Source organism: Leptinotarsa decemlineata, unplaced genomic scaffold (genome assembly GCF_025532065.1).
Source record: "Leptinotarsa decemlineata unplaced genomic scaffold, Ldec_3_MD MMD2_tig00003192_RagTag_RagTag, whole genome shotgun sequence".
NCBI lineage: Eukaryota > Metazoa > Arthropoda > Insecta > Coleoptera > Chrysomelidae > Leptinotarsa > Leptinotarsa decemlineata.
In genome coordinates, this window is record NW_027412582.1 from 4,373,046 (window position 1) to 4,445,134 (window position 72,089).

General features: G+C 32.7%; 2 long non-coding RNA genes across 2 annotated transcripts; both read right to left on the reverse strand.

Annotated features, from left to right (window-relative positions):
• Positions 1-7,979: 7,979 nt before the first annotated feature.
• LOC111515815 (uncharacterized) lies at positions 7,980-42,161 on the reverse strand. The gene is made up of 4 exons (XR_012465996.1): positions 42,007-42,161; positions 41,804-41,952; positions 21,969-22,168; positions 7,980-8,315 (listed from the first exon to the last, which is right to left on the reverse strand). It is a non-coding gene; the product is annotated as an uncharacterized lncRNA (long non-coding RNA).
• A 14,630-nt stretch (positions 42,162-56,791) lies between these two features.
• Positions 56,792-57,375, reverse strand: LOC111515814 (uncharacterized). Its single transcript, XR_012465997.1, has 2 exons — positions 56,936-57,375; positions 56,792-56,876 (listed from the first exon to the last, which is right to left on the reverse strand). It is a non-coding gene; the product is annotated as an uncharacterized lncRNA (long non-coding RNA).
• Between the last annotated feature and the right edge of the window lie 14,714 nt (positions 57,376-72,089).

Below are 72,089 nucleotides of genomic sequence, written 5' to 3' on the forward strand. Positions count from 1 at the left end.
TATTGGCCAATGATGACTTCTATAGTCTATTTCAAAAGAGTGTAGAGTAATAAATCATGAAGTGTCATAAAATTTGCCTGAATTTCGTTGTCGTCCTTGGGCGTAGGCAAATCTTAGGATTATTAAACTTAATAATTAAAGTAAATTAAAAATTACAGACATAGATAATAATAAAAGGCCATTTTTGGGAAGTAATTTGGTCTAAAACTAAGTACCTACATGTATTTAGGTAAGTAAAATTTCTTAAAAAAAGATTAAGATTAATTTTAGTGGTTCTTGTAAACTTATTTAATATGCAATTTGGGTTCATATACTTGAGCATGATTTCTCAAAAAAGGGTTAACACTTAGTTCCGAGGTGCCATGTCATTATAATAATCCCTTTTTGACCCTGCCCACCAATCATGCAATACCCATTAAACCCAGGTAATTAAGAAAAAGGGTTTAAATATATTGTAATGGTGTCTTAAACATTCGAGTTATAATAGTAATTGTTACTACACCAATTAAACGTATAGTTATATTGTGATATAGAAATAGTGAAAAAGTTATAAAATGGGGACATTTACTCCAAAGAAAAGAAGTGTAAAAAATTCTCCGCTATCTGTTTGCGAAAAAGTTATAATTTTAAATGTATATGATTGCATAAAACACGATCACCCTAGTTTGTCTGTGCAAGAAAGTGTTGAGCGATGTGCCCGAATGACTGGAATTGGACAGTCCACGATTTTTAAATTATTGCGAGAAAGAAAGATATCAGGCCAGGTAAGTCCATGCAAGAGAAAATCAGGAAGACCAATAAAAATCTTAGATGAAGACACCAAATGTGACATTCGAAGAAAAGTTCATTCGTTTTATTTTAAAAAGAAATACCCACTCTTGAAAAAATATTTATCGAGATAAGCCAAGATAACGATATTCCTTTGATATCCAGAAAACTTTTATGGAAAACTTTAAAAAGTATGAATTTTGCCTGGGAAAAGCACAATCGAAAGGCACTATTACTGGAAAGTGATGAAATTGTTTGCTGGAGACGAAAATATTTGACAACTATAAAGCAGTACCGCAGAGAGCAAAAGAAAATTTTTTATCTTGATGAGACGTGGATAAACGAAGGTTATATAGTCAAAAAAATGTGGCAAGATAAAAATATAACAAGTTCTCGCCAAGCTTTCATAGAAGGCCTTTCGACGGGTATTAAAGTGCCTTCGGGAAAAGGGAAGAGGCTTATAATTGCTCACATTGGAAGCGAAGACGGATTTTTAAAAGAAGGTTTGTTAAGCTTTGAGTCGTGCCGGACGGGAGATTATCATGAGGACATGAATTCGGATGTCTTCGAAGACTACTTCGGGGAAATGTTAAAATTTCTTTCAGCTGATTCGGTCGTGGTTATGGATAATGCAAGCTACCATTCAAGGCGCTTAGAGAAGGTACCAACTTCAGCTTGGAGAAAGCAAGAAATTATTAACTGGCTGTCAAATAAAGGTATTCAGTTTAAGACGAATTCAGTAAAGAAGGAACTACTAGCCATAGTAAAACAACATAAATCTCGCTTCATGAAATATGCCGTAGAAGATGTAGCAGAAAAGTATAAAGTAACTGTGCTGCGCCTACCGCCATATCATTGCGAATTAAATCCTATAGAACTTATATGGGCACAAGTTAAAGGATATGTTGCAAGGCACAATACCACATTTAAAATGAAAGATGTCAAGGTATTGTTTGATCAAGCCATTATGGAAATCACATCAGAAAACTGGCAAAAAGCAATCCAGCATGTTTTAAAAGAGGAAGATAAAATGTGGGAACTGGACAACTTGGTCGATCAGGTGGTTGACCCTATAATTATAACACCAGGGGATGATGACAGTTCTTCGGATGAAGACTATACTGATGTAGAATAATTTAATTGAATTGTAAATATACTGTAGCGGGATAAGCAATCTGGACAGAGACCAGTGTATCAGTGACAGTGACACTTTTGCTTAGGTTAGGGTTTAGAATTAAGGGTAGTCTGAATAATTATTTTCTCGGAAGGTTCTCGAAAATTGTACCTAGTAATCTCTAGAACATTCAATTAGGGTATAAATAGAGTGTTGTTAAACGTTAAGGGAAGTTCACAGTTTTAGTATTGTTCAAGTGTCAAATTGTAATAACGTATCCAGTAAAGTTCTTGTCGTTTTTGTGAATAAATTGATTTAAAGTCCCCACAAGTGTTTCAATACGTAAAGTTCGTTCGTGTGTGTTTGTGAGTATTTCCCGATTTCGGTTCGTATATATTTTATTGTTACATTTTATATTTTTTTAATAACACTGTTCTGCTGTATTAAATTTTTATTTCCTTTAATATAATTTTTATGAATGCATATTCTTTTGGCAATTATCCCACTAGCGCGCCTCTGGCTCAGTATTTATCCGTCGATAACAATGGACAAATCCCTTAAAACAGGGTGATACCTACCTGCTCTTTATGAAACGACATAATTTTGCAATGCGGACTAGGGAAGTGACAGAATTTATTGACGGATCACCCTGTAGCGCTTTTGAATACTTAATGAGATTTTATTACTCTACACTCTTTTGAAATAGACTATACCAATTACTTATAGACAATACGAATAAATATGCAGTTGATATTCTCGCACGTAGTGAAGGAGAACAAAGTCGCATTACTCACTGGAAAGACGTAACTCGAGAGGAATTAGAACGTTTTTTTGGACTATTATTCCACATGGGTACAATAAAACTCAACAGAGTTAATGATTATTGGAAAACCAATTTTCTATTTAATATACCGTTATTTAGAAATGTAATGAGTAAGAATCGATTTCTTCTTATTCTTCGGGCATTGCATTTTAACGATAATGAAACGCAACAAAACAATATGGATAAAATTACGCCATTAATTAATTTTTTTAACCTAAGGATGCAAGAGGTATATTATCCAAATCGACAACTAACAATCGACGAATCCATGGTCTTGTGGCGAGGTAGGTTAAACTTCCGTCAATATGTCAAGGGAAAACGGCACAAATATGGCATAAAATTGTATGTGCTGGCAGACATGGGAATGACTCAGAAAATATTGGTATACGGAGGTTCAGCTGACCCTAATGTAGGAGGACGAAAACATGAGTTACGTACCGAATAAGTACGTTCAACCAGCCGACTAGGTCTACGACCCGGCCAAGGAGCGCCGACGCTGCAGTATCAAATAGCCGGCATTCCAGGAAAAGCTAACATTATAATTTCTCACCATTTATATTACATTATTAAAAATTCAGTCTTGATGTAACTTTTGTACGAACAACTTGTCCAAATAAAAATATTTCGTCTTTTTAAAAACGGTCTTCGTTCTTTAAAGTACGTAATTCATGTACAAAAAGTTGTACTACAGTTACTGGAGGAAAAAATCAATGTGGGTCACTCAGTGTATATGGACAATTTTTATAATAGTGTAGAACTGTCAAGAACACTTTTACAATTGAAGACCTATTCTAATGGAACTTTACGACCAAAAAGTACAGGAACACCAGTGACTGTCCTTAGCAGACAATTAGCGATGGGTGAAAGTTATTGTGAATATTTACAGGATGGAACTTGTATCTGTAAGTTTAAAGATAGGAGGGAAATTTTAGCCATTTCTACAGAGTTTAGAGGCGATATGGTTAATACCATATCCAAGAGGGGCAGAGAACAAATGAAACCACTAATGATAAAAGAATATAATAAGAATAAAGGTGGTATCGACATTAGTGATCAACTGTTGCATTATTACAGCTGTGAACACAAAACACTTCGATTGTATAAAAAGCTGGGCATACATATTGTTCAAATTATGTTGATAAATGCATACATTTTGCATAATAAAGATGCACCGACTAAGATGAATCTTTATGACTTCAGGTTATCGGTTATAACCAAATTAATAGGATCCATATCAGAAGAAATTCCTAGGCAGCCGGCACTAATTCATTTGCCAGAATATTCTCCTAAAGATGCAAGTGGGAATACAATGCGACGTAGATGTAAATACTGTTGGCAAACACAAAAAATACGAAAAGCGTCGCTATTTTTATGCCGTCAGTGTCCTGGGGAACCCGGATTGTGTTTGACTCCATGTTTCAGAAACTTTCATCAAACATAAAATATCCTGTATTTTTCAATTATATTTTATTTATATTATTTTTTTATATTTTATATTATATTTATTATAAAATGCAAAAATGTGTTTCTATTTTCATTATAATAGGACGAATATATATATAGGACACGCTAACCGTGTCGGTGGCAAATGGCATGTAATACAATGCTGGGTGCCTTGAACACGGCTCCCGTGTTCAATTTTTTTTTTTCAAAAACATACAAAAAAATTGATTATACATTATTCTACACATCTAAACAAAACCAGATAATACAAAATAACACTCCCATTTTAATAATGAGTTCATGGCACACACAATATTATCAGTTTAGGCGGTAGGCATTGAAAGTGTTAAGCATGGTGGTCCATGAAATGTACCACATATAAATGAATTTTTCTCGGAGTTGCATAACGGTTTATTTTGTAAACCACAGCGTGTCGATCTTTGTTTACATATAGACTCGATATTTCAAGGCCGAATAAGACACCACCTGACAGTTAAATTATTGTACATCATATTAGTTGTTTTTGTGACAGTAGGGTGTGCTGTTGTTGGGCGTTTCCTCTCGTAAACAAAATTCATTTGTTTCTACCACATATAAATGAATTTTTATCGGAGTTGCATAACGGTTTATTTTGTGAACCACAGCGTGTCGATCTTTGTTTACATATAGACTCGATATTTCAAGGCCGAATAAGACACCACCTGACAGTTAAATTATTGTACATCATATTAGTTGTTTTTGTGACAGTAGGGTGTGCTGTTGTTGGGCGTTTCCTCTCGTAAACAAAATTCATTTGTTTCTTTATTGTTTTGATGGCATACATCGATAACTGATATACTCAGGTAAAGAATATTGTATGAAATGAAATAAAATACTCAAGATTCTGTAACTGAGAGTCTCATTTGTGAATATTCAATATTCGTACCACCGTGCATGTAGGTTATTTCTCTTTCAGCGCCAAAATGGATGATAATGAAGAATTGCCATTCAGATTAGTGGGTTTATCCAGAGCCGAATTGTACAATGAATTATACGCTGATATTCCCTTGGGAAATGAATCAGTAAACGATTCGAATGATATTGGTAGTGATTCTGAGAATGTAAATGAATTTCAGAATATCGAACCACCATTAGAACTTGAGATAGATGATGATTGGGAGGTTGATGATCTACTTCCACTCTCAAATTTTAGAGATGTTCCGGTCGTTCGACAGAAACCAGAATGGAATAAAACTCACAATGTCGCTGTTGCGACCCATTTCTCAGAAGACAGTGGCCCTGTGAATATTTCTGGCATTTCTAGACCCTGTCAACTTTTTGAGTTGTTTTTATCTGATAACATACTTGATGACATCGTTTTCCAAACGAACTTGTATGCAACTCAGACTAGACAAGGTCGTATGTTCAAACCTCTGACTATTATTGAACTAAAATGTTTTCTGGGCATGAATTTACTGATGGGGTTGAAAAAATTGCCTAGCTATCGGGACTACTGGTCATCTGCTGCTGACTTTCATGACAGTTTCGTGAGCAATTTGATGACAGTGAATAGATTTGGATGGATTTTCACAAATCTCCATATCAATGATAATGCATTGATGCCATGTCGTGGTTCGCCTGATTTCGATAAACTTTATAAAATTCGGCCGTTCCTGTCGTCATTGCAAACAAATTTTTTGAAGTACTTTAGACCATCCGAATTCATAGCAATTGATGAGTCTATGATAAAATTCAAAGGCCGTTCCTCACTAAAACAATACCTACCAAAAAAGCCTATCAAACGTGGGTACAAGGTCTGGGTATTGGCAGATAAAAGTGGATATTGTTATAAATTCGAAATCTACACTGGAAAAACAGGAAACTCGTCCGAGAAAGCTCTTGGGGTGAAAGTTGTGACTACATTGTGCAAAGGCCTTGAAAACAAAGGTCACAAGTTATTCTTCGACAATTATTTCAGCAGTGTTGAGCTTATGGAAGATTTAAAAAAGCTAAAAATATTCGCATGTGCAACTATAAATCCAACAAGAAGAGAGTTACCCGTTTTCCGAAAAGATCAGGAATTGAAACAGGGCGACTTTGATCATTATAAAGCAACAATGGCATATATACAGTCAAATGGAAGGATAAACGTTGCGTACATCTGATTTCGAACTATCATCAATCAAATGAAGTGACTAAAGTTAATCGTAAAACAAAAACAGGAGTTATCCAAGAAGTTCCCTGTCCAGCCATTCTATCTGATTACAATGCTCACATGAATTCCGTTGATAAGTTGGATCAACTGAAAAGTTGTTATGAAATCGACAGAAAGTCAAAGAAATGGTGGCATAGGATTTTCTTTCACTTTTTAGATGTATGTATTGTTAACGCATATGTTCTACATAAGCAACTGGATGCTTCTTCCAAATTAAGTATGAAAGATTTCAGACGTGAAGTAATCACTTCATTGATATCACACACAAAAATATGTCAAAAAGAAAATGATCAGATGCCCTTGAAACCTATACAAATCAAAAAACATAAGCCGTATGTTCCCCCAGAAATAAGACATAGGGAAAATGCCCATATGCCTGTATATGGCTCAAGAAGAAGATGTGCACACTGTAGCACCAGAGAGAAACAGATACGTACCGACTGGATGTGCGAAACCTGCAATATCCCATTATGTTTATCTAAATCTAAGAATTGTTTTTCTGATTATCATAATGTATAATCAAGGATATTATTGAACTCGAATCAACTTAATATATAAGGCCTGGATTTCATGTTTGTTCATCCTAATATCCCTAGTTGCATGGTGGTACATATGACATACCACCTTAGAATAGTTATTTAAACAAAACAAAAAATTCTATAAACGTACCTAGGGTATATTTCATTAATTAGTGTTCAATAATAACGAAAGAAACTGAACGAATTACAGAAATATATATTCTGCGCTGCTAAGGTATATTTCGCAGTGTTCGCTCTGTGCCTCAAAGAGTTAAAAGAAATGCTTCAGGAATTAATTAGAACTTACTGAACATGATCAAAATCAACTGCAATGTGAGGCTCAAGAGATGATGAAAATCAACTCTGCATAAACATTTAAGAAAGAAAGAAAGCACCTTTAACCAAAATTCTGGAAATATAAATAAGTCGTGCAAGCAAAACTTTTTGTGAATCAAAATAACAGAACATACAGCAAGAAAATAATTCAGCCAAGACGTCCACTTCATTTGAAAAATAATGAAAGAATTTCATCCATCAGATTTTTTCTTATATCCGAACTATTTCGTAGATTGCACCAAAGAGGAGCAATAATAAATTTGATTTCAAAACTTCCAATACCTTGATAATATCCCCGACCGAGAGCAAAATCTTCAACAAGGTTACTAATCTTGAGATTGACATCCAGTCCTAACTACATAGTAAATTTTAAAATAGATACTGAAGTAAAGAATTATTGAAATTCCAGTTCAAAGAACAATTGAAGCTCTGACTTCCATTCATTGTCCCCCTTGGAGTATTTATTCATAGAAAAACTTGTACAATGTCGGAGTATTCAACTACATGCAACTCATTTACGAAAATTTGCTATCACCAAGAAATAATGAAAAATCAACTCTGAAAGCAGGACAAGTGACATATCACTTATGCCTTATAAACATCCAAGAAAGAAAGCACCATTATGACCAAATGTGTTCAAGTGTAAGGTTTTCCTGAAAGAGAATAAAATACAACAATAAAACAATATTCCTGTAACAATAAAACAAATATTCCTGTTTCCTGCAATACACCTGTAAGAAAGTATTTTTCTCCAATGCTAAGTTGGTAAAATGAAAATCAAAACACTTCCCAGCTATATTACCTTCGTCAAAATGTGAACATAATGTAATGAAATTATTTTGTGAATGAAAACGTTAAAAGCTAATGTAAGCCCTGTTTGGTTTTTGTTGTTTTTATGGTTATGGTATTTATGTAACATGGTTGATAATACATGTGAATTACATATCAACTAATGAAACATCATTCAACCAAAATTATTTGATGATAAATTGAGAAAACACTACTACTATTCCACAATATTTCACAAACTTTATTTATCTTCTTTTCAGCTTCCCAGGTTGATTTGCGCTTGAGATGGCTTTGGTAGTGTTTCAGCTGTCTTTATCATAGAGCAGGACTCTGAAAAAAATATATAAAACCTTAGACACTAATTTCAGTCATCAATACAGTTAAACTAAACATATATGCTACTATTATTTTCACTATGTTCTATATTTTTCTGTGGAATGAATATATATTCATTAAAAATTGTAATGTGTGATAGTTGCAAAAATATTTTTCACTATAATCCCAAGGCTACGAAAAACTGTAAATTCAACATCTACTGAATACAAAGCTATAATACTTGTTAAACTGATATTATGTACTTTTACACTGACTGCAAAGAAGCATTCAAAAGCGCTCCAGCTATTCTCAAGAATATCAAGGCTATGGAAGAAACAGGTGAAGGAATAAAAAAGGATATAATGAATTTCAAAATGGAAATGTAGTTTTGAAATTTGTTTAGTGGTCTTTAAGAAACTTTCCCCCTTGATAGAAAAGGTTGCAAAACTGGAATCTGAACAAGAAAAGTTCAAACAAAATAATGCAGCAAAGGCAGGACTAACCCAGCTGTGTGAAATGGATAACACGATAGCCGAGGTGATGGATAGACAACGAAGGGCAAGTAATATTAAAATTTTTAATGTGAATGAATCTACCCAACAAATACAAGCAGAGCGTAATGATAAGAATATGGTCACTGTGAATAAAATTTTGAAAGACTATAATATAAACAAACAGGGTCTGAAATCATTTAGATTAGGCAAATTCAATGTAGCCAAAAGTAGACCAATAAAAGTAAAATTGAATTCACTGGAGGATGGTATGCACTCAAGAATAAGCCTTCTAATATGCCTAATATTAAAATTGCATCTGACCATATTGCAGCCTGGCCAGGTTGCAGCAAGAACATTATAAATGAATAAATAAAAAATCAATTATATGGGCATATTAGGAATGGAGATTTCTCAAAAACGATCAAATATATAAATAATAAACCTACTATTGTTGATCAAGTTTGGCATCAGCATCAAAAAAAACTAACTCATCGCCCCTATATACAATTCAATATAGATATTATTTACTTAAATGCTCAAAGTTTACTCATTAAAATTGATCAGATCAGGGATACTGTATTGCAGCTCAATCCTAAATTGATTTCAATCAGTGAAGCAAGAATAACTCCAGAAATCAATAATTCGAAAATTGAAATATTAGGTTACAGTTTGATCAGATGTGATTCTAATAGTCGGTATACAGGAGGTGTTATCATATATGTATGTTAATTCTAATGTTAATTTTTCGGTATATAAAACCATTACACTTAGATAATACATATTGTGTAAAACTATTAAAGTAGATGTTGGGTCTAGTCAGTGGTTGGTAGGATGTTTCTATCGTTCGCCCTCAAGCTCTGAGGTAAATTTTTTAGAAAATTTTGAAAATAATGCATGTGATTCTCTTTTTAACTCTAAATGGCGCTGTATAGTGGTTGGAGATTGCAATTTTAATCTATTGAATGACGAATTTTTATACAGTGAAATTTAAAAACCTTTTGTTATAATATGGAATTGATCAGTTAATTTCTGAACCTACTAGAATAACAAATGATAGTGAAACTCTGATAGACTGTTCTAATTAATCACAAATCTTGGTGAATACTGGAGGTAATTTTCAATTTTAACACTACATTTCGGCTGGACATTGAATGATTTTTGATCAGTGTCTACATTGAAAAATATTTTTTCTTTTCCTACTTCCTGAACTTATTTCAGGTTTTCAGATAGGATAAATGAAATTAATTTTTCGTTCAATTGAATAAATAATATTTCAATTGAAAATATTTGTTTTTAATAAAAAAAGTTCCTCTTGATTCCCACGCATCAAAACAATATTCTGTATTATTTTTTATACAGTGTCAGTGTCAAGTATGCACCATATGGGAAACTTATTTATAAAGGGATTTTCGACAAAAAGTTATTTTTGATAAAAGTTTGTGCATCTACTAAAACTGAACATGCACCAACGAAATTTAGTAAAGCACACGTAATATACGAGGAGGCTTCAAATATTTGATTTTAAGACAAGACTCTCATTTTGAAAAAATATCGGGAACTGTTATTCAGAGTTGTTCAGCATTGAAAAATACATCTAGATTTGAAATCGTGGCCATCCAAGTGAAGTTTTATTTTTTTTACCCATTTTTTAAAAATGGGGACTACGATAAAAAAAAATCTAAAACGATAAATAGACAGCATCCTGGAAACGACGGTTCATTTAAAAGCCTGCAATATTACAAATTACACAACTATGGTGTTAACCACGGTCAATTTTTTTGAAGAGTAAAATAATTTTTTTGTTAACACAGAAAATTACTCAAAATTATATAGTATTGTAACAAGAACTCAATATTCAATAATATCAAATAACAAAACATAAAAATAAAATAGGTATTTGAGAACAAACTCACTGATTTTCTGGAGATTATTTTCGAGAATTATTTTGATGTTTTGTGCTTTGATATTATTGAACATTAAGTTCTTGCTACAATACAGTATATTTTGAGTAATTTTCGGTGTTAACAAAAAATAAAAATAACTGCACCAAAAACTTGGAAAATTATTTTACTCTTCAAAAAAATTGACCGTGGTTATCATCATAGTTGTGTAATTCGTAATATTACAGGCTTTTAAAATAAACCGTCGTATACAGGATGCTGTCTATTTATAGTTTCAAAAATTTTTTTTTTCGTAGACCCCATTAAAAAAAATGGGTAAAAAAATAAAACTTCGCTCAGATGGCCAATCAATTATTTGAAGTCTTCTCGTATATTACGTGTGTTTTCCTGTATTTTGTTGGTGTATGTTTAGTTTTAGGGCATGCACAAACTTTTATCAAGGATAACATTTTGTTGAAAAACCCTCAATAAATAAATTTCCCATATGGTGCATACTTTGGGGATGACACTGTATAGCAATATACTTGTCAATGGGAAAATTCCTTACATATTTCTATTTGATTTTCAGGAGACCGAGAAAATCAACAAATATACGTCGATAATAATATGTTTCACCTAAGTCAAAATTGTCCCACTTCTGAAAATTTGTCAGTGCCACTTTCAATATTAATATTTATTTTATTTATCAATAACCGGCTCGACTATAATAAAGTCCCACCAATGTGTGATAATTCTAACATTGTATTGGGAAATGAATATGGGAGTCAGGTGAAAACAGTAGATGATAGCAAAAATATTATAGTGTTGCAAAATGTGGTCTTAAATTCTACCAGCTTCAAAACATCACCTACCACGTCACATATTGCCAAGAAAACTCATGGAAAAAATGAAAATGCTGATATTCCCACTGATCTATACTCTGAACTTGAAGAACATTTTAATTCAGATCAATCAGAATATGTTCCAGATACCGATGAATTATCTTCAGATTCTTACTGTAGTGCTCAAAATATTAGGATTTTCAAGTTCAACAAGAATTCCGATAGTTCGGAAGCAATTGTAGGAAATTTGGACCAACATCAATTGAATGTTTTTATTAGTTTCCCAGAAAAAGAACCTATAATAAGTGAAAGTAATGGTACAATATCAGCCACTTCAGAACGCATCTCTGCCTCGTTAGATAAAATAGTGTCATTTATTAATGAATCAGAAAATAACGATCAGACCCAAAAGAAAAAATATTCTAAAATCAAACGGTTTCCGGATTTTTGTTATTTCTGTGAAACTTCCGTTTTGAATTTCGGACGACATCTTCTCAGAAGCCATTCACAGGAAATGGATGTTCAAAAGATTGCAACTTTGAAGCCTAATGACATCACCCGTAAAAGACTAATTTCTGCAATAAGGAAGATAGGTAACCATTTAAAAAATTCAGATATCTGTGAGAAACCTGTCAAAAAATATCATGTTCCTGGCAGAAATTATTCTGAATGTATACCATACAAACATTGTTTGGGGTATTTCAGACCTGCCCAACTTTGGCGCCATGTCAAAAAGTGTCCACAAAACCCAGGAGAAAAAACAATATTTTCACATAAATCAGATGCACAAAATATTCTGATGAAGCATCATGTGGACCAAAAACTCAAAGAGACGTTATTTCCAAGAATGCTAGCCGATAAAATATCTTTTGTTGCAAAGCAAGATATTCTAATCTGTAAGTATGGAGCGCAGTACCTAACAAGCCATAGAGAAAAGCACCATATAAACATTTGTTCTCGGAAAATGAGAGAACTTGCTAAAATATTGGTTGTAATCAAAAAACTTCATCCCACCGTGAAAAATTTGTATGATGCCTTGCAGCCAGTATATTTTGACTCATTTGTTGCAGCAACAAAATCAATATCTAGATTTGATGCAAGTAAAAATGAGTATGGATCTGCAACTTTCGCAATGAATATAGCAAGATCTCTGAAAGAATGTTGTAGTTTAGCTGAAAGAATGACCTTAAAAAAAAGATCATACAACTCTACTATTGATACGGCCGAACTTGAGGCTAATTTCAAAACTTTCCAACAACTTCTTATTGATTCTTGGAAATTTGAAGTCTCTTCAGTGGCAGCTTCATGTCTCAATACCAGAAAGTGGAATAAACTAACAATAGTGTCAATTAGCCAATTAGCAGAAAAACAACTTAGGTTCAATTCAAAAAATGAAAAATCCTATAAACTACTTTTGGAAGTGTGCTATTGCCGATCAAATGAAGAAAAACTTGGAAAAACAACAGGCTATGAAGAATCTATATTAGAAGCACCTAAAAATAATTTTTTATATTCTCGCCTAAGTCAAGAGGCTCCAAAGGAAATTTGAGCAGCGAAAATAGTGCTCCACCTAGCAAACTAGCTTTTTTAGATATAAATAATAGTCAGGGAGTATGTGAAACCAAATTATGCCATGTCAATGTCCAGGGCCTTTTGAATAATTTGAACTCTGTTGAATCATTTGTTCATAATAATGATATTGAAATCGTTTGTTTATCGGAGCGCTGGATAACTGAAAACTATTATAGAGATGCATATTTTGATAATTTTGAAATGGCAACAACAATTTATTGCAGGCAAAATCATATTCGGGGTGGTGTATGTATCCTTGTAAAAAAAAGGTATTAAATATAAGGAAATGCTTACATTGAAAAAAAATTCTTCAGAGTGTCAAATCGAAATATGCAGAATTTATTGTGAAGTGAATAGCTTTAAAGTTATAGTTATCACCATTTATAGACCTCCAAGTGGAGATTTAAACCTATTTTTTAATTGTTTATTACATACATTAAAACTTGATGAGAATAAAACTGAAAATATAATTTTGTGTGGGGACTTCAATATAGATTATCTGGCAAACGATACTAATACCAAATTATTGAAGGATCTATTCAGCTCATTTAAATTGAAATTCAATATGTTAGTCCCTACAAGAATATTCACCAATTATAAAGGATCACACTACCAGCAATATTAGAAATTTATAACTGTGTATTGGTACAACCTAACACTGCAGATCATATCTATCCCACATATTAACACGTTGACGGACAAACCTGCTATAACCGTTGCGCCTACAGGGACGCAACGGTCATAGCCGAGAAAACTTAAGTGGACATGACGGCTGTGCCTGTCGCCAAATGGATATGTTTGCATGTTCGTGAGAATGAGTTGTCCCCCTAGGAAGATGTGTTGTTGATTGCCTAAAAATCAGATTGATTTGAAGTGGGTGTTTGGCTGAAATTCATCGTTCACTCACGTGGCAAACTCCGCACCATATTAGTCGGCAAGTGTGTTGTGATTTTCATAAGGGCATGCATAGTTATAAGTGATTACCTTTATATTCAAGTTTTTAGGTAAGGACTGATTTATTTTTGAATACCCTCATGTTGAAAACATGATATGATAACAACATTTTCACATTCTCCTGATATAAGACTCTGATGAATTTATTGAACCAGATCCTTTTGCTCCTACTGAGAGTGATTTGAGTGAATATGACCCAGAACTTGATCAGGGAGATTATTCGGAGACAGAAAACCATGGATGAAAAAGAAAGAATGCGTTTACTCAAACTTTATGACGAAGTCGACTCTGATGAATTTATTGAACCAGATCCTTTTGCTCCTACTGAGAGTGATTTGAGTTAATATGACCCGGAACTTGATCAGGGAGATTATTCGGATTCCGAATATGAAAATACAGAGGATCGCAATGATAATAATAATAATGACATACAGGGTTCCAATGAAGAGGTTGAGAGTGAGGTATATATCTAGAATTTGTCATTTTGAAAGTTATACATTCAAATATTTTTTAGAATGTATCACATATGATCCCCGATATTGTGGATGATTGGGTGGATACCGTGGCAGCTATTGATGATTTTCAGTTCAATGAAAATGCCACGGGTATAAAAATACAGGGGAATGCCAAGTCTTTGCCTATTGAGATATTCAACCAAGTGTGGGACAGCGAAATCATGGAAATGATAGTGGATTCCACAAACGACTATGGTGAAGCAATCACACGTAAATTATGTCCAAAAACTAGATATTCAAGGAGTAAAGAGTTCGTGAAAGTCGATGTGAAAGTCGATGTGAAAGAAATGGAGAAGTTCATTGGGCTGTGTTTACTTCAAGGACAATTGAAACCCTATAGTATTCGAACGTTATTCAGTTTGGATCCTCTGCTATATTTCCCGCAACAATGAGTGGCAGGCGATTCGAACAAATATCACGATGCTTTTCAATTCATGGAAAAATAGTCTGAAGACGATCGGTTATTAGTGTTCGCAGATTATTAGAAATGTGTTTGAAAAAATTTCAAGTGTTTTATCATCCACCTAAACAGTTATCATTAGACGAATCTCTTTTACTTTCTCGTGGAAGACTCTTGTTTCGTACATTTATGAAAAATAAAAAGACGAAATATGGTATCAAATTTTATGAGTTGTGTACTCCAGATGGGTATGTTCTGAATATAGACATATACAAGGGAAGAGGAGAAAAACCCCCAGATGAAGTTTTGTCCAAAATTGGTACTTTGATACATGCCTAATGATCTCAAATCATAATCCTAAATTGAAACATATTTATAAAGAAATGAAAACACAGCATAATGACCTGATAATAAGAAAATGTAAAGAACACTTTCAGCAGAAAATTATAGCATCTGATAACAAAATGAAAACAATGTGGGGATATTCATAATGAAGTAACTGGAAAAATCAAAAGAAACAATACACATTTACAAGGGGATCCTGAGAAAATTGCAAATAACTATAATGATTTTTTGGTACAAATTATTCCACAATTACTTAACAACTTGAACTCTCAAAAATTTTGCTGTGATATTTCAAACAACACTCAATCAATGTTTGTTATCCCAATCACTATAAATGAAATTATTAGCTTAGGACACAGACTGAAAAATAAGCACACTTGTGGTGTTGACGATATTCCAGCAAGTATTGTTAAATACTCTCTGCCAACAGCCAGTAGTATAATATGCTTTATAATGAACAATTCACTTAAATTTGGGATATTTCCAGAAAAACTGAACATCGACCTAATTTCTCCTGTACACAAAAAAGGTGATTGTGAGTTGTTAGAAAATTTTAGACCAATTAGTGTTTTACCAGCCTTTTCAAAATTGTTTGAAATAGCGATGTGCGACCGATTGATGAACTTCCTAAATAAGTATAAAATAATTAATAACATTCAGCATGGATACATCAAGGGAAAATCAGTAGAGACAGCCATTATGCAATTTACGGAAAAAAAAGTAAAGTCATTTGAAAATAACCATTTATTGTTAGGCATTTTCTTGGTTTTATCTAAAGCCTATGATTGTCTCAATCATAAATTTCTACTTGAAAAACTCGAAAGGTATGGAATTCGTGGAACTGCATCAGACTGGTTCACATCATACCTAACAAATAAGCAACAAATAGTAAAAATATCAATGATAGTTAAATCTAACGTAAAAACAAATAACACTGGGGTTCCTCAAGGCAGTATAACAGGTCCAATTTTATTTGTACTCTTTATGAATGACATCTCGAAAATATTGCAGTATCCTGTTAATATATCTTACAGCATTACTAAATATGCGGATGACACAAACTTATTAGTTACTAGTTCTAACTTATTTGATTTAACTCAACAGGCAAATTTTTTTAAGTGAAGTAAGTAATTGGTTTGCAAAAACGTATATTGAATGTCCAGAAAACTAATATTATTTTGTTTCGAACTCAACAACAAAAAAAAGATACACCAAGTAGTGTTAAATTGTCTGGTAGCGAAATGAAATTAGAAAAGAATTCAAAATTTTTGGGAGTATTTTTAGATGAGCATTTGCAGTGGAATATCCATATAGAAAACTTAGCAAAAAAATTAAATAACTTATCTTACAGTTTAAGAGTAGTAAGTAAATATCTAAATGATTACTCATTAAAAATTATTTATATTGCAAATTTTGAAGCATCACTAAGATTTGGGATTATGTTTTGGGGATCGAACAGTCACATGATTCATTTATTTACCATTCAGAAAAGAACAATAAGATGTTTATTTAAAATGAAATAATCAAGAAACCTGTAGAGGAATTTTCAAAAAAAATCACATACTTACTGTGTATGCAATTTATATATATATATATATATATATATATATATATATATATATATATATATATATATGAATGTGTACTATAATATCTGTATAAACATAAAAATAATTTTACAAAGTGCGTGGACCTTCATAATTATCAAACACGTAATTGTAGTAACATATCTTATCCAATACATAGATATAGCAACTGAAGTAGCAACTGAAAAACATCCCTCTTATGCCTTTATACGACTTTTTATTAGACTACCAGAGAACATTGAAACCTTGAACAACATTAACAAATTTAAAACAAATGTTAAATCCTTCCTCATTGAAGTAGAACCATATAATGTAGAAGATTTTCTAAATTATTCTTATTAGATATTAGATTTAAGAATTATGAAAATTGACACTGTTTCATTTTTTTGTTTTTCGCTGATTTGTATAAAACACTCTTTGAAATAAGGATTATAATTATCATTATTATTTGGTATTTCAGTTGATGGATCGTACTTAGACAAAGGCCATGATCTATTTATGGACAACTATTATAATAGTGTCACTTTGGCAAATCATCTACTCAAAAGGAGAACACACGTTACCGGTACACTTAGAAGAGACAGAATTGGAAATCCAAGTGAAGTAGTTGAAAGTAAACTAAAAAAAGGCGACGATATATGGCGGCGACAAAACAAGGTATACGTTTCCAAATGGAAGGATAAACGTGAAGTTTTGTCCATAACTACGGCACACCCATCAATGGCCCCTTCAGTGAATGGAAATAACAAGAGATCGATGAAACCCAAAGAAATTATTGACTATAACAAAAATATGTCTGGAATCGACAGGGCAGACCAAATGATAGCATACTATTCATGTCCCAGAAAAACAGTGTTTTGGTAAAAAAAAAGTACTTTTCCATTTGCTGGATGTTTCCGTGTGGAATTCATTCTAGTTATATAAGAGAGTTACTGAAAAAAATATCAAATTCATTGAATTCAGAAATCAACTAATAAAATCATTATTGGGGATTGATCCAAAAATCAAGGATGCTCGTCTCCTCATAAAGTTTCCTGGAGCTCAGTCTTCTCCTAAAACTATCTATCCTACTCCATCAAGTTCCAATATGGAAGCAACATCAATTCAACATTTTCAAGAACTAATTCATTTTCCTCCCGGTCACAAAAGAAATAAATATTTTTTGAGGTGTAAGCTGTGCTCCAAAGAAAATCACCGAAAGGAAACTGCCCTACGTTGTAAGACTTGTCCTGATAAGCCAGCTCTATGCCCTGGTCTATGTTAAAAAAATGGCATCAGTAAAAATACATTGAAATAAAGATGCTATTTCTAAAATTGTTTTTTTTTTCATTGAACTTCTATACATCTTATTCTTACTGTTATAACCGTCCTGTCCCACCTGACCAAAATATTTGCCATGTAGGACAGGGACTGCTATAACCGACTGTCAATTTGACAAGAACGGTCAAGAAAAAAAACTCTCAATTTTTATATTCCAACCCAGTATTAGAAAATTTCCGTCAATATTTCAATAAAAATATCGGTGATCCATTTTAATAGGAATTGCGTCCTTGTATTGTCCGTCAATGTGTTGACTGTTAAAAAACAAAAAGTAAATAATAATGAAAAAAAAAGTTCTGATAAATCAGTCATAGTAAAAAGACATGTCAATACTAGCAGCATTAATGAATTAAGAACTAGACTCAGTACTGCAATATGGTTTCCAACGTTATATGATATGACTATTCATGATGGATTCTCTTTTTTCTTAGAGTCCCTCTCTTGGTGTTTTGATGTCTCATGCCCCAAAAGAAAAACTGTTGTAGACAAGGGCATTAATAATAACTGGATTTCTGACGATGTTGCCCAGGAAGGAAAACATCTAAGAGATATGTTCCATCTAATTACAACTGATCGAGAAGTTGACCCTAGTATTATGGCTGTATACAAATCTAGGCTGAAACAACACAAGAATAACGTTGAGTAAAAAAAGATTACTTACTTTTCCACTAAAATTGACAATGCCAGTAACAAAACTAAAGAAACGTGGAATATAGTAAACAACGAGTTGGGAAGAAAAAGAAAGTGTTATGCTGATAATGTTATCACTCTCCATCATGAATCAGTTGTGGTTGAACACTCTTCTGCTGTAGCAGACCTATTTGCCCATCATTTTGCAAATTCTGCTAAAACGGCTATTTCCACACACTCAGGTCAAAATCTAGCTTTACCTTGTACAACCAGTACAAATGTTAATATTGTACACACATTTGAGAATGGACCGATTACTGAAGCTGAAATTCATGCTGCATTGAGATTAATGAAAAATAAAAATTGGAGTGGATCAGATGACATGTCAATACCAGTTGTTAAAGAAATATTTGACCTTATTGTATCTCCTCTCATTTATCTATTTAATCAATCCTACATGCTAGACTACTTTCCAGAAGAGTTCAAGAAAGCCTTAGTCATTCCTCTTTTTAAAAAAGGAAATAGAAATGACCTGAATAACTACCGACAAATTTTATTACTTTGTTCTCTTTCGAAATTGTATGAAAAAGTGGTGGTTACTAGAATAGTGAATTATTTAAAGTCAAATAGTATACTATGTAATAATCAACATGGATTTAGGAAAGATGGTTCCATAGAAACCGCTGCCTATGATTATCTCAATAACATATACTCCGAAGTTGATGCCAATAGTTTTGTAATTAGTATTTTTTTTGATCTGTCAATGGCGTTTGACACTGTTTCATCAGATTTTCTATATCTAAAGTTAGAGAGGCTTGGGTTTCCACATAACATACCGACTTGGATAAAATCCTATATGAGTGGTCGGAATTTGACAGTCAAATATAACAATATTGTGTCCAAGGAACATGATGTGACATTAGGAGTTCCTCAGGGATCAGTACTGGGACCTTCACTTTTTGTGGTATTTGTTAATGATCTCAGAACATGTTAACAATTGCCACATAACTATATTTGCAGATGATACCACAATGACAATCACTGGGTCTACACTGGAAGATATAATAACAAGAGTCAAAGAGGTCATTGATAGATTTACGTCTTGGTGTGAATGCAATCATTTGATATTAAATACCTCCAAATCTGTTACGATGAAATTTTATAATAGAAAAAATAACATTCCAGATGGAGTTGATATAACTGATGGAATAGCCATGGCACATGATGTTCAATTTCTAGGAACCATGTTAGATGAATCTTTAAATTGGGATCTACATATTGATGAGGTTTGCAAGAAACTTAATGCAGCATTCTGTGCGATTAAGCAGATGAAATTGCTTGTAGATAAAAAAAATCTCTTAAGTATATATTTTGCAATGGCATATCCGCATATTTCCTTAAATATAATGTCATGGGGATGTGGTAGAGATTTTAATAGAATATTTGTTGCCCAAAAGCATATTATAAGACTGATTTTTATATGGATTATCGTGATAGCTGCAAAGCTATTCTTGTAAGAGAAAATATATTATCAGTTCCATGCATATATATATTCAAATGTGTGACTTATGTAAGAAATAATCTTGCATCTTTTGAAACGAATGGTTCTACTCATAATTATCATACACATCATGGTGGTATGTTAAGGATACCCTCACACAAATCAAATAAATTTAAAAATTCTCCAATATACAATGCTATCTCACTTTACTATAAATTACCTGATTCAATCAAGGAGTCAAAATCATATAAAATCTTTAAGAATAATACGAAACTATTCTTAAAAAAATGTTTTTATAGTTAAAAGACTATTGGAGTGATAATTCCTGGGAATAATTCCCAATGTAATATAATATATGTATTTGTTTTTAAATTGTAACATTTATATATTAGGTGCCGTGTTTTATGTTTTTATATTTATATTTTATCTTTATTCTTTAATTTGTTATTCAAGTATGACTAACTATTATTTTACAACATATATTACAATTATTGACTTACCATATGTACATTATGTACCGATAATGGTTAATAAAATTATTATTAGTATTATTATTATTATTGTCAAAAATCAAGCTATTTTATTAAATACGCCAGTAAAGACCATTTTTGTTATCAGTCAAATACTGGCAAAAAAAAATTAAACCCTTTGCGGATGGAGAGATGATAAAAGAACATCTGACTGCGGTTGCAGAAATGGCATTTCCTGATGAGATAAACAGTATTTATTATATTACTGGTATAATCACCAATGTCAAGTAATGTTGAGCATGGTGGTAGCAGATTTGGGAAGGCTATTTGAAGACATTAACAAGGTCACAGGAAGGGAAATGTTCGTTAACTACTGCATAATTCACCAGGAAACTTTGTATACAAAAAAACTGAGTTTGCCTAATGTCACAGTAACAATAATTAAACTAATTCATTTTGAAAAGATCACAGTGAATTCAAAGAATTCCTGAAAGATTCAGAAACTGAATATGGCAACATGGTTTTTAATACCGAAGTATTTCGATTTAGTAGAAGTGCAGTGCTAAAACAAGTATACAACTTGAAAAGCCTAATTTGGTAATAACGAATGGATGTGCGATTTTGGACATCTTATCGACATGACTCAGCATCTCAATGATCTTAATGTAGAACTTCAAGGCAAATTACAATTCATTCACAATTTGTATGATAAAATTCAGGGCTTTGAGTGCAAATTAAAATTGTGAAAACAGCATATTTAGCAGAATAATGTGTCTCACTTTCCACATTTAAAAAAAGAAAACGTTACTACTTCTCAAAAATACGCACAATATATACACATTTTAATCAACGAATTTCCGTTACGATTCCAAATGTTCAAAGCTGAGAAGAGAACAGTTTCCATGAAAATGTTTTCCTTGCCATTTAATACCGATGTGGATACGGTTTCCAAAGAGTGGATAATAGCGATTTTAAATATGTATTTTTCTCAGTAAACAACTATTTTATATTATATAATAATTTGATGATTCAATTTTAATTGTGTGTGATTTTATATACAGTAGGACGATTCATATGCAGATTTCTAATCTGAACCCGAAAATTGTTTACTAGTCTAAGAAACTGTTGCTAACAAATAATTATTGTTTTGTAATCTTACCGTTTGTTCGTCAATGTACCCCAAACAATCTCTATTCTTATGGTTATGTAACTGACTGCCGCAAGCTGCACTAAACGAGTGTTCCCAGGTGTTTCCACTCAAATTTATCCACAATCCATATCCGTAGTAGACACATCTAAAATGCCAGAACTTCTTATTGGCCTAAACATAAAACTGTCCATGCAAAATTGATTTATGGTCTGAAATTAAAAAAAAAACAGTAAAAAAGGGTCCGTATTTTCAAAACTGAAATGAAGTTATTCATGAGTCAGGATTCGCTATACTTAGATATTTTTATCGTAGAATTCAGGAGCTCAAAAATTTTCAGTAATTTGCTAATCACATACTAAATTCGACAGTCTCCCAAGAGAATAAGAAAAATTCTATCATAATCAAGAATCTTTTGGACAATCCTGAGCAGTAGAGCAGTATAATATTTAATTACTGGAGGTTCAGTTATCACTGATGCAGATGTCCAATTGGCGATAAGTAAAATAATTTTCAGGAGAATAAGGCATGAAAAACCTCAACGTTATTGGAAAATTCATCTCAGTGAAATTCCAAATGAAATGAAACAAAAGGTATTTGGAACTGAAAGAAAAAAGACTTTGGAACTAAAACAAAACTAAAAGATTCCAGAATAACCTCCACAGAAGACCTCATCCAATTTTGCATTGCAGCTCTGACACTTGCAATCTAAAAGTTTCTCCTCTTACATGCACGGACAATAGATGGTTGCTTTCAGTAGAAAGATGAAGATAGTCCTTTAGTCAAAAAGTGAGATTCTCAGACAGCTTATTCATAAATTGATGGATTAACTATGATACAATAAATTGTTGAGGTTAAATCATGAAGAATAAGAAATGAATCTTACTATTTTTCATCACTTTTATTTGTAAATAACGTTACTGCAATTTCGTCCTTTACGGACATTTTCAAACTTATACATTTAACTAAAAATGATTGACTACATTAGCCCTTATATAACATCATTGTAGGTAATAACAGAGGTACTCAACTTAATTGAATACCTAAATTTTGTTTACCTGTGACAATGTGGATGCGCTAATTTGAAAACCGGTGAGTGAACTAGATTGATTTGATCATTTAATAGGTTACACCAGCAATGCCTACGCTTATGAATTTTCAAAGATTCCAAATAATTTAGTTTCAAACCTTTCCTTGCATAGTGCAAAATTTCTGTATCGTTTAGATTCGGCAACTTGTGGTTGCATCACAGCACAGATTTTAAACAGACACAGAGATCCCAAGAAATGGTTTGAAAACTTCAAATCATCTTTACCTAGTGTGAAGGACTTTTTATGTTCAGCATACCATTTTGAGAAATTTCGACCACATTCGACTCACATAAACACTATTATACTTGGGACACTTAAACTTATAAACTGCAGATTTCTTTAATTTGTCCACTTCTTGATTTCTGATTGCTTGATCTGATGGTATATTGTATTTTTAATTTCCCTAGCTAGATTGTTAGCAGACAAAGGTAGTGAGAATGATCTGTGCAACAGAGTAGACATTACCATCCCAAGTAATTCTTTTCATCCAGACAGTCATAAATTAGCAGTTGCAATGTTGCACAAATTATTCTCGTTACCCTTGTCTGCTAACAATCTAGCTAGGGAAATCAATAAATGGGTAAAAGAACAGAGATAATTGTGGGTTTCTTCGGAAAAAACAATGTGGAAGCAGCATTCAGACCACATGCTAGGTTACCTGACTTCCTTTTCAATGCCAAAGTGGACAAGTTAGAGAAATATGGAGTTTATATGCTTAAGTGTTCGGAGTGTAATAGTGTTTATGTGGGACAATGTGGTCGAAATTTCTCAAAATGGTATGCTGAACATAAACGGTCCCTTAGACCAGGTAAAAATGATTCGACGTTTTCAGTAATGTTAGTTCAGTAATGTTAATTAAAAACATATAAAGTTTCATTTTTCATGATGATATCCTACCACATGGTAAGGGTAACATCAATTTATTTAAAGGTTAAATCATTTACTCATCTTTCATTTCTTTATATTTTGCATAACCCTAATTTTTATCATAATTTTTCTCAAATTATTTTAATGCAGAATTCTGTTTACTTTAGCTTGTTGAATTTTATGTAGTGCTAACTTCAACTGAACTTGGGATTTGCAAATGTTTTCACTTAGCAATCAGATATGTTGGGCAGTGTTGCACCATTGAATATGAAATATACAAATACAGAATTCTTCATGGGGCGTGCTTACAAAAGTTGAAAACAACTTGAATTTTCACAAATATATAGTTTTATTAGAATACATGTATATTATTTGAATGGTAGTATTTGCTGAGGAGTCAAGAACAAAACTATGTTGAATTGAAGGGGTTATATTTTTAGGAGTGATTAAATCTTTGGGAAAGAAAGTTTTTGGCTTTCTACTACTCCATCTGATACAAAAAAAAATTCTACTTTTCTACCATTCATTCAAAGTAGAACTCATGTTAATGATATCTGATTCTTATTCCACAACAAATGTTTGAAATACAAACTGAGTAGAGAAAAGTATCTTCTGTATAATTCAGTGTTCATATAAAAGTATTTGTTTCGAAAGAATTATTTTCTTTCATGTAATTCAATGTTTATATGAAAGTAGCTGTTTCAGGAGGACTTTCTTTCAGTTTGTGTCTGAAAGTTACTTCTTTGCATGATCTACACATTCATGTACAGAGTTTCAAATTGATTACTTCCTTCTTTTCTTTGGAAGATTCTCTCATCCTTTTTTTTGTATCAAATGGAGTAGTAGAAAGCCGAAAACTTTCTTTCCCAAAAAACTATGTTATTTGGGTATGCAGCAAATTATAAATCAGGGAATAGCTACAAATTATTATATAGGATAAAAATAAGATATAATAATAAAATAGGCATAACTTACTGTTAGTGGGGTTAGCAGTGTTCAAATTTGTGTTTACCAAACAGCACATGTCAGAGAAGATAAAATAAAGTTAAACAAATTTAAAAATAAAAAGTTGCACATGATATGTAAGGCTTTCTATTTACACACTAACAAATCTGAATAATGTACAGTCGAAAAAGAAACAAAGCACGTGGAACACCACGTAATTTTAATGAAAAATTAAATTTGACAGTTGTAAAATTCAAAACTATCTTCTTCTTGGTCTCAGCAACCAAGGCTATCCTGCCAGTTATTAACGAATATCATTTTCAAAACCAAATTTTGACACATTTCAAGTTCGTATGACACGATTCAGTTTTTCATCTATTTCCTAAATGATATTGATTCGAAAATTATATGAAAAATTGAACATTCAATATTTTTCATTCTGATTATGTTGGAGCGCGTGCGCATAACATATGTCGATGAATTTCTAGTTATATCTGAGGTTATGATTCTGACAAATATCGGTATTTTCAAAAGATTATATAATGTAAAATACAAATAATATTACTCATATATTTGATATATCTCCTACAGATGAATCTGTCGTTAAAATGGTTTGGTTCATCTGCACATGTTAGTACTTTGATGGAATAATATCAGAAATACCCCAGCTTATATGGTATCGAACACCCATTATACCCAATTCAAATGCTTATTTATGTTGTAACATTTAAATTGATAAGGCGTGTAAGAAAATTCATATCTGAACGCACTGTACTTGTACTAAAACATATAACAAATGACAAGTGTGAGAGAATGAAGACGAAACCGGAAAATGTTTGAAATATTGTACTATACTGTTGCAGTTTTCCATAAAAAAATAAGGGAAAATTTTACCTTATGGGATAGTCAAGAATTTTCGCGTTTTTTTCTACGTGATGGTAGGAATTCAGAACACTTTTTATTTTTTGTAGGACTCATTAGTTTTCGAGATATAGCCTGTCAAAGTTTGTATGATGTCACATTTTACCTTTTTTTATTAGGCAGTAAACGATTGCAATTCACATATTTTCAATTCAACAGATCTTTTTCCATATCATCGCACTTTTTCTATCCGTTTTCATTCACTTATTGCCAAGTTTCTTGAAATTAGATTGAAATTCCATAATTTGTCACACGCTAACTCAACCTAACCTAAACCGACCTAACCTAACTCAGTGTAACCTTAGTTTAGAATTTTAAAAAACTATGTATCCTCAGCATCTAACCTGACCTCCAAATTCTAAAAGGAACGTGTTTTCGAATATTTACTTTTGTAAAAACTATGTTTCCTCAACATCTAACCTGACCTCCGAATTCTAAAAGGAACGTGTTTTCGAATATTTACTTTTGTAAAAACTATGTTTCCTCAACATCCAACCTGACCTCTGAATTCTAAAAGGATCGTATTTTCGAATAGTGAAACTTATGCAATTTATAAAAAGTGATTTGTGTGCAACCACCGACATAACCTATAAGGTTATGGAAATATCATAGAGCTCGAAAAGTGAGTGCCCCACAATTTGAACAATTGACAAAAATTGTCACCTTTCGAGTCTGTTCTTCTTTGATTTTGCCCAACCAAAACGATCAAATTTTCAATCTGATCGTCACGTGTGGATCCTCTACAACAGGAGACGTTCAGGACAATGGTTGGATACTGACGAGCCACCCAAGAACTTCCCAAAGGCAAAAACCCACCAAAAACGATCATGGTTATTGCATGGTGGTCAGCGGCCGATGTGATTCACTATAACTTTCTGCAAACGGTTCAAACCAACACATCAGTCTCGCTGTGAGGAAATCGACGAAATGTACCGAAAATTGGCCAGCAGCAGCCGGCCCTGGTCAACAGAAGAGTTCCGATGCCGCTCCACGACAACGCACGTCTTCTCGAAAATTAAACGAATTGAGCGTCGATCTTCCGTCCATCCACCATAGTTCCCAGACCTCTCTCCAACCGACTACCAGTTTTTCAACCTTCACCATTCAGGACCAAGCAAAAATGGCCTTCCTTGACTTCATCGAATTCCGAGCACGCAATTTTTATGCTGACGAAATTAATCGACTTGCTTTACGTTGGCAAAAGTGCACTGATTCAAATGACACTCATTTCAATTGAATTGAATAACTATCAACTGACTTTTTACAATTCAAAGTAGATATATAAAAACAAACAAAACTTTTGAAAAAACCTTAGATTATAATAATGACATTGATTTCTCAGATGTAAAAAACCCTAGTCTTTGAAATATAGTTATCTGATTTTATGTTGATATCTGTGAAAGAAAATAAAATTGAACACATTTCTTTAAATCACTGAAATTCATTAAAAAATCACATGTTTCAAATACCAATTTAAATCAAAATGATTTAATTGTGCTAACCCTGTACTACAATAATATCTACTCACCAATATAAAGATAAGAAAGGATTTGAAACATATTTATACGTACGAAGTTTGATAAACGAATCCCCGAAATACCACAAATCCCATTAATTTTTTTTGAAACACTGCCAACAAAACCAATGAAATAGTCCCCCATCATTCACTTCTCATAATGAAAACTCCTTTTTCGCTTGACAGAGAAACATTAAAGTTGAAGATAATAAAGACCAAACACACAAATAAGAGAAATCAGGAGTATATAAGTTAAAGTGCGGAACTTGTCCTAAGGTATATATTCGTCAAACTTGCAGAACATTTAGGAATCGTATCCAGGAACATCATATGAGCTAAATGAATAAGAAAAAGTTCAACATATTCCATTCAACTTTTAGAAGAAAATCATATCTTTTTTTAGGATCGAAATTTTATACATAGAAAATGAAAGTTTAATGCTGAATCATTTGGAAGAAATGGAAATTTTTATTCTTAAAAATTCAAACATTCCAATGAATGACCCACTGGATTTATATAGATCATTATTGAACTTGTTTTCTTAAAAACCGATGAAGTGTTAAGATTGATATAGAATTGATGTAATATGCTTTAGGTTAGGTAATCATAATTGGTTGTAGTTGTTTTAGGTTGTAGATGTTTTAGGTTATTTGATCGAGTGAGTACCTAAGTAGGTATTCTCAATTGTGATTACGTAAAGTAAGAAAGAATGAACTTATAAAACTTAATTCACTAAAAAAAAACTGCATTGGCTAAATATGTGATATATTTTTTAAATAAAGTTTGTGGAGATCAAATCGTAAAGTGTGGTTTATGAAAAAAGCGATAAGCGAGTTTTCATCATAAGAAATGAGTGACTGAAATAGTCAATTTGTTTACTTTCGGATGCTCGTAGTTCCAAAAGCAGACTGAAACGCTGTGTTTTGACTTCTGATATTATGCCAACAAAAATACATGAGTCCCATAATTTTTTTTACAAGTGAAACTTGTGATTTCAAAGTTTTCCATAATGTAAGAAGACATAAAGGATACAATATTATTTTTAACATATAGTTAGTGGACATACTTGAAGACTGGTTGATATTCGAATTATTTTAAAGAAAAATTCTTTCAGACCGATCTCAACCTACACTGTACGTTAATGAACAGCCACCTATCAGAAAACAACTACTCCCCTGGCTAATACCACGAAGGGCGTTGGATTATATCCGACAGGTGTCAGTGCAGCTGTTGGACTATTATTTTGTCGAATAGAACATTTTGAGTAAAGCAACTTTTGTTAATTTGAAAAAAATGGATAGGAATAAATATCCGTTGTTAATAAAGCATTCCTTTTTGGCGATAAAAATACTGTTGAAGCCAAGGTCCAGCTTGATAACCATTATTCGGACTTTGCACCAGGATAATCAACTACCGAGAAGTGGTGTGAATGAATGAATTTTTATTGAATTGGAAACTTATTCTAATATACATACACTTAAAAAAAATAACAAAAGATATTTTTAACATGTACATAGAAAGAAACGAGGTGAAATGAACACCAAGGATGATGCACCCAGTGGACGCCCCAAAGAAACTGAACAAAAAAGTCTACAAAATAATTCTGGATAACTTCAAAATGTAGTTGATCAAGATAGCTGATGCTCCAAAGATATCAATTGACTAAAAACAACAACGAATTGATAAATCTGAGCATTTTTTGAAACTGTTCAATCAATCAAAAATGTACTTTATTGTCAAAGAAAACAATTCTTATTAACAAAGCTTAAATAAATAAAAACCCGTCAATTCACAGTAACGATGGAACAATATAGATTCTAACGCTGCATGTAGATAGGACATAAGATTCTACAAAGCAGTTAAGAATTGATTTACATGTATAGATAAAATAAATAAATCAGTTGGTTCGACCCCTAGGGTTCAGGTACTCAAAATCTGTCTTTAAGATATTCTTCCAAGCTATATGCTTTCGTGAGTAAAAGTTCCTTCACACGTTTTCGGAATGTTTTTGACTCTATTAGACTTTTCATTTCAAATGGTACATGATTGAATATCTTCCAACTCTCAAATATTAAGGAATTTTTTGTTAATGTTGAAGTTGGCTTTGACAGAGATATATTGGCATTTTGCTGGGTGTTATATATTCTTACGGAAGGAAAAGTATTTTTTCTCATTTGAATTAGATATACTGTTCCTAGAATGAAGATGCAGTATATTGTTAAAATTCTACCCTTTATGAAGAGTAGTCTACAGTGGTCCAAACACTTGGCTATACATATATATCTTATTGCCCTTTTTTGTTGAACAAATACTGGTTGCATCAACTGCTTGCTACATGAATCCCAGAAAGCGATACCATACCTCAGATGTGACTCGGCTAATGAAAAGTAAGAACATTTTAGCAACCTTTTTTTTTAAAGCTTCTCTATCACTTTTGACAAAGTAGATATTAGTAAAATAGGACGAAAATTGGATGACTCATTCAGTTCACCACCCTTGTGAATTGGAATCACTACAGCAGTTTTCATTACATCCGGAAATACACCAATTGAAAAAGATACATTAATTGATTCTGCCAGTGCAAAAAGGGCATGATCTGGCAGTTTTTCTAATAAATTTACTGATATATCATCGATTCCATGCGTTTTTTTATTTTTCAGTTCCCTAAATGTTTCCTCAAGTTCATCAATATTTGTATAACCTAAAATGAATTCTTCTGAAATCATTACTTTACTCAGGTAGTCTAAAGGGTTTTTTTGTATAGATATGTTGAGTTTAGGTTTTTCTGCTATTGTACAGTAATACATATTGAGGCTATCAGGGTTGATGTCAATTTGCACTGGAAGCTTGTTTGTTTTGCCTCTCAGATCATTGAAAATAGCCCAATAGCCCACATCTTATAATTCTTCTATAGAATTTTCAGTACTCATTGAAAAAGCTGTGGAAGAAATCACTTGTAGTGTATTTTCTAATCATGTGTAGGGCCCTCATATTACTTGAAGAGGTTCTGATTCCATTGGTTATCCAAAGCTTTTTTAATTTACTTTTGATTTTTTGCATAGGAAAACACTGTACGAAGACATCAGTCAAAATATCGTGAAATACACTCAGGGGTTCAACAGAGTTCAAAGCACCAAGCCAGTTAACTCCATTGGCATTGAGTTGGAACTTGGAGAAGTTTATTTGAAAGCCTGCCATACCTCTGCCTCTCACCATTCCCCTTTTTTATATTCTAGAGAAAAATGTGTGACAACAGCTTCACAATCCGAAAGTGACACAGGGATAACGTCAGATTGAGTACCCTCTTCATTAAAATTAAGGCAAACATAATCTCTAGGAGTAGCAGATTGTCTTACATGCATTGTCAGATTGAAAGAACTCAATAAGAGTTTCAAAGATTGATTGATTGTATCTTCCTCTGTAAAGTTCATATTAAAGTCGCCCGCTACTACTATTTTAGAATTTACAGATGAATTTGTGAAAATAATCTACAGATTTCTGAGGAAAATATTGACCTTAGAATTTGGAGATCTGTATAAGCAAAGAATGTAAAAATTACATTCTTTATTATGTACCAAGGAGAATTGAAATTCTTGCTATGTAAGAAGAGTATCATATTTCGAAATACTTTCCATAACAAATGCATCTGCAAAATGTTTATTTATAAGGATCATAGTGCCTCCACTATATTTGTTTCTGCATAATTCTGCAGCTATAATGTAATCATCCAAATATCAGTTTCTTTGATAGTTAAGCCAATGCTCTGTTAAAATATATATATATATATATATATATATATATATATATATATATATATATATATATATATATATATATATATATATATTTATATATATAAATTCTCGATAGCAATAAAGTGATCTGCTGTAATACTGAAACCAAAAGTGACAACATAACAAATCGTGAAGAAATATTACAATTAGAAAAGAATATGCTGAAAAGATTGTTATACGAATTAGAAGATAAAAATAACATTCTAAAGGAAAATAACAATCTCTTGCTGCAAAAAATTAAAACTGTGGAACAAAAATACATCGCAGAACCAAACCTGGAGAAAAAACCAACTGCCCAAGAAAAAAAAATATAAAAACAAAAAACATACTTATTCGAATATCCTAGGAACAGGTGCGTCTACCAGTAATACCAATGGTAAAATTAAAACAGCGTTGCCAAACAACACGACTAAAACCAATAGTGCCAACTTCCAAAATGAGAACCACGAGGAAAGGAACCAAGTTAGTAATATTGTAAACAATTCTCAAAGTGAGAATGATGCGGATTGTAGAAAGTGCAGCTTCAGAAATCCGGGGAGAAATAAATATGTAAGAACTGAAGACCTCACTAGAAGTGAAATTGACTATACAATACAACATCAGAGGAATAATATAAAGAAAAGGTTAGGTACCGCAAACAGCACAAGAGAAGAAAGAGAAATTGGGTTTTCAGGAGGTGACCGGAAAATATGGCTCTATATTTACAGGGTAAATAGACATGTCACCACTGACATGATAAATAGCTACCTAAAACTGAAAGAACCACTCCAAAATGAACCTATCACAGTGAAAGAAATTGTATCAGAAGTTGGCAGGCTGAAACGATTTGTAGTCACTGCACCGTTGGAATACAAAAATATCATGTATGAACCCAGTTTTTGGTCCAGTCAAGTAGGTATCAAAAGATTTGACTTTAAGAAACACCCAGAAGTCCTGGACGATGGAGGGAATTTTCAGTAAACTCACAACAAAAATGTACCACTGACCTGAATAAGGAATGTAAGGGTAGGGGTAAAATCAGGATGATGCATCTGAATGTAAGGAGCCTCAAGTGCAAGGTACCTGAAATTGAAGTTCTACTAATGGAGCAATGTCCAGATATTTTTTGTGTATCAGAGCACTGGTGCAGGGAGAGTGAAATAGAACAAATCAATGTGGACAACTATATACATGTGAGCAGCTACTATCGAAAGGATAATCGAGGTGGTGGAACAGCCATATATGTTAGTCAGGGATATCAACTAAATGAGGCTTTATGCCTGCAAAACCAAGTTGAGAAACATTTTTAATGTGCAACTTCTACATTCAATATTTTTAAATCTGTATGTATTTTAGTATGTATTTACAGGTCACCAACTGGTAGTATTGATGTCTTTATAGAGAAACTGTCTGAACTTTTGGACTTTTATAGAAGCCGAGGGAAATATATGATATTACATGGAGATTTCAATATGAATTTTGGAAAACCAACTGGGGACACATTAACACTCTTGCAGCTATTTTCTACCTATTGTCTGAATCCTCATGTATATGATACAAGACCAAATAGTTCATCAGAGGGTACGCAAACTGACAATATTTTCAGTAACACCTGATTTTTGTTTAAATTGTTTTGTAAATCAATCAACTGTCTCAGATCACTACAGTCAAATATTAGATATAGAATATGACGTTGAGCCTCAAAATCACATTGCGAAGAAACGGTTCTATAGTGAAAGTAATATTGTATAGTTTGTAAATTCATTAAACTTAGAAACCTGGGAAATGGTGTATGGCTCATTAGAGGTGAATTGTAAATATAAAAACTTTTATGATATTCTCTACTACAAATTTGACCTTGCTTTTCCTGAAAAACAAATTAAAGTCAAAACAAATGTTACTAACTGGGCTACGTCTAAAATAAAAAGATACTCCAAATATATTGGTGATCTGCATAGCTTATATAAAGAAACGTAATGTCAAGCATTACTCATCAGATATAAACAGGAAAGGAAGGCATACAGAAAATATCAAATCACAAAAAAGCGGTAAATGATAGTCAAATTTCTGCCTCGAAAAACAAATCTAAAACACTATGGAGTATTTTCAATCAAACCAAAAACAAAAACAGACATACAACTGTAGTCTTGGAAGATGAAAATGATCAGTACGTTACAAATGCTAGGGAAACAGCAGATCGTTTCAATAGATTTTTCACCCAGTTCAGCAATGAATATGAGGTAGAAAATGATAACATAGCATACAACAAAACTACAATATTTCTCAGACCGGTGGATTGTCCAGAAATAGTCAATCTATTGAATGATATGCAACCGAAATACTCATGCGGTGTGGATAGCATACCACCAGCAATATTGAAAAAAATTTCAGAGTATATATGTGAACCCTTGGTGAACATAATCAATGAAAGCCTATCAACTGGTACTTACCCAGATGATCTTAAAATAGCTAAAGTAGTTCCAGTCTACAAGAAAGGTTGCAAGAACAACATTAATAACTACCGACCAATATCATTACTTGCATCACCTGGTAAGATATTTGAACGCGTAATTTATAATAGGCTCATCTCATTTATAAACAATAATATTCTAAACTCCCACCAATTTGGTTTCAGACAAGGAATGTCCACCGAACTGGCGATATTTAATGCGGTAAAACAAATAACAGAATACTGATAGCAAAAAAACCTCTGTCGGCTTGTACTATGACCTCTCAAAGGCCTTTGATATGGTAAACCACGAAAAACTCCTAAATAAGCTGGAAAAGTATGGTATAAGGGGTGTGGGTTATGAACTCATTAGATCATACCTATCAAATAGATCCCAAGTTGTTAGCATAATGAACGCAGAGAACCATTATATATCTAATAGAATTATGATTAGGCAGGGTGTACCTCAGGGCTCTACCCTTGGACCAATACTCTCCCTTCTATATGTGAACAAGTTACCCAAAGCCTTGAATCTTGGTAGTGTATACCAGTTCGCATATGACACATCAGTCATCACTGGAACAAATGCATTAGAACTCTCAACCAAAGCTTCAGCCATGTCAAATAGTATAGTCAAATGGTCAGAGGCAAATATGCTTAAATTAAATATTACCAAAACAGGACTATTAATTTTTAACAAATTAATAAACTGCGAGAAATCTCTATATGTAAAACTCCTAAATAGGTCTATTCCAATATCGGATCACACTAAATTCTTAGGTGTCACGATGGATGCAACCCTCAGTTGGCAAACCCATATAAATTTATTGAACAGATTAAGCTCCATTTGTGGTGTGATACGATACATAAGGGATCAAGTCTCTGTTTGTAGCCTGAGAACATATTACTATGCACATGTGCAGTCATTGATTTCATATGGTATTATATTTTGGGGTTCTTCAGTATACTCACAAAAATATTTGTTACTCAAAAAAGAATCCTGAGATGTATCCTAAATCTAGATCAAAGAAGCTCTTGTAAAGAGTTCTTCTGTAAACTTGATATTTTGACAGTCGTTGTACTTCTTGGGTCTTGTCTTCGTTTCGTAAAAAAATATCCATACATGTTTCCCAGAAATAGTTGTCAATATTCGAATAATATGCATATTAACACCAGGCAATGTAACGAACTAGCTATTCCCAGTAATAACTCAACATATTATGAGAAAGGAGCTTACTATCAGGCAATAAAAGCATATAGTTCTCTACCGAAGGAACTTAAAAATATCAGTCTTCAAGAAGTTTAGAAGTTCAGTCATTTTCTTACTTGAGACATAAATGCTACTATTCGTATAACTGCTGGCTAATTTGAAATTTGTTAAGAAAATCATTAATAAAAATAGTATGTAAATATTGTTTATCATGAATATTTTTGAAAAACTCTTTAATTTATATAATTTTCAACTGTAATTTGTCGATGATGATACATTAAAATCTGTTAATTTTAAAATTGGTAATCCCAGGGTAAATGAGAATTAACTTCTCGAAAGTTTAACTTTTGCTGTGTCCACTTATAGATCGTATTGCAATAAAATTATTATTATTATTATTAAATATAAAATTGTGATATTTCACACTTTTCGCCAAAAACAATAATTCATCAGTCTTAGTTCTAAGTGATTGGATATTCAATAAAATCATAGATAGCTTGTTTTCATCATGGGTCAGTTCAATATGTGTTAAGTTGCTCTCCAAAAAAGACCGCTCTTCTTCAGAACATACATTTTTTTGGGAGCCAGTTTCTCCGCCATTTTCAAAGCAATTTGCTTGTTGGTCGATGTCAATATTAGTAATGATCTTAAAGACAATGTGTCTTTTCGGTTTTGAGATAAAGTTATTCACCATTTCCAGTATACTGAATTTACTACCCTTTTTTCGTCCATCTATTAAAAATTCAAGAGACCTATTGAAGTTATTTTTTTTGAAGAATTTTATTTTATTTTTTAACACAATTATCAATTTTCAGATATGATTAGTGTTAGATATTCAGTGTATTTGTAACACACCTGTTCTCTGAACGCACCTTGTCACTTGTCAGAAAGCAAGCGTGGACACTTGTCACATTGTGTCGATGAGTTGGCTGGTGCTTCCGTTTATTGTATGACACGTTGTCACGTCGGTATTACAGAAATAAAGTAAAAACTGTAAAAGTCGTTTATTTCAAAGTCCAACCTAGTCAAGGATATAACATTAATTGGCGACGAGCCGGAGATCGAATCTATACACATATATAAAAGTGTAAAAGTTTAGTTGAAACCGAAATGTCCTTAATCGGCAACATAGAACAGTTCAATGCAAGGGAAGGTGAAATATCTTCATACCTAGAAAGGTTGGAGCAACTATTTAATTGTAATGAAATCGCCAATGCAGAGAAAAAAGTTGCACTATTATTAACATTAATAGGAGGTGAAGCCTATGGAGTTCTCAGGGATTTGTTAGCACCAACCTTACCTAGTCAAAAGTCATATGATGAATTAGTAGCAGAGTTAAAAAAACATTATAGTCCTAAAAGGTTGGTTATAGCTGAAACGTATAAGTTCCACAGTGCTCATCAAGAACAGCAAGAAGACATAAAAGGTTTTGTTGCCAGGCTTAAAAATCTTGCTAAATTCTGTGAGTTTGGTGAATTTCTGAACGATTCGCTCAGAGACAGACTAGTTTGTGGCCTTAAGTCAGAAAATATCAAAAGGAGGCTTTTAACCGAAGAAAACCTCACACTGGAAAAAGCATATACCACTGCCACTGGAATGGAATTAGCAGAAGGACAGTTAAAAGTCATGGGCCCTGAAAGTGAACAGATTAATAAGGTATTCAACAAGTCACACCAAAAAAAATCCATGTTTGTTAAGTCCAAAGTAAGTTTAAACCCAACACATCAACGAAATCGTCAAGCAAATGGACCACTGTACAACAACAAACAAAAATGTAGAAGATGTAACCGCACACACTATGACAATAGTAAATGTCCTGCAGTAACCTGGAAATGTTTTGCTTGTGAGCAGGTAGGCCATACAGCAAAATCTGCTATGTGCAAAGGAAAAATTAATGATTTAGAAGAGGTAAATCATTATCAAGAAAGTGAAGAGTCCGATGACAGCTTCGAATTGGGTTTGTTAGGTGAAAGTGTGGGTGAGTGTACCATTGAGTCTTTAAAAAAAAGTCTTAGTCAAATGTTGAAAGTAAAGCTTCGTATAGATAACCAACATGTAGTTATGGAAGTAGATTCAGGTGCAGTACGCTCTGTAATTCATGATCATGATTTTCGAAAATTATTCCCTAATTTAGTATTAGAGTCTGTTGATTACAAATTACGAGTTCTTACAGGACAAAAAGTGAACATTTTAGGTCAGATAGATGTAAATGTTGGTTATTTAAATAAAATGTATACCTTGCCATTAGTTGTCTTAGAATCTAATTCATATTTCACACCCTTATTAGGGCGTAACTGGTTAAATGTATTGAATATCAAATGGAAGGAAAATGTTTTAGATAGTAGTGTTATTGTTTGTAATGATAGTTCTTTGAATTCAGTTTCTAGTATAGTTCCTAATATTGTAAATGATGTATGTAATGATGTCAGACTTGAACTCATTTCCAATATAAAAAGAAACTTCTCAGACTTGTTTGAGTATAAGAAAAATTCATTTATCAAACATTTTAAAGCAGAGTTCAAAGTGAAAGAGGGAGCTAAACCTATATTTCACAGGGCATATGAAATGCCTTTTGCCCTCAAACCAAAAGTAGAAAAAGAACTTAAAGATATGGTAAAATCAGGGGTTTTAGTGAAACTATCACATAGTAATTGGGCAAGTCCTATAGTTGTAGTCCCCAAGAAAAGTTCAGGTGAAATCCGCATATGTGTAGATTTTAAAAAGACAGTTAACCAAGCAGTAGATGCTGATCATTGTGTGTTACCATTGCCTTCTGATATTTTTGCTAGCCTTAGTGGTAGCAAGTATTTTACAGTATTAGACTTGAAATTAGCTTATCAACAACTCCAAATAAGTGAACCCTCTAAGGATCTTTTCACAATAAATACCCATATTGGGTTATATAGGTACAATTGCTTGACATATGGAATAAGTTCAGCACCAGGAATATTTCAGTGTATCATGGATGCTATTTTGTCAGGCCTGACAAAAACAAAATGTTACCTTGATGACATTTTGGTACATGGCCAGACTATACAAGAGTGTTACCAAAACGTACAGAATGTTTTAAGTCGCTTGAGAAAATTTAACGTTAAAGTCAATCAAAGTAAATGCAAATTTTTTGAACGGTCAGTTGAGTTTTTAGGGTACACCATAGATTCAGTAGGTATCCACCCGAGTGGTGAAAAAATTGAATGTATAAAAGGAGCACCATCACCTAAAAATATAACACAATTGAAATCCTATTTAGGTTTAGTTAACTTCTATGGAAAATTTGTGCACATGCTATCTACTAAACTTAAGCCATTGTATGATCTATGTAAAACCAATTCCAATTTTATTTGGTCTGATGTATGTGAGGAAACATTTCAAAAAAGCAAAAAACTCATCACGTCAGATGATGTCTTAACGCATTTTGACCCAAGTAAACCCATTTTTATGACATGTGATGCAAGAGGGTATGGAGTAGGTGCTGTTTTGAGTCATAAAATAAATGGCGACGATAAACCTATTTTATTTGCTTCGAGTACATTATCGGTCTCAGAGCAAAAATACTCCAACTTGGAAAAAGAAAGTTTAGCAATTATGTTTGGAGTAAAAAAATTCCACAAATATATTTTTGGACGTAAGTTCACAATTGTTAGTGACCATCAACCATTACAGTTTATATTTGGAAAAAATAAAAATATTCCTGTAACGGCTGCTGCAAGAATCACCAGATGGGCAATAACCTTATCAGGGTACCAGTATGATATTATTCATAAAAAGGGAAGTCAAATTCCAAATGCAGATGGTTTGTCCAGGTTACCCATGAAGAGTGGAACTGAGATATCAGATTCTCTATTTTCATTTAATTTGTGTAATAACATTCCTTTGAATTCAAATGTTATTGCAGCAGAAACAAGAAAAGACGTTGTATTATCTAAGGCAATGGATTTAACACTTAGCGGTTGGCCAAATTCTCTTGAAGATGATAGTTTAAAACCATTTTTTAAGAGAAAATTAGAATTAACTGTAGAAAAGGGATGTTTGTTAGTAGGGAACAAAGTTGTTATACCCAAACAACTCCATAATGATGTACTAAATCTTTTTCATGAGCAACATATTGGCATAGTCAAGACTAAGATGCTCATGAGATCCTATTGCTGGTGGCCCAAAATAAATGACGCTATTGAAAAATATATCAGTTGTTGCGATATATGTCAAGCAACCCAAAACTTTTCAGATAATAGTGTGTTGCTACCCTGGCCAAGTGCACCTAATAACTTTTACCGAGTAAACATTGACTTTTTCCACAAATATAATCATACATTTTTAATATTGGTTGACAATAGGTCAAAATGGTTGGAAGTCAAACTAATGAATGAGGGCACGAATGCCAAAGAAACAATCTTGAAGCTAAAACAGATTTTTTCAGTGTTTGGCTCACCAGTGGAGATAGTATCGGATAATGGTCCACCATTTAATTCATCAGAATTTAATGCATTCTGCCAATGCAACAGTATTAAATTAGTCAAAGCTCCACCCTACCATCCACAAAGTAATGGCATCGCTGAGAGATCGGTGCAAACAGTAAAAAAAGGACTGGAAAAAGCTTTTTTTAATGAAAAAGGAAAAGAATTGAGTAAAAACTCTATATTAAACCGTCTTGAAGACTTTCTATTTATACACAGAATTACTCCTTCACGTGCTACTGGGATATCACCTGCAGAATGTTTATTCAAAACCCGCCCGCGAACAAGATTTGATTTACTGAAACCTTGTTTTAACAAACCAATTGAGTTCAAGTCTGATATCCAAAAGCTCAAAATCTATAATACCAATGATCTTGTATTTGTTAAAAACAAACAAAGTAAACTGTGGCAAAAAGGAAAAATTGTAAGGGTCATGAGCCCCTCTACTTACCTAGTGCAAATAGATGATAGTATTAAACTCACTCATGTAAATCATATTCGAAGGACCCATGAAATTGCGGAAAATGAGAATTTCAATAATACTAGTTTCGCACATTCTCCTTCGAATACATCAAATCTTGCTAGCCCTTACAATATAGCAGGGCACAGTCAAAATTCAAATACACCCTGTCAACGGGAAGTCTTGGAAGTACCTTTTCCTGTAGAAACTTCCAAACCACCACAAAATCAATTAGAGTATAAAGAAGATAAACCTACAGAAGCTATTATTACTAGTGCTCCCAATACTTCTCGATCAGGAAGAGTTATAAAACCTCCCACAAGATTAAATTTGTAAACTTTAAAGTAGGAGAGGAAATGTTAGATATTCAGTGTATTTGTAAACACACCTGAACGCACCTTGTCACTTGTCAGAAAGCAAGCGTGGACACTTGTCACATTGTGTCGATGAGTTGGCTGGTGCTTCCGTTTATTGTATGACACGTTGTCACGTCGGTGTTACAGAAATAAAGTAAAAACTGTAAAAGTCGTTTATTTCAAAGTCCAACCTAGTCAAGGATATAACAATTAGAAGATTTGTGAACTGGCTTACTGGCAATATTTGGTGAAGTCATTATTCGGGTATTTATTATTACTAATATTGTTTGTGTTGAACATTATGATTAGAAAGTCCTGCATTCCATATTGCAAGATCTCTGAGAAAATATTTTTTGTCAAATCAGATAGCTTTAAGTCTGCTTTCACAATTTCATTCATCTGATAATTGTTAACAATTGTTTTATTCAATGCATTTGAAAATCCCTTTGTGTATTCGTCCCCTAGAATAAGAACCGTTTTCAACTCAACTTTTAAAGGCTGAGATGCATCAGTTGGTTGTTCTATTTCATTTCCTTCAGAATATATTACTGTGTTCTGTTTCTTGTTCAGGCTGTAGAAGGAGATCATGGTTGGTTTCTTCACAGAAAGTTTCTGGGTTGCTGCTATTGATTGAATCACTTACCAGAAAACCATTCACCTCTGGTGCTCAAGATTTCATGTCTTTGGAGATTTTGGAGTTTTCCTTCTGGCTTCTTTGTTTTATTCTGATTTCAGATAAGGCTTCTTGATTATCCTTTATTTTCGCTTGATGTTAATTTTGAGATTCTATAGGTTTAAACTTCAAATGCTTGAGTTCGTCTATATACATGTCATTTTCTTGTTCCACCATAAAAAACCCGAATATATGCGTCGATGAATGACAATGGGTGAAACATGGCTCCATCATTTCATACCAGAATCAAAACGATCGGATCGTTATCTGAGTGGATTACACATCGAGAACCCACTCCAAAGCATGCTAAGACGCACCACTCGGCTGGTAGGGATGTGGTATCAGTATTTTGGGATGCGCATGCTATAACATTTATTGACTATCTTGAGAAGGGTAAAACCATCAACAGCGACTATTAAATAGCATTTGAAGAGTAAATTGCGAAAAACCAGCCCTACTTGAAGAAAAACAGTGCTGTTTTATCAAGACAATGCACCGAGTCACAAATCAATGAAAATGATTGCAAAACTGCCTGAATTGCATTAACTGTATTCTCTAAATCTGTCCCTCAGAGACTTTTTTCATTTCTCGGATCCCAAAAGAAACTCCACAAAAATTTAAAAAAAAATAGTTGAAAGGTTCTTCTTATGAGATAGCTTGATGTATTACCAATTATAAACACTCCTAGAGTCATTCAGAGATGATTAAGAGTTAAGTAGGCCTCGGTATTGATGTGATAATTTAAATGAAAATCCTCGGTTTTCTAATTGGTATGTAACTATTATAAAGAGGAAGGATCAGATGCAAAACAATCATACTTCGCTGTTTGATGTATCCGAAATCTGAATTGGTCAACGTCACATATAAATGAAAGTGCTCACTTGTTATCTGTGTTAAGTTCAAATATTTGGTGGTTCGGTATTGATCAATCATTGTTGCCATAAAGTTATTTCGGTATTGAAAATAATTAGAAACAGGAATTACACTTGGTTACCGTAATAATCATATTATGTATGTCCATATCCCATAATTTGAATGACTTCATGGAAATCACATTTATAAAATTATCTATTTTCGTTCTCTCATTAAGAATGAAAATTCAAGTCCAAAAATAGAAAAATCAACAACATACCATGTGAAGATCTTACACTTGAATCATGGTAAGAGGCTAAAGAACAATTTCCAGTTTCTACTGAAGATAAATTTTTTGATTCATGGAAGAATAGGATATTTATTCGATGATTTACTTTGACCTCACAGTTTTAATATCCATTATGGTACCTTGAAAAAACTTCTATAAATTTCAGAAAATAATTGCTACAAGAATATACTTACCATTTCAGTATTGACTATAGCGACGTTGAATCAAGAAAAGTGGAAAAATATAAAATAAAAAGTTGGTTTAATCATAAAATGAAGCCATGATGGATTTCAGACTTTCAGCAGCAGTGTTGCCACTAGCTGATGAAAAAATTATCGTGCAGAGCTGCCAAAATTATCGATTTCTCTTTGTTTTGTTGTTTTGGAAAAAAAACGCCGCACTCATTTCTATTCAGGTATGTATAATCAAATAAAAAACAGATAACAAAAAAATAACACAAAAACCTAAATCTAGTCCGAAATTATTTGGTATCGAAATGAATATCAACATCAACATTTTCATCTTTATCGTGTTTATACGAGGTTATTGAACTTATCATATCTTCTGTAACATTAAAATTGTAGCACATAGATGTAATGAATGACAAATGCATTTTTGTACTATAATACCAGGGAAATTTACATACAACCTACTCACTATTGAATTTTTGGAACCAAAGATAGTGTTACCACCATCAGAGCCAAAAACTATTATATTTTCAAAATATATTTTTGCAAACTCAAATAAACGTTCAATTTTGTTATAAATTACATCTGCTGTTGCACCTGCTTCTGCTTCAGCTGGATTTTGATTTGAGAAACATTGAACCAAATTAAAAAATTTCGTGGTTATTTCATTTTTGTTACCAAAGTACCGTGTATACCAACAAATAGTTTTCACTAAACCTATGTCTGTAGATTCATCTATCAAAATGCTGAATTTTTTCACTTTCAGTTCTTCAACTAGTTCAACAAAATGTGAATTTTCCAAAACATGTTTTATAACTCCTGTCACCTTCGTTCTTCCCATCTGCATTCCTTGCGCAATTTTTTAATCCGAAAACGCTTCTATCAATAAAGGAATCAAATGATCACAAAATCTCATCGGCAAGTTGTGTTCCGCTAAAAGCGCAGCAATTTTTATTTTTGCTCTTCATACTTGATCCTTAATTTCGTCTCTTTTAGATATCATGGCAGTAATTTTTGGTTGATTTTCTGCAATTTTCTTTACGTGTAGTTGAGTGAATTCTCCGCTCAGTGAAACAAGAGACAGAGACGTTTGCCGGTCTTTCAAGTACGGTAATATTTACATAGATGGTGGTTGCTAAGAAGTGTCGAAACTGATTGAATGAAATAAAAAAAAATATTTTTTTTTATTGGTACAGTAAGAATAAAACCTGCAAAGTTGAAACATTCCAAGACAAAAAAATTATGTTACTATTATCGATTATGTTACACATTATCATTTGACTTAATTTTGAGGAAAAAATATGTTACAATTCGATAATTATATTACAAATGGCAACACTGTTCAGCAGTTTCAGCAGATCACAGTTCACACAATGGCACCCGACACCAGTGTTGCCAATGGGAATGGCACAAAATAGATCAATACACGGGACGAGAAATGGTATTTTAAAGCGCGATTTTATGACACTGTGCCGTCAATAGGTGGTATCGTAGAATATCGAATCACGTCGTGTCACCTCTTCGCCACAGTATACAGTATACCGTACGTTCCACAAAGCGCTCACAACAATCAAAATGCTCCTATAACCGTTCCACGTAATGACCGCGGTCATCGAAAACATGACTCATACCGTCATTACTCTCGCTCACGACAAGCTCACAACGACTCATGTGAAGAGGTGAATCGAAGTGGACTTTGAGAATCTTTCGTCGCAATTTTTGAAATATGAAATAAATGTTATCTGTTATTCGTAATTCATTTCTAATTTCCTAACTCATTCCATTATTCAATCTCATAAGTAATTAATGAAATAATTACTTACACATAATGAGGTAAATTTAAGAGTAGCATAAATTTAGATTATAATCTAAGTGTCCGATTAGACATATCATTTCCAAAATTTACATTGTGATATGTGATAGAAAATCATGTAGTGTCCGACCGAATGTTCGGTTTCGGTCGAGTTTCGGCAAAAAAACGGGTTTCAGTTTAATTTCGGTTTCGGCGGCAAACCTGCCAAAACTACGACCGAAACTGCATTCGGGAGTTCCCGTGCTGTGATCGGTAATGTTCGGCACGTTGAATTTCATGCAAACGACGAAAACATTTTGCTGCGTCCACATGCCTAATCATGTCATGACTCGAGACTTACTTTGTGATTTACTTTGTTTATTACATAAATATTAAGTACCTATTGTGATATTAGGTAACAACCTAAATAGGTAATTTTAAGTTTAATATTTTTGAAAAACCATCAATAATATTCAAAAGAATGATCTACACCTACTCAAATAAACATCTCACCTATTTTAAGTATTTTTATGATGCAATTGATATTTTTTCAAATAAGGGTTTGTAATGTTCATTATCAATAAGTAAAAATATCGAAGACTGCATAACTTTGTGATTTAAAGATAAAAAAATGAAAACTGACTGATTATAATATCGTTTTTTATATTTTTCCCTCAAAATATAATCCTTGTAAGGAAGTTTCGGTTTCGGTCGAAACTGAGACCATTGCCGAAATTCGTTTTCGGTTTCGTTCGTAAAAACCAGTTTCGGTCGGACACTAAAATCATGTTTAAAATCTGTTTTTCCTTCACCTACGAACGACAATCCTCAGAAGTTGAAACTTGTGCGAGCTAAGAATCAACGATGTCTTACCTTTTAACGTGTGATTCCTAACACGGGTACCAGAAATGACTTTTGAATTCTTCACCTGAATAAGGGTGAAATACATTCTCATAATCACTAATACGTGGCCTAAGTTATTGTTTTCACGATTATAATCTTGTGAAGTCGCATTCCACTCTCCATTTAAACTAGATTAACGTTCTGGAGCACTATTGCAATGCATCTACAAAACTACAATTGCTGTATAAGACATTTTGATTTCATCAAACTAAATTTGTTCAATAAGTTATATTTCTTTTTTAATGTGAATAAAGATAGTTTGCAATTATTGAAACCTATTGTTGAGGTTTACATAACTTCACTAAAACTTCTACTTCAAAAATAAATTGAAAGATGATTATCGTCGTTCGGACTGCAAAACCTCGTATCTGCATTTTTTTCCTAAATTAATATTTTTAATAAATTGGGATTCCAAGGGTGAAACGCGTATGTGTGCAAAATCTCGAAGCGCATCGATATTCCTATAACGCCAAATATACTCGGTTCTTAACCGCGTATTTGAATATAGCGAACATAACCTCGTATTTGACGCAGTTCCACATGGTAACTTATAGTGACAGGTGTTTGTCGGTGTTTTGTGTTAAAATCAATAAACTGGTGAGTATTAAATATTACAATTTAATGATTAAAGGGAAGCTTAAGGCCGTATATGCGTGCAGTAGTAAACAAACTCGGTTTTATGCTTTTCATACAGTTTCATTTCTATTTCAAATTATTGCATCATATACGAGTTTTTGACCGAAAATGTTTTTGGTTTACATTGCAGATACTTGATTTTGCACAATAAAAAGTCAATAAAGCCTATTTATGTATGCGTTTTACATTATGATTTTATGGGCAGTTGTGACAGGTTTTCATTTAAGATTAAAAAAAACTACAAAATATTAATTATTTTAATATTTTTGAATACTGGTATACTGTATACTGGACTAACTTTCAGTTAGTCTGCCGAAATAATGTTATTTTGACATTTATTTTGTCAATGACCTTACTATAGGGGCGCTTATTTGACTTTGCTCTAGCTGCTCATCCTCGAGTAAAATCATTTATCGGAAATATCAGCTTGAGTCTTGTTATGATTTGGACTCGTTTAAACTCCGTTGCGAAGGACGCAATAGGTACCTATAATGCCTTAATTTTCCTGTTTTTTTTTTGAAAATATAATACAGCGAAAAATAATATTTTACGACCTAGATAACTGCGACCGGCAAAGGAATAAGAAGGGTATTCAATTTTTGAATATACATATTGCCAAATGTTTTAAACTTATTTAGATTTAAATATTTTATGGGTTGAAACATTTGGCAAGTGTGTATTTGAAAAAAAACACCCTTCTGACGTCCTTAAAATTCTTTTGCCGGTCGCAGTTATCTTGGTCGTTTAAAACCTCTGGACTAAAATGTCTTTTTATCGCTTGAGGAATTGTATTCCTCCATTCAATCAGGATACAAACTTTCGGGATAAAAAGTTACACTTTAGTCTAGAGGTTTATAATAAACTATTATTTTCAGAAGATGTCCTTACCAAGGGGAAAAGTTATGGTGCTTAAAGCATTAGAACAAATTCATGGTCAAGAGTGCCAGATGCCTGAAAATACCTTTGCTTGCGAAACGTCTTTACCCATTAACGAAATTTTCCCAGATATGGACATTCCTAACTTTTACATTGATAACAATGTAATAATAGAAGAGGTTGTGGCGTTAAACAATTCAACAGTAGTTGAATTCGACAAAGACATTAAACAGCATCAAGACAAGAATGCAAACAACGAAGACGGAATTGAAAACCTAGATAACAATGAAGATAATGGAAATACATGTCACCCCGAAAATATTCCCCTTCAGGATGTAGAGAGTGACAGCGACCAAAACAGTGACAAAGACGAGAGGGACCAAAAAAATGATCCTGACTGTATTCAACTAGAAGATGAAAACGACACCATCCAAGAAGAACTGCAGGATAACACAGCGGGATCCCAAAAGCAGGATAACGAAAATAACACAAATAAACGAAAATATAACAAAAATAACTCAGATAGTGATATAGAAGACGATGAATTAGAAAATGAAGATAGAACTCAAGAAGAAACGAAGGAACCCTTGAAGAAAAAGGGAAACTGCTTACCAGAGAAGAAATGCGTGGAAAGTCATACAAAGGACTTAAGAAGGACACAGATGGTAAATATAAACTAATAAATGCAGTTGCTCCACGAAGTATTGGACAAACTTGTACTTCACAAAAGTGTCAAAAATCAAAGGTACTGAAATGTGGGATATTCACAGAAAGAGAAAGGGAAGAAATGTTCAAAAAGTTCTGGGAAGATTTAACGTGGGATATGAAAAGGACTTATATTAGCTCTCTTGTAGATACAGTCCCAGCAAAGAGAAAGAAAGCAGATTCGAGAAGAAATGAAACATTAATTTACAGTCTAAAAAGGGGAACTGAGAAACTAAGAGTGTACAAGAAAATGTTTCTTTCCACATTGGGAATAAAAGAATGGACTGTGAGAGAGTATAGTAGGAAGACATTTGGAATGCATGTAGCTGTTGAAGAAAACTCAAATGACGCACGAACTAAACATTCTACTAAAGAAAAAAAGAAGGTTCTAGAGAATTTTTTAGATGTTTTGCCAAAAATGCCATCGCATTATTGCCGCGCCTCAACCACAAAATTATACTTAGAACCTGTGTTTCAGAGCAAAATGGACCTATACCGAGAATATGTGAAGTATTGTGAAAAGCAAGGACAACAGTCTTTTTCGGAAAAAATATTATTTGACTCTCTCAAGGAAAAAACATTAAGTTATACCGTCCAAGGAAAGATCAATGCGACGTTTGCATTGGACATAAAGTTGGCAATATAGCTGATGACATCTATAGTTCTCATTTGCAAAAAAAGGATATAGCACGTTCTTCCAAGGAAGAAGACAAAAAGGCTTGTCAAGAAAGTGATAGAAAGTTATTAGTATTAACAGTTTATTAACAGTATTAACAGCTAGCTGTTAAGCTAGCCCCTGTACTTAAAGCAAGTGCAATATATTCCACAAAACAAAACTCTGTGTGCATAATATATAACTTATTTGATGGAGAAGTGACGTGTTATTTATGGGATGAGAGCCATGGATGCCTTGAGGCTAGTATCTTTGCGACAATGTTGTCTGATCACCTCCAGAATTATGTTTCAAAGTTTGCTGGTACAAAAGAAATAATTATTTACAGTGACGGATGTGGCTACCAAAACAAGAACTGTATATTATCGAATGCTCTTCTTAAATTTTCAGTTGAAAACCAAATAATAATATATCAAAAGTTTTTTGAAAAAGGGCATAGTCAGATGGAAGTGGATTCGGTTCACAGCACGTTGGACAGAAAGATGTCGTTTGTCGCGAAGCTCATCATAAAAATCCATACAACGTAAAATATATGCATTATGATGATTTCAAAGATTTTTCTAAAATTGGTTATTATTCAACTATAAGACCTAGTTACAAAGCCGGAGATCCTAAAGTTTCGGAACTTCATGGTCTAATGTACCTTCCTGCAGGTGAAATAAAATACAAAATCAATTATAATGATATCTGGACAGAGTTTCCTAAAAGACCAAGGAGTGGAAATTATACAGTTACTCAGCTTTATAAAACTCGACCAAAAATTAAGACCGAAAAGTACAATCACTTACAATCTTTAAAAATGGTGCTAGATAAGCAGTTTTGGAAATTTTATGACGATCTTCCACGCTAATAGTGTTATTAATTTACATTTACGATTATGTTTACCTATATTTATCCAAAGAAATTTGTTTTTTGTTTACAGGTTCACAGAATCACCTTTTTTTCTTAATAATAACCATTTAGTTTGCTTGTGCCAGAATACGTATGTCGTTAAACAGTTTAAGAGTTTTTGTTCAAAACCTCGTAAGTTTTGTTATTTCGGAAAAAAAATTGTTTTGATATTTGCGTTTCAATAAAACTAATTATAAAAGCCAAAGTAAGTGTATTTTGTTTCATTTAAAGCAAAATCTGTAGGTATTTGAATTTCAGTTCGAAAAAAATTCAAATGTATTGCTCTTCTGTAAAATTATTTAAAACGCAGTCCAGACGACGTTATATATATTAGAAGTTGAAAAAAATCAATTCAAAAATCAAAATTGTAGGGTCTATCTTTTGAAGATAAAAGAACAAAACTCTTTCATTGCCGAAAATGAGTTCATAAAAATAAATAACGTAAAATACATTTCTTACAAAAACAAATATACCATTTTTCCTGATGTTAATGGAAATCTATTTAGGAATGTTATTGAAAAAAAAACAAGGAAAATTGTTCATCAATTAGCAGAAATCAAATGCCTGTGAAGTAATCAATCAACACAGTGCTACAAATGTTGCCGATTCAATCAATCTTCAAGAAAATGTTAGAAAGTCAACAATTTGCTCCCGATGTGGCGATTGTCATGAAGAAAAAACTGTTCTCGTTCTAAAATAAAATATGCAAGTTGTGAAATTTCGAATTTAAATTTTAAAACCAAGCACTGCGTAGGTACCGATAAAAATTGTCCTGTGTTATGGTCGGTTTCTCATTAATTCTATGAACGTCATCATGTAAATCTTCTAAAAGATAACGAAGGAACTCCTGGGCCTCTTCATGCGCATAACCCATGAATCGAGGGGCAAAACTCTGAATCTGACTTTTTTGGTTTAGTGCACATACTATACAGACTCTCAGAGAAAAGAAAAGATGCCACAAAAATGTAAAATGTACCGTAATAATCTTGACTACTTAACATTCAAACTTTTGAGAGGTAGCTCAAAACAAATCAAAGTAAACCTAATTACTATGTGAATTCTCCCCTGAATAGGTGTTGTAAATCCTACAATTCTATATCCAAATCAATAGAAATTGACATTGTTTCTAATTGCACCGCAACCTTCACCACGCCTCTCGAACGTTCATACAATCACCATTTTCATATCTAACTATTATAAAATGCACTGCACTTGATTATTAACTGTTCATAACACGATATTGCATATTATTCATAACAATCAAATCATTTATTGTTATTTCCACCTCATCATTTATGAATACTCTTTTTGGGTTTGTCCCGTTTTGTATTCTACTGAAAATATGAACATATTTCTCGTCTCGAGAAAGCAAGTACTTTTCTCAAATTGATAATAGTTATTAATCGAATTCAACCGAATACTCTGAAGAAGGAATAAACATAATATAGAAGTATTTGAATACCACTCAATTTTTAAATACCATAGCAAAATATGATCTCAAAATTCTTCATTTGAATTCCCGATCAATGAAATTAAAATTATCAATGACGTAATTAAAGCAAATGTGATAATAATCTCCGAAACATGGATGAGTGAAGGCGAAGAACTCTTTTACAATTTCAAGAATTTCAATTCTATGTATTACTCAAGGCTGAAACGTGGGGGTGGTATAGGAATATTTTTGGAAAAAATATGGATTACGAAATTGTCAAAAAAGATCCTGAAAATTCATACATTGAATTAAAATTATCACAAATCAACATCCTGTTATGTGGCATGTATCGTTCACCAAATAGAGAACTACAAAGCTTTTCTGGAGAGATTAAATGAAAATCTTCAAAATTTAAATAATACAAAACTGGAGTGTTTCGTGTTGGAAAATCTAAATATTACCATTCTGAAGAACAACTCTGAGACTAATATTTTCAGTGATGTATGCTAACAATTTCAAAATTTACAATGAACAAATACCTATTTTATCAGTTCGAACTTCCATTGTCTAATATAATATAAATTGATTTGAAATCCCTGAAACAAATTAAAAAGATTAAGCGAAAATAACAATTTTATCAAACAAAAAACTGAAATTACAAAAAAAAACATACAAGCAACAACCAGAAAAATGATAAATTGAAATCATTTTTTTTATGATTGGAAGTAGATCTATTTCAATATTCCTTGGTACCCACTTTAGCCCAATTATTTGTTTTCTCATTTTCGTCTATATTTGAGTCCCCAGGCAAAACAAATACAATGTCATTCATTTCAGACAGGTGTTCCATTTTATTTGATTCTCATAGTTATGTAGTCTGTTTCAGTACTATATTTATTGTTAACAATTCTATTTAAATCAAGAAACACTTCATTCTGAGATTTTCACAAAATAATTTTACAAAAACGCAACATATGTTTCGTTATGCCATAGCTTCTTCAGGCGTGTCTTTCTATTTAATGCGCTTCCGGAGTTAGCTGAACTGAGATTTTTTTTAAATCCTTTTTCAATGCCATCGTCATCTCTCTATGTATTGCAATAAGTTAGCGTCGCATACCTATTAAAATTATGTCTAGATGAAAAGTTATTGACATTTTTCGCTGGGCACTGTATTCCTGAATTTTATTACTTCGAACTTCCATTGTCTAATATGATTCTAATCTGATTTGAAATTTATGAAAGATTGAATAAAATTAAAATGAATAGCTAAAAATAGCAACTATAATGAATAATGGAACGTGAAATGGCATTGCAATAAAATAAAAATGAGCAAAAAAATGGAAAATTAAACATACTAAAATGAAATTGAAAAGATTTTAAACAATGTTGTTTCAGGACGTTTCGATTGTTAGTATCCATAACTGACTTCAAGTGATGACTATTTATAGGTAATTCGAATACTTTTGATTTTGCCCTCCCTCCGCTTCTCCAATTTAGCGGGAGTTGACTGCTTAATATAATTAATATTTCAGCTATTTATTTTGATTTCATTTGGTATTTCAGAGATTTTAAATCAAATTAGATTCATATGGATGTCAATCTGTTTAAAAAAAAATCTGTTTAAAATCTGTTTTTCCGTTAACCAGCTGTCGTACCCCTACGAACGACATCCCTCAGAAGTCGAAACTTGTGCGAGCTAAGGATTAACAAGGTCTTACCTTTTAACGTGTGATTCCTAACATGGATATGGATGTCATTGAAAGTGCTAACTAGTAAAATTCATTATGAAACATTGTCAACCACTTTCAAACAAACTGTATTCCTATTTCCGCCTCACCATCATCAGTATACATGAAACTATTTTCATAAACTACACTTTACGATTTGTTATCCACAAACTTTAATTAAAGAATATATCACGACATGTTTCTATCAGATGTGTAGCTTTTTCGTAGTTCGTTACGTACTATGAGTTAATTCTTACTCTGACATTTATATACTCCACATAATCACAATTGAGAATACCTACTTAGATACTCAATTGATCAAATTACCTAAAACACCTATAACTTTTATACACGTAAGGTATATGATTATCTAAAGCATATTACATCAATTCTACGTCAATATAATAATACGTACTTCATCCAAAAAAAACAAGTTCAATAATGGTGATCTATTTAAATCCAATCGGTCATTCAATTAGAATGTTTGAATATATATGAACGGAAAAGAGCCATTTGCCTGTTTGGAGACTCGAACATCACTTGCAATCTTGATAGTCTGGAACATCGGTTGGAGATTTGTCTTTCTTTTATAGATACTTTCACGGGAGGTGTTCAAGTGACTTGGCACACTTGATTTCACCAAGAGTGGTACATATCAGAAATACGCGACGGAGTATGGCTGCTTATCGTTCTGAGGTTCAACTCTGTAGACCCCGAACTTCACTGCTTTTGGAAATCTGGTGTATGTGGAATAAACTTCCGAAAAACATTTTTGCTAATGAATCTATTCTCCAGCGATTCCAATCCAACGTGAATCGGTACTTTCGCACAGGCACCGCTCTTAGGGATTTTCCTGTAGTGCTTGTGTTCTTTCCTTAAGAAAAAGCTGAATCCAGAGATCACTGTGTACCGCTTTTTTTCAAAACATAGAATTTTGACCCTATATAGTATATCTATCCTCAAGACAGTATGCTTGATGCATAAGAAACAATCCAATATGATAGACGATATAATACTCGTCAAAAGAACGACACCCCTACCGCAAACAAGAACAACTTCAACAAACAATTCTGTCATGTTTGAGAGTAAAAAACTTTTCAGTCATCTGTCGATCGAGATAAAAAATATACCACGGCCCACAATCTTTCGAAAAACCGTTAAAAAATCATCAACTGAAGGATACTACAACCTGCAGGCTGTAGATACCCCTACCGCAACCAATAACAACTTCAACAAACAATTCTGTCATGTTTGAGAGTAAAAAAACTTTTCAGTCATCTGTCGATTGAAATAAAAAATATACCACGGCCGACAATCTTTCGAAAAACCGTTAAAGGATACTACAGCCTGCAGGAATATTATAGTGACAGTATCTTGAGCTAATCGTAGCTTCAGTATATTCCTATAAGATGAAATTACCTGCGTTTTATATTCAATTGTGATTTTATCGTGAGATGTAGTAATTGTTACTCACAAGTTTTGTTCTTATTTTACAACTAGACTAAAGATATATGTATATCTTTTGTTGTTTCAACCATTTTATATGAAACACTGACAAATTAAGAGGCATTTACTATTATTGAAGTGTACATGTGAACCATGCTCTGTCAACAAGAGTTTTTCCTCTTAGACAATAAAGTACATTTTTTATTTGATTTGATATAAACTTGTCGCCGGTATATTAACCGATCTTAAAATTAACAGAAATCTACTGGAATATATAGTAATTACAAAAGATACGGAGGGAGTTTTAATGAGAAGGAGACGCAATTGGTTTTTCAGTACTGATTTTTTTAGCGAATATTATTATTATTATTATTGTTATCATCATTATCATCTTTTATTATACTTATGCCCGTCAATCGATCAAAATGCGTACTTTTCTACGATTTTAAACATTTTTCTGTCCTGTATAATAATATTACTCCAATACTTTAGTTATTTGCTGGGCAGTATTTCAAAAATGGTGGATTTGCATACACTTTAACTGATTGAATAGTTATCATTAATGAAAGGATAAAATACATACGTTCCATACAATATTTCAAAATTCATTCATTCAAAACCCTTATCAAAATTGCAAATGAAAGTGAGTATGAAAGGTATCCACTGAAATGCAGGTATTCACCTGCATGAAGTCTTGTCTAGACTGATGATAGAAGTAGGTTCAGTAATATGGACACCCGAAAACAAACTACACCAAACCTGTATTTTACTTCCTTTATTTTTATTACAGCTTGGCAAATGTAGATGTGCATCTGAGCTGTGATAAAGAGAGATAGTATAACTCTCCATTAGTATCTTTCATCAAGAAGTTCAATCGGGAGAAGAATTTAGGCTTAAATAAATACGGCACGTTTTAACAACTAGACAAATATACCTATAGGGAATGCGAACCCCAATTCTTCCTTTTGTGCAGGTGAACCCCAGTTCCTTCTTTTGTGCAAGTGAAAATAATATGTAAAATTGACAAATCAGCATCATCCATCATAATTTTTAAATTTTTGATATATTATTTCATTTTATTTAGAGTTGAAAATTTATTTTTCTCGCCATTTTCTATTTTTTTAACTCTGATTTTGATTTTCCGCTTGCAAAAGTCTTAAAACGTTTTTCACAATTTTTCCGCTTTGTCCACTAAGAACCTTATTGTCAGTGTACTGTTCAAAGGCATTTTCAGAGACAACAAATAACTTCCAGTACACCTCACAGAATAATTTCTCCACTTAGTGTACTACCACGAAGTTCACTACACGAGTTCCTAGATGTTAATGAGCTCTCGCCCCATTACGCCGGCTGATCTACTGCGCATCCAATATTGAAAGGCACAGCTAGATCTTCCGAATTGTTTTGCAGTCGAAATGTAGATATGAAAATTTTACAGTTTTGTGGTTCAATGAGGTTCGAATATTTTCCTTCTGATAACACCGCACTGTGTCATGTGTTGTCGGTTGCCAATTTTGTCAGTTGTCATTAGTTGGGCATATGTCTGAATTAGTTGTTTTAGCACAGTATTTATACAGAAATACTGTGGTTTTAGAATAATTTATTTTAAATAATTATTATTGAATAATTATTCTGACACTATATCCGGGCATTATGGGCGTAATTTTGATTTTTGAAAGTAAGTAGACAACCGTTTGCAAATTCTAATTTTTTCAATTCTTGTTTTTTCTCTTTTTTTTTTAAATTCATTTTTGTCAATAACTAGGACGACCTGAATAGTTTCTAATAGGTTTGATACCATAAGTTCATGATTGAAATTTTGATGAATGCTAGGTAATATGTCGATGTAAAACTAGACTTTCACGAATTTTGTGAGAAATACCTTGATGTCTTGTTTGATTTTAAAATAGTTTCTAATTTTTGTTATGGCGATTATAAATAATGATGGACTCATTCTACTTTTAGTAGATACATTTATGAATTTCAAACGAAAGTCCTGAACTATTGCTAGGCCACACCATTGTGGATATTGGCAAGTCAGAAATTGTATTCTTGTACATTAACTCCAATGGAAAGGAAATTATGTCTAGTTTTCATATGATCTTTTTCAAAGTATATTATTTCTGAATAAATGACTATATATTTATATCATCAGGTTTGATCTGGTCAAAAAGAGGATTGAAAACATGTCCCTCTTTCTATTGACTAATCTTGTTTTTCAATTAGAATTTCAAAGGAAAATAGATGGATTTTTAAATTTTATTTTCAAGGAGTTCAAAGTTGTCAAGATAAATGTAGTTACTGTTCTAATCTAACAATGTCAGACATCTGATTGAAGTTACAGTTTGTAATATCCATATGCTTTTTGGTTTCACCCAAATGTGATTCTATTTTTGGCAGCCTATTAATTACACACAACTAATATTTCCAGACACTTTTTCAAATTTTTTACTTTTAAGTTCTGAGAATTCATGTTTTTGGTCTGTTTTTTCGTTAACCACATACGATTTCTGGTGTATTAATCCACTATGAATTGATGCAATATATTTCTTTTTTTTTTTTTTAAATGTTTACAAAACAAAACTTCTCAACCACTTTTCTGAAATATATTCATGTTATTTTCATTTCATTTAACTCTTGACAATACTTTGTAGTGATTATACATCTCACCAGTATCAACTGGAGAGATATGTGGAAATGGAACTTTCTAAAATTTTTCAAGTGATGCCACTAAATATGTTCAAGAGTGACTGACATATTTCTGTAATTAAATGCATGACCGATTTGTGTTTCTGAAATGTGTAACTTCTGTAATTTTTATTTCAATCAGATCAAAAGAATGATTATAGGGAGGGTTTGTGATTTTATTTGCTCCTACTCTCAAGAAAGTGGAGATACCATTGGATGGGTAGAAATTTACTGCAAAAACTGGAAAATTAGTGATAGACTATTCGGTGTTCAGGGAAAACTAAGGGAATTTCAGTGAAACTATGGACCCCTGTTAAGCCTGCACAACTTCTTTGAATTTCTATATTATTATGCTCATTTTGTCCTCTATTCCAGAATTTGTTGCTTTTTGTTTGATGTAGATATTGTGGGTTCTGCCAGTTTAACGTTAAACTAGCAGAACACAAACACAGAATTAGGTATTGTCATAATTGTTGGCTCATTTTAGTTTCCTATTGCAAAAAAATCAGTGGTTCTGTTAGCTTTACCATTTATCTGACAGTAACAAATCAAAATCCTTCTCTTTTTGGAAAATTTTAACTTGCAATAATTTATGACTCATTTTAAGCTTCTTCATTACGCCAATGAACATTTTTTGCTGCTCTTTTGAATCAAATATTTAGATGATTATCTCAGACACACGTGGTAGAAGCAGAAATAATTTTTCAAAAATATTTTACAACCATGAGTGATATATAAATATATTCATAGTTTTAGGCTCATTTTAGACTTCTTCGTTACACTATTTAAACTTAAAAGTTAATACCGAAAAGTTACTGTTAAATATAAACCTCTGAAGAATCTAGTTAGTTGATAACTTGAATTTATGAATTGTGAATATCATATTGAGATGGATTATCGTAAAAACAATTCATATACTTAGCTTTCTGTACAAATGGCTGACGTTTCGGAAAGTAGGTGCTTTCCTTTGTTACAGGTTATGTTAGTTCCAGAGGTTATAGCAGTAAAAATAAGAAAAAGGATACAGTTTTTTTTTTATTATCATTCAACTTCTACTTTTTATAAAATATGTACATTCAGAACAGGGATAAGCTGATATTTCCATGCCTAAAACAGAAAGATCTATTAACTACGAATGTTATAACAATTTTTCGTTAAATACTTACCAAAGACGAGTCCAGCGAGGTCGATAGTACGGGTAGGGTTCATCGTCAGGTATGTTGATCTGCTTTTGAGTAGATAGCTAAAATAATGACCGTTTACTAATCGTTTTCATCATTTTGGGAATTCATAACAAAATAACATAACCTCACTTCTGCTTGTCATCAGAAGGTTCATTAGAACTACCCGGTCACTTCATTCTAAATATCAGGGTTCCCAACCTAAAATATAAAGAATGACACTAATTAAAAACAAGCGGGTTTTTTTTGTTAAATATGAAAAAAAGGAGAGTTGAGCAGAATGTGGTTTTTTCGGTGTTCTAGAAAGATTGGAAAGACGTGTGTCGCTTGTTTGCGGATTTTTCTTTGAAACTCTTGTAGTTTTGCGGAAAAGGTAGTCAAAGGAAGGTCCTCTGACTATTTCAAGAAGATTTGTTCCCGAATTACACAAGTTTGCTGAATTGAATAATTACTGCTCAAGGCCACCCATTATCCAGGTAGGTTTTATCAGCCTTTTCATGTATTACATTCAAATTTATGTGAACCCGGTCAAACTTTTCATGAATATGTTCTTTTTAGGGCATTTTTTCTCTTTTTCTACTTGTAATTTTACGTTACGTGGGCTTATCGACTACCCTACTTTACATCAATTTGCCTTTACGTAACGGTTCAGTTCAGCTTGGTTTTACTTACCATTGAATATAAGGGTCGAATATCTAGTTGAAGATAGCCCAGGATAGTATTCATCACCCAAGCCTGGATCATTGGTTGGAAAATAAGTTCATCCAGGAGCGCAATCACTCCCCCAATTTGGACATTTAGTCGAAGTGATTACATAGCGAGTACTTTGGATGCTTGGTTCGAGCGCCTAGGTCTACCCTGCTACGCTGTCACTCTCGACAAGACAATATTCTCCTATGAAGCTGTACCCAGAGTGGAAAACACAATAACTATCACAAGTGACCTGCATCATTATTCATACTGTTTTTCTGGCTAAAACTAAATCAGGTTTCTTTCTATCACAAATATCTTGTCCTATTATATACTTACTTTAGTGAACTTTTGGTATCGATACCTTAAGGAGACTCCTTACTGGATATAAACGATATCGGTTATCCCTGGCTATTTGTTTGAAAAAGTTGAAATAGAGAGCTAGAGCTCGATTTATTTTGTTGTCCTATTTTCACACCGAAACATATCCGAAGTGTAGTTTTTTTTATCTTTGGAAATTATACAACTCCCTACAATCGCTCATCATAGTGTTTGAATCTTAATCTACCCACTCCTTGAGATATTTAGTCATCTATCTTGGATCCTCTGTTGCAGAATTTCGAGAAATTGAAAATGTAATGGAAGATCGGGAAGGTAGTAATTAGTACGAGTGACAATGGAGTAACACCTTTCATAAGACCAACAATTGTTTGTAAAAATCAGCTTGATTGGAAACATGTAGTTTCCTTTCAAAATCTGTCAAGAAGGGAAGCTTTTGAGTTTTGAGAACGAAAATGGTACTCTTCAACACGTCAACCATTTGTAAGGAAAGCTGATTGAATAGTTTTTTCATTCATTCATCATATTTGATAGGCATACTTTATGAATATAGTTACTGACTAATTAGACTCTTCAGATGTTAATTATAGACAGTACCTGTTCGGGGTAAACTCTTCAGTTTGCCCTTCATTACACTAGAACAGATACTCTGTTTATATATATAATATATATATATATATATATATATATATATATATAATATATATATATATATATATATATATATATATATATATTTTTGATTGATGTAACTAATTTTCCTTTATTTTGAGTATTTCAATATTAAATTGTACAAAAAGGATGTGAAGTTTTATATCTTCTATTAATTATCTGCGAGCGCTTTCGACAGTTGGTAGTTGGTAGAAGATATAAAACTTCACATCCTTTTTGTAGAATTTAATATTGAAATATATATATATATATATATATATATATATATATATATATATATATATATATATATATATATTTTTCGGATTGTGGTAGGTTAAAAACCTCAAAAACATTAAGATATTCGCTTCAGTTATTGATACTTGCTGATATTGAATATGAATTCTTTTTTCTAGGTAGTTTCATCTGTATTTGGAGTGTCTCGTTGGAGTTATTTCCTGGACATATCAGTGATGTGTGGTTAAAGTGATTTGATGAAAGGCTGAATTTCCACAGTCATATTTCAACATAAGGCCAGACACATAAGACAGTTAAATTAAGGTGAGTGGTAGTTATGGCATCATAACTTATTTACGAGTATAGAAAGCTTTTTTCATAAACTACACCTCACGATTTGATTTCCACAAACTTTATTTGGAAAATATATCACGACATGTTTCGCTAATAGTGATTCAAATTATTTTTGATAAAGCTACTGTGTTAGCAAAACCTGTCGTGATATATTTTTCAAATAAAGTTTGTGGAGATCAAACCGTGAGGTGTATTTTATGAAATTACTATGGATCTTCATCAAGTAAAGGAGAAATCAATCAGAAAAATATAGAAAAGCTGATAAATAATAATTTTCATGTGAGACGAAACATACATATTAGTAATATGAAATGTCCATCGATTATAAGTCGTTCTTTTGGCAAACATTTGATGGTCGTGTCCATGCAGGTTAGGTTTCGGGGATAGGATTTTTTTTTATTATAGATTTGAAAAACTTTCTGTTCTCAACCTATCTATTGAAATATAAAATGTAGAATATAGAATATTGAATTGATTTTTGAATTTTTCTAGAATATCTTCTCTTATATTCAAATGGAGTCGAGAGCTAAAAATGTTTGATACAAAAATCTCTCTAAAGAGATGCATTTTGACAATGCAATTATCAATTTAGTTGAAATTATTTGAATATATAATTGGCAAAGAAGTCGTTTCTTCGATTGACTGAATATATGAAGAGGAAACATTATGAATAAGTATAAATAAAATTGGTGTGGTCAAAGATATGGACAGTCATCGTAGTATTTTGTTAAGATATTGTAAACCTTGTCAAAAAGGTGATTTTTGATTTTTTTTCTGAAAACTTTTAGCTACTCTTACAAAAGAAAGCAATTTATTGAATATTTTCAAAGCATTGTGGATCACAAAATTTTTTCATCAGACTCGAGTTTGGTTTTGGGGTTCTAATCTGATCAGCCTGCTGGGTGATGTGCTCTGCTACTCTCCGTGACGCCAACACAATAAAAAAAATAATATGGACAAGTTGAGAACTCTTTGTAGGCATTTCAGTTAGTATATTTTACTGTTCAGTCTGAACATTGTTTCTCAGATACGGAATTCCCAATCTGATGTGTCATTCATTATAAGATGGCTTCGTGTGAGAAGGTCATGTTAAATGTGCTGTGTAAATATTTATTTATTCATTTATTTACTGACTTGCCATTATTCAATGAACATATAGATAGTGGGATTGAAAAAATAAACAAATGAACAATAATATAGAATATCAAAAAACAAATGTCAATTAAGTAATTATTAATAATAATAATCAGCAGTTTCTTCATAGTAAATCAATACATTTAACCTGATTTTTAAAAGAGTACAAGGATGAGTCAAACCAATATAGCTGCTATTCTTATTTGCTAACCTAACCATTCTAGTGATGGTTTCATTTAAGCCATAGCTAGTAGAATGGTAAGGAACTTTAAACAACAGTGACACTCTGGTTCTTCTTGAATTTACATTGAACTTAATCATTTGTGTTACAAATGGACAGTTCATATCACCATTTATAACTTTTTGAAGAAGTCTTAGATCAATTTCAGCTCGGCGGTGCTCCAAAGTAGATAAATTCAGAAGAAGCAGAATGTCTGAGTACTCATAGTCGGACCTCAGATATCCGAGCTTTAATGCACATGATCTCAGAAATTTGTTTTGTACTTTCTCAATCATAGATTGCAAACACTGCAAACATTGAATAATAGCTGTGGTGTATGACATCTGACACATCGTTTACAAAAAGAATGAAGAGTATTTGAGTATTGGGTCTATATGCGATCCTTGAGGGATGCCAGGAATTTGTGATGATATGGAACCAGCATATATTTAACATATGAATTTTATTATCCAAATAACTCTTTATCCATTTTGACATGTTACTATTGATGCCTAATGCTAGGAGCTTAGCCATGATAGGATCATGATTTACCGTGTCAAAGGCTTTAGAGAAATCAGTTTAAATAAAGTCAATTTGGTGTTTTTCCTCTAGGTTATTCAAAAGAAAATGTTGATAAAGCAATAAATTCGTAGTGGTGGATCTACCAGATATAAAGCCATGTTGGTGTTCATTCATTATGTTTTTTGTATCAAAAGCCAGTTTTTTAGTTATCAAACAATCCAGCAACTTTGGAATTTCAGATTGCTTGCTCACTGCCCGGTAGTTTTTAATATTTTCTCTATCACCAGATTTGTGGATTGGAGTTAGAAAACTTTCCTTCCAGAATTCAGGGAAGATTCCCATAGATAAAGAAAGATTAAATAATGTTTGTAAGGGTTTTGCTAGAGTGAATATGCAGTTTTTTAAAAATTGCAAAGGAATTCCATCGGGACCAGCTGAGAGTTTTTCTGGGGTTATCATGAGTCAATTGATTATTTCTGCATTTTCAATATAGTAGTTGGAAACCTGTAAACTCTCTGTGCATTTGTATTGCGGAATTTGAGACTATTCTATTTCTACTACCTATTCTGACTATTCGTCAGAATAGGTAGTAGAAAAATTATTTGCGAAAAGATTAACACATTTTAGTACATATTAAATGTACTAGATGTGAGGCGGTAGCTAATCCAATCTGTGCTGAAAGATTGAAAAATGTAATTTTTTGTGAAGACTGTATGATCTGCTGCCAAGTGAGTGAAAATGATATAAACAGTAACCAATTTGAACAACTAATCTCGATGGAGAGTGATGTTAATTTGAATTCAATTTGCTCTAACGAAATTTATAATATGGAAAGAAATCAATTTAAAAAAGAATTACAATATCACATAAAGATTTCATTATCCGTGAACTACATGAACTATATAAATCAAAAGACAACATCAAATTACATCAAAACAAGTTAGTTCTGACATCTTAAAAGCAAAGTCTACCACGACCATGATGAGTCTTCAAAAAGTAAATAGATAAAGAACTTGGAGACAGTGAAGGCTGGCACCAAGTCCAACAAAGAAGAAAACGCAAATACCTGGTAGGCCGAACTGAACAAGAATGTGTGGTGGGAACAGTTCCAAAATTTGATAAACTAAGAAACTTTTTACAAACAAATCTTCCAGGTGCTGAATGTGAGCCGACATATATGCATCTGCAAAAGTTGCAATCAATTGTGAGCATTTGAATAAGGAATGGAGACGAGAAGTGTTGCCAAATGGAGCATTGGTACCTTTTTTGCCAGGAAGAGGATGCCAGTAACACAACAGGATCTTCTACATCAAATCCCCATCTAATACGAAACATTAATTCTGAGATAAATCTAAGTAAAAAAACGTCAAGTAAATCTACCCTCAACTGTGATAGGAAAAAGGCTGATACCACAATCTACAGTGGACCTCATAACTGTGATGTAAATCATGATGCTGAAATTGTTAAAAACCTAACTTATGACACTAATATGAATGTGAAGCATAAGTCCTTTCTCTCCTGCTGCTACCAAAATGTGGGAGATTTGAAGTCTAGTCTTCAAAACTTCAAAGTAGTTACGATGTGGAAATATTATCGGAAATTTTGTTGTCTGGTGATATCAATTCAAGGTTACTCTATCTTTCACTACGATAGATCGAGTGATAGAGATGATAACCTATAACCCACCTCAGGCTGTGTGGTCCAGTGGTAATCTTGGAGTTACTGTTCAGTGTCCTATAAGTGCACCGGCTTTTACTTAACGTGAGAGATTCAGTTTCTTAAACCTGTTTGAACACAGCGGTGTTCGCAGTAGTCGTCATATTCTACTTGATCTAATTTTTTCCAATCTTGAATCAGTTACGGTGCTCCCAGCTATTGATCTGTTACATCATAATATTACATACGATACTTCCTGTTTATTCGATATACCTACATGTCATCTTGACAACATACTGAAGAAGTTGTTTTTGACTTCAAAAAAAGGAGAGTATGATTCAATGTATTTTCTCTTATACTAGATTGAATGGGATAATTACTTGGATATGAATGACATTGCCCAACTGTACCTACGATATACTATTTGCTCTTACGCACACCTACATTCCTACTAAAATTCTCAAACCAAATCCAAAATTTCCATGTTGGTATATGTTGAATCAGTTAATCATATTTCAGATGTAAGGTATGATAGTACTGTTAATGTCAAAAAGTGTAAAGTATCAGTGAGCGAAATGTTTGATAAAATCTCAAACCTGAAGGATAGTGATTGCTGTGGTTCTGATAGAATCCTTTCATACTCTTTAAAGGGGTGCATTTACTCTTTGAGTAGAATAGAATATAATATAATAGAATATTCTGTTGGTGTTAAAATAAACATTAAGTGTTTACACAGGTCAATACAGCACAGATACAGAACTATAACTTATAAATTAAGTAGTATATAAAATATATCGAAGTAGGGACATAGGTTTCACAATATCAACAATTTACAATTTTCAATTCATTTTCTCAGAGACAAATACAATAAATACAATATTCTAAAGATTACATTTCATTTCAAATCTACTGTTAAGGATTTCATTGTAGCTACAGAAGGCTTTGTTTGTTAAATATTCTTACAATCTTCAGTTTATTTCAAGATCCCTGATCTGGCATGGTAGTTTGTTGTAGAATTCTGGAGCATAATAAAGTGAAGCATTCCTTGATTTATATATTCTAAGATTACTCATTCTTATATTGTCTCTTTTCCTTGTTTCCTTGTGTAGTGATTATGTACATTGCTTTGAGTTTTGTATTGACCAATATTTTCACGCATATGACAATGGTCATGATTTTGAGATCAATAAATTTTTGTGCATGTGGGGAGTGTCCCCATACTATTATCGCGTATGTACAAACTGATTGAATGAGAGTTTGGAAAGTCATCACACAAACTTTCTGTTCCACTACTGATCTTAGATTTCTTAGAAGGTAAATGCTTTCATTAACTTTACTTTACATGACAGTCAAATTTCAGTGTGGGGTCCAGGTATACTCCCAAAAACTTTAGTGATTCTGGATTTTTATATATACATATATATTTTTTTTTTGATTGATGCAACTAATTTTCCTTTATTTTGAGTATTTCAATATCATCTTCTAGGCACCCTCAAACTTTGAGTTTGAGGGTGCCTAGAAGATGACAGTTCTACCAACTGTCGAAAGCGCTCGCAGATAATGAATAGAAGATATAAAGCTTCAATTCCTTTTTGTATATATACATATATATATTGAAATATATATATGTATATATATATATATATATATATATATATATATATATATATATATATATCATCAGCGCGGTGCAGCCAAGTGTAAAGATGGGCAACACTTGTTTGCCGTAAGCAGGAAACAACACATATGCACGGAGTCAACAACAGGAGCCAACCGCACATTTGTGGTTCCAGTAAGAAGACCTAGAATTCCCAGGCTACATCTATCATGACCACGTAGGCAGCTATAGCTACCTGCGTGACACAAATGTGCGGTTGGCTCCTGTTGTTGACTCCGTGCATATGTGTGGTTTTCTGCTTTCGGCAAACAAGTGTTGCCCATCTTTACACTTGGCTGCACCGCACTGATGAGGCCAATAGCCAGAAACACGTGTCCGCGGTTTGCCCCACTTTTGGAGTTTTGTGTCCACTAATTGTTTAATTTTTGATTTTTATATCATACCCACTCGATAAAATCTCTCTCTCTCTCTCTCTCTCTCTCTATATATATATATATATATATATAGGTGATAGGTGGAGAAAATCATTGATTCAGTTTTGCTACCAGCAGCCGTTCTGAAGTGAACCAGTCTGATGCTTTGGACATTGTAATGGCTATACTATCCTTTAAATATTCAAAGTTTCTCTCAGAATTTGTAAAAGTCGTATCGTCATTTATGTAAATTAGGAACAATAGTAGACCTAGAATTGAGCCTTGGGGTACACCGTGCCTGTTGATTCTTTCTTCTGAGAGAGTGCCACCGCAAGATGTTACTTGTCTTCTATCTTCCAGGTAACTTGAAATCATTTTCAAATTGATTCCATTGAGGCCATAGAATTCAAGTTTTTTCAGTAAGATTTCATGTGATACACAGTCAAGGGCCTTTGACAGGTCACAGAACGTAGATCCCACAATTTTACCACTTTCAAAGCCTGCTATTATAGTTTCACATAGATCATTGATTGCTAATGCGGTTGATTTGCCAATTCTAAAGCTGAATTGTTCATTTATCAACAGGCTGGTTCCCTCAAATATCGGAATTCGAATATCTTGGATAGAACTGGTATGAGCGATATAGGTCTGTAATTCTGAGTGTTCATTTTATTACCTTTTTTGAAGACATGTATGATTTTAACAAGCTTGTATTTAGTTGGATATACATACATCATCTATATATAGAAATAAAAACTTGAATTTCTTCAAAAATAACGTGAAATTATTATTATTTGAATCTACTTTTTATTCAATCGATGATTTTTTCAGTCCGATGTGGCAGTTGAATAACTTATACATTAATTTTTATTCTTTTATTTAAAGTGAGATCTACTTATTGTAATATTAACGAATTTTATACTTGTTGTGAATGAGTGGTATTTGATCTGATTTACGTATTAATAACACTTTCTAAATGAATATGAGATATTTTTTTCGTGTTCTTTTTAATTGACATATCTTTGAAAACTTTAACTTTGCAAATGAATGATATAACGAGTGTCCCAAATAGATAAATATATGTAATACACCACAATTCTCCTTCTGATTTTTTCTTCAACTATTTTATTTATTGTATATTCTACAATTATACATGTTATTCTGATGGTGCCATGCGTGTAATAAGTATAAGGAAATGAAAGCGAAATGAAAGCTTGTTTGACCGATTGATATGCATATATTTATAATATGCATGTTCTCTCGCGCATTTGCTAATTAACTCCAATTTGTAAAATGTGAAATGAACCGTCCACATCACTAGATAAGTATATAGGAGTGTGTCTGAAGACTGAATCAAGAAGAAATATGTATGTATAATAAAATACATATTTTGAAGCTACACCGCTACACCGAAGGTTCTGGTAAATACCGGCTGGAAAACAACTACTTTCCCGGTTAATACCACGGTGGATAATGAATTATATCCGACATACATTTATTAAAGATACCTCACAGTGGTTAGTGTCGCGGATGTTTCTCGTTCATTCAGCAGCAGGAGCCTGCTGAAATTATTCTCTCCTCTACAGTGCTACCCACTTGAAAGCGGCACACCTTTCTAAAATTTGCATCTTTTTTCCGATTTCAAAGAATTTATTTTGAATTGTAGAGCTCAAAAAGCTGTACTTTGGGACCAAATATCATTTTCTTTATTTTATATACAAGAAATCATAGTTGCGATTTTTTAGTAAAAATTCAAAACCACCATTGAACTGGGTCCCCTTTCAAATGGTGATATACCAAATTTCATAAAAATATATTCAATATTAATAATTATGTGGTCGAATTAAAGAAATTTTTATCATGAATTAATTCAAGTATATGATGGACTGAAAAGTAAAAAAACAATATTCAACAAATTATTGTAGACAGAAACATGAATGAACGTTCATCAAATTTTTGTTGTTTCAACCAATCCGCCATTCATTGCAATGCACTTGTAACACCTTCTAATATTCAATATAACTTTCATAAGTTGTTCTGTTGTAATTTCTGCACAAGCTGCAGATATTCTGATGCGTAGTTCTTCTACTGACTGTGGTCTGGACATGTGAATTTTTTGCTTTACTGTACTCCAAAGAAATAGTCTAGCGGTGTCGGGTCCCGTGATTTTGGCGGTCAGTCAATGTAAGGACTAATTCAACTTATCTATCCATTTCCATAATTATCGTTCAGCCATTCTCTTACAATAACTGCATTATGTACAGAAGACCCATTTTTTTGAAACTCCAAATTCAGACGATCCTGCACTGGTAAGTTATATATTGCTTCCTGAAACTCATCTCTCAAAATGTCTAAAAATATAATTTGAAGAAAAACGGACCGATAATTTCATCACATTTATTTTATGGGAATATTGCCTTTTTTGCGTTTATAACCAAATTAGGAATATCTACAGACCAGTACTTTAAATTTTGGGATGAAACTACTCCATTTTGAAGAAGTTTATATCATTCGAATATTCTCCTTTAGCCCACAAACAGAATTCTAACCATCTAAAAATTTTGGCATAAACGGTTTAATTTTATTTTTTACAAGGCATCTCCTGATATTTTCTCTACGGATATTTAAGTTCAAACTAGTCATTCGGTAGCTTGAGTGAGGATTATTACGAAAATATTGCAATATTCGCACACCATTTCTATTCTCAAGATGTGAATTGTTTCTGTTTTTAAGCGTATATTTCGAAATACAACCTGTTTCGTTAAAACATAATTTATACGGAAGTTTATCAGGATGTCTGTTATGCAATTGTCTGGCAGCTTCTTTTGCCGAAATATCATTATCTGGCACACTTAGTTGATAAACCATGATAAATCACTAATCCTTACCGCTTTACAAAACATTTTTTTTATTAATCGGGCATAATCTGACGTTACTGTTTGAATACAGTTTTTGACAGCCGCAATAATAATCAACAGTCTTTTGTTCAAAATACCAAATGAAAAGAGCGTGATCTTGCATATCCGCACGGTGTTTCAAGGCCAACTCATCAAGATTTAAAAACCATTTAAGAGGTGTGCAGTTAATATTCTATCATGATACAATGTGAATGTCAATTCCACCACAGAATTATTAATACTGAATTTTTTTTATGAAATTTGATATACCGCCATTTGAGAGTGTGCCCTGTCCAATGGTGATTTTGATTCATCATTTATAAATGAAAGGTAATACTGGATCAACTGACGTAGGTTGAATCCAAAACAAGCATGCCCTCAAACACTAATACTCAACACTCTTCTCGACTCATGTTTCACCAACCAAGTTGGGCATCTCCAGAAGAAATTGAAAAATGAGACAAGAAAGTTCGTAAAATGATGATGGTTTATTTAATTTTGAATATATTTTGACTGTATAACAAACGTTATCTCTTTATGTCAAACTTTTTTTATTATAGACCACTTTCAAAATTTTGCCGGTTCTTGTAGACCCCCTGCAGCTACATTTCTACCATATTCTCAAAACTCAACAAAAAAATGTGAACAAATCTAAAGAAATGAACTTTGAACGTTCAAGCCAGTCTCGAATATACCTACACAGTATGTTGAATGGACTGACGCCTATCATAAAACAACGACTTCCCTGGCTAATACCACGAAGGGCGTTGGATTATATCCGACAGGCGTCAGTGCAGGAATCTTCACAGAAAATGTCCTGCATATGCAATTGGCAATACAACTGAAAGAGTTGACCTTCAATTTTGGAACGGGGACACTTGCCGACCGGTTTCGGGCTCATTAGCCACTCATCAGTGCAAGATAGTGGCCATTGTCGACCTAAAGTCAATGATATTGCATGTATACGAATGAATGTAATCATAAAATATGGCCATTTGTTTTAATTATTCATCAAGTCAGTAGTCAGTTTCTCATCTTGTTTCGGGGGGGGGGGGGGTGCAGAAATACCTTTTGTTTACATTGGAGAATATTTACTCGGACATAATTAACGTTTCGCAACACGATCTTTACCTTTTTCTGATCGATACTCGCATAAGATCAATAGCAAGTTCAAATGTTGTGCGAAAACGGATTATCAGACGAATCTTGGCTCAAATTATAAATAAAACTGCCGCCTTATATTTAAAACTGAAGGAATTCTGACGGTTTCGTTAATTATGTCTATAAAGTGATATCATACTCTACAAGAGGTGCTGATAATAGCCGTCTGAAGTAAAGTAGGTACATTGGTTATAAAAAGTCCCTTCAGTATGTTGGTTTCTTTTCATATACCCTCTTCTCTAAAGGGATTTTTTTTCGTATACCCTCTTCTCTAAAGGGATTTAATACCCCGAAGTATGCTTTTCGGAAAAACATTCTACTCGCTAGAAGAATTTATTGAAGCAGTAACCGGATAGTTATGAATACGGGGTCATATTTTTTAATTCCTCAAATTTAATGTTTAATGTTTTTTGTAATCATTGTATTTGATTGTAGTTTATTTGTATCTAACTATTGTTTTTTATTTGTATCTGACTGGTATTTTGTGAGTATTCTGTACTTTTTATAACTCGTATAAGTTATACATTCTTTTTGATTTGACTAACCTTCATCATTGTACGACATCAAAAGGCTAATGAGAATTGATTTTTTTACGTAACTTTGCAATGGTCAGGCCCTAAACCCCCAAGTCCCGAAACATTCAGGAGGGCATACCAGCCTTATCAACCAACGACTACATCGTAGGAAGTGATCATTCGGCTCGAGAATCATGTGCCCTGAGTAAGTGCAATGAGCCAAAAATGATACCCTTCTGCATTTGTCCGGTTGAAACTTCTGCCTTAATGAAGCAAGCCGGTATGATTTTGAGATTCGAGAGTAGGGAGGGCCTTATTCCACCGTCGATTCCAATAATCAGACCAGCCATCTTCAATATGTGTTGTATTGCTCTGATGCTCGAGAAGGACTTCATCAGGCGTATTACCTTGTATGAGCCTGATGGTGGGGACTGGATAGTTTCAATAAATTCGGCACTTGAAGACACCACCCAGGCAGGCCATGATGAACTCCTCAGTTTCTGACTTCAGCCCAAGTGCTTTGATTAACCCTATGCATTGGTTTCTCCATGAGTAGCTTTAATTGCGGCTTCACTCTGTCAGTTGCAATGATATGTACTGTCAATTATTTTTGAACAAACCTTATTCATACACTATTTTCGAAATAGCAAGATTGATATCGGCATTCAGTTTTTTGTTCAATTGAGTACACCTATTTCTTACACGCTTTATATTAGCTTCACCTGTGTTTGTTTGCTTGTAACTCCCAAGCTCGGGATCTATATTGACAGGATTATCAACATTATTATTGCTTGATCTATTCGCGAGCAGTTGGCGCTGTACGTAACCTCCTTGATAGGTTGTTCAAAAGAAAGTCAAAATAAAAAATGGATTTTAGGAATTATAAGTGTCAGTGAAATTTTGTACTACAGATGAAATCTTTAGATATTTAAATATTTTCAATTACCCGTGATTTAATACAGAAAAAAGTTTTGAACAAAACGAAAGATACATTTTAAAATCTAATTCGATTATTTGAAAGCAAACCAGAATATGGATTTCAACAATGAAAACGTTTTCGTAAAATGTACACTTAAAAAATTCAGTTACTCAAATATTCCAAAAAATCGAAAAATTAGAATTAAGGTGCTTGACATTACATATCAAATCAAAAGATTGATTTGAAAAATAAATATAGTTTGAAAAACTAAAAAAAACGCTTTTATAGCATATGAAACTGAAAAGTAAAAAATATAGTTAAAAAAAACTAAAAAATACGCTTTTAAAAAACATCGAACTTGAAATTTAAAAATAAATATAGTTTAAAAAAACCTAAAAAACACGCTTTTAAAGAACATCGAACTAAAAAGTTAAAACAATTTTTATAAAAAATAAGCTTAAAACAATAGCGATCGAAAATACTAGTATTATTATGAAAAAAGCTTGGGCGCTAGATATACAAAAAATATGGCACAAAGCGCCCACGCTTTTTTCACAATAATACTAGTATTTTCCGATCGTTATTGTTTTGAGCTTATTTAAAAAAAATATTTTTAACTTTTCAGTTCGATGTTTTTTAAAAGCGTGCTTTTTAGTTTTTCAAGCTATATTTATTCCATAGTTATTTGAGATATGATGCGTCACAATAATAATTAATAATAATGTATTTATTACACAGAAAAATATAGAACATAGTGAAAATTATAGTAGCATGTAGGTTATTGACTGTATTGATGACAAAAGTTTGTGAGTCCTAAGTCTTATCTTTTTTCCAGATAGTCCTGTTCTATGATGAAGACAGTTGAAACGCTACCAAAGCCATCTCAAGCGCAAGAATCAACCTGGAAAACTGTAAAGGAAAACAACGAAGTTTGTTAAATATTGTGGAATAATAGTTTTGGTGCTGTTATAATTTATTTTTACAAGCACTCTTCTCAATTTACGATCAAATAATTTTGGTTGAATGATGTTTCATTAGTTGATATTATGTAATTCACCATAAAAACCATAACCATAAAAACAACAAAGACCAATCAGGGCTAAGAATAGCTTTAAATGTTTTCATTCTCAAAAGTATTTTTGATATTTCATGTTCACATTTTTACAAAGGTAATATAGCTGGGAAGTGTTTTGATTTTCATTTTGCCTGCTCAACATTGGACAAAATTATTTTCTCACAGGTGTATTCGAGGAAACATGAATATTCGCTTCATTGTTACAGGAATATTGTTTTATTGTTGTTTTTATTCTCTTTCAGGAAAATTTTACATTCGAAACATTTTTGATTACATTCTTCACTGTTTATGCAGAGTTAATTTTCAGCATCTCTTGATGAGTTACCTGTAGTTAGATTCTCCGACATTGTACACGTTTTTCTATGAAAAACAATATATGGGAGACAATATATGGAAGTCGGAGCTTCAATTTTTTGGGATTTCAAAAATTCTTTACTTCAACATCTACTCCAATACTTACCATGTTGTTAGAACTAGATGTCTATCTCAAGCTTAGTCACCTCGTCGAAGACGTGGCTCGTTTGTCGGGGAAAGTATCATGATATTGGAAATTTTTTATTGCTCCTCTTTGGTCGATCTTCGAAATAGTTCAGATATGGGAAAAATCTGATGGATGAAATCCTTTCATTATTTTTTTAAATGAAGGAAAAGTCTTGGTCGATTTTTTTTTGCTGTAAGTTCTGTTGTTTTGATTCACAAAAAGTTTTGCTTGCACGACTTGTTTATATTCCCAGAATT